The sequence below is a fragment of the Miscanthus floridulus genome, chromosome 8 (genome assembly GCF_019320115.1).
Source record: "Miscanthus floridulus cultivar M001 chromosome 8, ASM1932011v1, whole genome shotgun sequence".
NCBI lineage: Eukaryota > Viridiplantae > Streptophyta > Magnoliopsida > Poales > Poaceae > Miscanthus > Miscanthus floridulus.
In genome coordinates, this window is record NC_089587.1 from 202,304,924 (window position 1) to 202,376,687 (window position 71,764).

Sequence of the window (71,764 nt, forward strand, 5' to 3'; positions counted from 1 at the left end):
GAGGAGGGGCACCAGCACGCCCTCTCCATCCTCCTCTTCACTCCCTGCTCGCTCCCTCTCGCTCTCTAGAGCCTGCGCGCGAATGCCAGAGCGCGGCCGCCATGGACGCCGTCGCGAAGCTCATGCCACCGCTGCCGTTCCCGCCGCTCCCAGTCTCCTCACTCCCCACAAGCACCGCCCTAAGCTTCGCCGCCATCTCCTTCACGTCGCGCTCGTGCTCGCCGTCGCAAACCGCCACCGTGGCCGTGGAAGCTCCGGTCGCCGCCGCTGTAGCCGCTGCCCACGTGTGGCCAGGCCGTGTCGGGCCACCACGGTGCGAACCGAGACTACCCACGGGTGCGCAAGGGCCCCCTAGTGCTCCCCCGCCCCTCAGCCGCCGACGACGTGCCTTCTCCGGCCGGATTCCGCGAGCTCCGACGACCTCCCCTGCTGGAAATCCCGTCAGGGACCTCCTACAAGAATTCGACGAAGTTCAGGGTCCTAACTGCGAAGTCAGTGACTCAGGTGAATAGTGCCGTAAGGACTGGTTTGTAATTATTTTGCAGGAACTTTGGAAATTCATAGTAAATCGTAGAAAATTCGTAAAATAGTAAATGAAGACTTTTTGGAATCCTTGTGAAATTGTCTATGCAGTGGATCTATAATATGGCATGTTTTAGTTTAAATATTTTGCGGTAAAAATAGATTTGTGCAGTAAGGTTGTAATGCTAGTTGAATTTGTTATTTTCATAACTGTAGATCTAGGGTTCCAAATGAAGTGAAATTTTTGTGGCATGCTACTCATGCGATAGTTGATGTGTGGTAAAAATTTCATGAGTATTGGATGAAGTATGAGTGAGTTATTGGTTTATCTTGCTCTCACATGAATTCTTGCTTTAGCAACTTGTCTTTTTCATATAGGTTGCTATACATATCCAAATAGAGTGAAATTTGTACAGTAGACTATTGAGAGGATATGTGAGCCACTGTAATTTTTGTAGAAGTTATTGTGCACTTTTGGTATATGTTCATTAAGTCACCTTATTATCTAAAATAAATTAAGAAATGCATTAAAAGAATTTATTTGGTCATGGACACTAGGTTTTCTGGTGTTCTTTAGTCATGTGTGAAATGTTGATAAAGTTGGTTTTGCCCAATTATGTATTTGCAACATAAGTTAATAATTATTTTCTTGCCGATGTGGTTTATGGACAGATCTGGGAACTTAGCAAAGTTCTTCATGATAATGTGCTTTGTTGTGAAACTTGTTTATACAAAAGTTGTAGATAATTCATGTATCTAGCTTCTATTAAAATTTGGTGTCATTTGGCCAAGTAGTTTAAGAGTTACAGCTGTTTAAAGTTGGGTTTCAGAAATGGCTGTTTTCTGTCAATTGTGGATCAGTTTCTGTAAATGGATATATTTGACTTAGTTAACTTGAGAATCATGCTAAGATGATTAAAGATGAATTGTAGAAAATTTCATAAGCTTTCTAGAATGTCTTCTTGCAAGTCATTTGGATTTGTGTAACTCCAGTTATAGCTAAATCTTGTAGCTGTTGTTTGCATGTCCAGAAATTGGCAGATTCCAATTATAGTGCTTGCTTGTATATTGTTAAGTGTGACGTATGCCTTGAATGATGATTGAGTTAGAGCATTTGAGATCTTGGGAAAACTTGTGTCATACTTGGTGTTGTCGTCTTCTTTGCCATCTTAGCATGATAGATTGTGTGATGGTTAAGTTAAGCATCGCAAAGTACTTAAGTGTGAGTGTAAACTATGCTTGTCCTTGCTTGCTATTTTGTGATGCATCTCATGGTACTATTCTTCATATTCATACACTTGCATATTGCATCTCATCTAGGTGCGCTAGATGAACCACGTGAAGAATATTATGTTGGAGCCAAACCCGAAGACGGTGTATGGAGGATCTATCCCGAAGATGGAAGGACTAAGCAAGTGTTAGGACCTGTGATGTCACCAGGACGGTGCAAGCTAACTGAACTGACTTGTGGCGGATCCCAGGCAAGCCCCGGAGCATTATAAGTCTCCTAATTTATAAAAGCAATTCTTTTCTATATATGAGTTATATATTGTTGCATTAAGTTGTAGGAGTTGATTGAAACCGTTGATGCATTTATTACTATCCTTGCCTACCTTATTACCTTTTTACCATGTTAGGTCAGGATCGAATAACTGCTTAGCCTTGCTTAGACCGGTAGCGATCGGTGATATCCGGTCACCTACATTATAGGTGGTTACTGGAAGAATTTAGCTATGGAAAGAATGTTATCCTGGAAATTAACCATGTGTGATGGATAATTGGAGACCGGACGGAAAAAGTTGGAGGCAACCAGACAGGGTTCTGGGGTGCTGTTAGTTTCCGTCTGTGTCGATTAAGGACCGACCGTTGTTGGGCCTCGAGTCATGTTGAACGCATGCCTTACATTTAGCTGGCCGGATAAAGTACCTTCCGACCGCGAAGCTGGGAGATTTTTCGGGCCGAGCAGATTGCCCGCAACGCACTGTGCCGGAGCAGGTGTGGTAGGACACGGGGGCGGGATGATAAGGCCAAAGTGCAGTCGGTCGGCCCCCGGGTACATGTGGTTCCTGGCAAACTCGAGATTCCTGGAAAGTTGACTCGGTGATCAATATCTCACTTTAGCGGGTGAGTGAGGTTTGTGTAAGGAATAAATCACCAGCTGGTTAGGAATCGATTCGAATCGCCATCGCTCCTGGATAGTGAGCACTTGACTCGAGTTACTTCATCGTAGTAATTATTATGGAACAATGATGGTTATCTGGATGGTATGGGATATGCTAAATCTAAATTGGTAACTGGATGTTATTGGTTAATCAAGTGATTGCTATAGTACAGGTGCTTACCTAGATGGATAGGCCATAATAAAGATGATGCAAAGTACTTAAAATGGTTTCTTCATGATAGCTTATGCTTTTCGCAAACAAGTCAGCTAGCCCACTAAAGAAAGCCTTGCATGATCCTTGGTGTCATTTGTTTTGGTTTTCGACGGGTAAGTCTGGCTGAGTACATTCGAGTACTCAGGGTTTATCCCACCTTGTTGCAGGTGATGTTCTCGACCTGTTGACGATGGTGGCTAACCACCGGTGGGCTCGGTGATTCTATACTTACTTCTCATCTATATGCTTTTGTCGGATGATGTCACTTATGCTAGCAATATATTTGGAACTTATATTAATGTAATCATTTGAAAGCTATGTTGTTTTCACTAAGCGGTTTTGAAACCTAAACTTGTACTATTATTTGTTAACCTCTTTGTAATATTATTTCCACTATAACCCGATGTATGTGATGTGTATTTGCTTAATCACGCGATCTTGGTTGTGATGTTGATTTACCGAGGTCTTTCGGGACACTCGGCGGACTACCGGGTTTATATGAGTGAAAGTATGGGTGTGTCAACGTGTTAGCGGGGACAACCGTACTTGATCTTGTATAAATTGGGCGGTTCTGTCACACCACTACAGAGCTCCCTGCATACAACATGACTCAGATGATCTGCCATAGTGCAGTGAGGACACCCAGCCAGCCACGCCATCGTCTAGAGGTGCCAGAGACTACAGCCTAGCAAGATGAGACCATTAGAGGTATAACAGCTATAGAGGAGGAGGAGCTTGATGCTCAGCAGGAGGGGATGGTTGAGAGCGACCCCAGTGATAGCTCAGATGATGACTATCGAGATATTCCTCAGATGCCTTCTCGACGACATGACCATGAGGCCGGCAGCTCCAGTTCAGCTCCACCTGCACCACAGATAGATCCTGCTCTACTTGCTATATTTGAGCATATGAGGTAGGATCAGGCTCACTAGGCTTAGGAGACCGCTGCTACTTTTGCACAGTTTTAGACCAGGCAGGATGAGTTCCAGCGACAGCAGTAGGTGATCCAGCAGCAGGCCATACAGCAGCAGCAGTAGGCCATGCATCAGCAGTAGCTTCTCATGCAACAGCAGCTACTTGGGTTTATGCAGCATGTTGTGACAGATATTGGGGCTCCACCGCCACAACCTTCACCCTAGCTTGGTTAGCCTACCACCACTTCTATGACTCTAGCTTTCCAGCCCAGTGGGCTTCAAAGTCAAGGATCGCTAGTGCCACAGTTTCCTTCACCTACAGAGCAGGTGTCCCAGTGGTTTGCTTCGCCAGTGCTAGCCCCACAGTTCACACCTCTTCATACGGGCTTTACTCCGCCTTAGAGTTCGTCAGTGCTCACCCTAGTTTCTAGGAGCCTTGGTGCTTCATTCAGTGAGTTAACAGGGCAGCCTACACCGCAAGAGCTATATGTCCTAGGTCCTTTCACAGTTGCACCTATTACCGGGACTACAGAGATGCTCCCTTCTTTAGTTGCATCATCAGAGCAGGCAACACTAGTTCTAGATCCGACCCAGACCGCTTCAGCATCGCTTCCAGCTATAGAGGGTTAAACTGCTTAGAGCTTAGGATTAGATGATGATGGCACATAGTTCTAGCTCGCTCCTCGCACCTCAGCGCCCTACTCGTCCGCTGTAGCCCCACCGACCGACCCTTAGGTTTTGGTGTTTGATGCCACAGGGGGAGAGGGATCGAGTATGATAGACTTAGGGGGAACAATTTATTTAGGGGGAGTTTATCTACTATATTTGGTTCTTATGTGTGATACACTATTATGCATTTCATGTGTTTACTTTCATGCATCGAACTATATTTATGTGATAGTGATATCTACGTGATCATGATATTTGACATGTGTGCTCTCTACTTTGAATTATTTATATGTCATATCACTTGTGTTATGCTCATTTGCTTTGCTTCCGCATTTTACTCCGATGCAAATGAGCTTTATTACTTGTACTCATGCTTATTTCATATCTTTTGAGTACATCATGTTGGCTTGGCTTATATAAGCTTGCATAACACTTTTGTTCTTATTGTCAAAAGCTTATATGAACCAAGCATGTTAAAAACCTCATCTCTTTCACATACTCAGGGTGGTATTGTTATCAATCACCAAAAAGGAGGAGATTGAAAGCATCTAGGCCCCTAGTTAGGTTTTGGTGATTAATGATAATACGTGATTACTGTGACTAATGTGTATTTTGCAGAGGCAATTAAGTTAGGTCACGGTAATAGAGATCGATTGGGCTATCATGGTGGTCGTGCCCCTATGATGGAAATCATTTTGGTTTTCAAAGGATGGACGATAAGGTTAAGGATGGACTAGTTCTAAGTATCGTTTGGAGTTGAAGAGACACTTAGAGTAGTTTAGGACTTTATTTTTTCTTTGGCCATACTATTAAGGGGGTATGAATGGGTAGCTTGACCTAGGTGAGTCTAGTGGGTTAGGTGTGGTGCACACTTATCAAATCTAGCACTAGGTAGCTCCTAAAAAGCCCTTAGATCCATTGGAGCAAACTTCATTCACGTATGATTGAGAGTTGGAAGTGAATGGAGGGTCAAATACTTACTGGACGCTGGTTCCGGTGTGACCGGATGCTGACACAGAGTCCGGCTAGTTCATTTGATCAAGGTGATTTCATCTGGTGCGACCGGACGCTGAGAGGTGAGCGACCGGATGCTGGGTGCCAGCGTCCGGTCGACTCCAGTAAGGTTCCACAGAGGGAAAATCATAACCGGACATGTTCGGTCAGTGCTGATCGAACGCTGACCAGCGTCCGGTCACAACTTAAACACTGGAGTTCGGGGAGAACTGATCGGAGCATCCGGTCACCCCGCAGAAGCACATAACGGTTTGTTTTGAACACTGGTGTATAAATACTTCCTCCATTTGTGTGAGGGGTACTTTTGCTCATTCCAACAACTAAGAAACACCCTTAAGAGTGCCAAGAAGAGCAAGGTCCTAATGAGGTGATTGAGATTTGAGAATCCCAAAGAGAGCCCTCATTAGTGAAAGCAAGAGTAGAAAAATGTGCATGCACCCTTCTCATTAGGCTTGTCGTGGTCAAGTGAGAGTTCGTGCTTATTACTCTTGGTGATCGCCATCACCTAGACGGCTTGGTGGTGATTAGGAGCTTGGTGATCATCCGGTGGAGCTTGTGGATGACCCAACTCAAGTTGTGGGTGATTCACCGTGATGGTGTGTCGAAGAATCAACCCATATAGAGCACTTGATCCTTGCGCGGATCTAGGGGGAGCTACACCCTTGCGCGGGTGCTCTAACGAGGACTAGTGGAGAGTGGCGACTCTCCGATACCTCGGAAAAACATCAACGTATTCCTCCTTCTCTCCTTACTTTGAGCAATTCAATTCTTGTCATTTACATTCATAGAATTGTTATGCTAGAGTAGGATTAAAACATAGGTTGCTAAACTTTTGTGCGGTAGATCAATAGAAACACTTTCTAGGCACAAGGGGTTAATTGGGCTAATCGTAGGACTTAATTTTTGCAAAGAAATTTAGAATTAGCCCAATTCACCCCATCTCTTGGGCATCTTGATCCTTTCAAGTAGGATGCCCCAATTTCTTGTACATGAAACCAGCGCTTTATCCATCACTTTTCTTTTGGTTGGTCAACTTGTTTGAGGCCTTTTGTTCGGCCGCTTCACACTTATCGGCCCAACTCTTATGTGGACACATTGCCCACTCATGTCCATATAATCCACAACCATAGCATAACCTTTTTCCATGTTTTTTGCTCTTGGTTGTGTTGGCCTTGCTTGAAATGTGATTCTTTTGTTGGGCTTTGGAGGAAGCAAGGTCTGAACCCTTCTCAAGTTTCTCCATCGTGTTATCACGGTTATCTTGAGAAGGTTGTGCTTTCTCCTTACCCTTCAACCAAATCACATCTTTCTTTAATCTTTTAACTTTTTCTTTGAGCTCTATGTTTTCTATGAGATTTAGCTCAATCAAAGATTGGCTTGCTTGAGAAGCACAATCATTAGTACAAGAAATATTTACTTGAGATGGTGTACTAGTGAGTGAATGTGTGAGCGGTTGAGAAAATTTTACCGATGTGATCACAACCTCATGAACCACCTCAAGCATGATGCTTGATTCTACTACTTCCTCATGAGAGCACTTTAGATGAACATAGTTTGCTTGTAGCACATTATACTTGCTTGATAGTTCATCTAGCCTTGCCTTGAGCTCAAAGTTTTCCTTTTCTAGTTGTGAAACACTAGAAGAGGAGTTAGTAACTAAAGCATGCTCAATTGACAATTTTTCATACCTCTCATTGATTTCTTTTAGTTCTTCTAACTTGGAGATGAGAAACATTTCTTATCGTTGAAGTGATTGCTCTAGCTTCTCATTCTCTTCAAGTTCATCATTCTTTTCAACTATCTTCATGATGATGAACTTGTCTTTGCGGTTGAGATGATCAAGGTTGTAGTTGTCTTCAACTTCAACATCACTCTTATCTTGATCATCTACTTGTGCTTTCTCCATTTCTTGATCTTTCTTGTTACTCTTCTTCTTGTTTTTCTTGGCCATGAGACACAAGAAATGAGAATCATGAGATACTGAGGTTGACTCATCACTTGATCGCCACCGAGCTTGAGCATCGCTGCAAACAATGGCTTGCTGCTCTGCTGACTCAGCCATATTGGACACGTCCGGTAGGCCATATGGTATGTGCAGGTAGACAACAGGTCATGCATTGCTTGCACTTGTTGCTCTGGCTCGGCGCACTTGAGGTCTTGTGAGGCTTCTTCGCTGCATGAAGGCACAATGGACAAATTTTCCATTGACTCGATCTCAAGTGCATCATCACATTTGGATTTTCTATATAGCTCAACAAGCCTAGTCCAAATGAGATGAGCACTCTCCGAAGGTGGTTGCGCATTGAAGATTGCCTCATCTTGAACCTCTACACTCAAAATGATATTAATAGCTTGAGCATTGGGTTGCATGCATATCTCTTCCGCTTTTGACAATTTTTTGTAGTTGCTCCAATCAACTATAGGAAGAGCTATGCTTACATCCACAATATGCTCAACAAGAGTACTAATATCCCTAAAAGCATTGAGTACATGAATTGACCAAGGTAGAAAGTTTGAACCATCATTTTGGAGAAGCACCGGCTCCAACTCCATAGGCGTTGACATCCTTTTCTCACGGCGGTGAAGCTTTAGGTGAGAACCTTGCTCCGATACTAATTAAAAAGACCTAGGATGCCGCCTAGAGGGGGAGGTGAATAGGCATTTCTAAAAATTAATACCTTTAAATACAGAAACGATTAGTAAAGGACTCCAAATAAGAGTGATACCATCCCTCAACAAGTTAGCCACAGAGTATATAAAAGATACTAAATAAATCTAGGAGCCACAACCCTGCAACACAATGATTAGTGCAGTGAATAGATTAAAATAGAGCAGGGGCCAATACTGGACACGTCTGGTAGAGGTACCGGACACATCCAGTTTGATCGAACTTAGGCAATATCGGACATGTCTGGTAGTTATATCAGACACGTTCGGTATACATGAGTTCTGCAGTGTGACCCCTAACTTGCTCCTTTTGATTCCAAACTTCAATCCAACCTGTAGGCACCCACTAAATATAGTGCCACACACAGGTAACCTGCACAAGAGCTGGAGCAACACAAATATCAAACGAAATACGAATTGAGATATGATATTTGTTTTACCGAAGTTCGGACTCGTTCGAGTCCTACTCTCCATTGAGGGGGCTGCGGGTGACCCAGCGAAGGTCAGCCCTAAAGGATACCACGAAGGTCACTCTAGCTAGAGTCTTTTCCAACTCTTTTTTCTCCTTCCACTAGTTGATTCTGAGGTGACGGAATCGACCGTTACAAACTTTCTGAGGCACACCACAATCTCTTGGGTGCTCTCCAGCGACGCCTAGCCATCTAGGACCGAAGAGTCCAAGAGTAACAAATGTGAATCATGAGATTGACAATATGCACAAGTGTTCAAGTGGTGGCTTGCTTTCAATTTTGAATTTCTCTCAACCCACTAATTGATTTGGCAATTTAGATCACACACTCACTAAGAGATGGTTTGGGAGAGTTGGCAAAGCTCAAAAACATGCTAGAGGATCAGCAACCTCCAAAGGTGGAGGCTGGGGGTTATTTATAGCCCCTTTGAAAAAACTAGCCGTTTTCTAACCGTTGCCATACCGAACACGTTCGGTATGACTTGCATTGTGCCAACGGTAACTGAGTTATAGTGTCGTTGTGAGGCGTTGGAACTCCCGACGAATTCCGGAACTCCCGACAGTCAAAACTCCCGACTCACGTCGGAACTTCCGATCCTCAACTCATTTGAAAACTAGCCGTTGGGCTCTTTCTAAGTTAAAGTATGTGAGGTGTCGAAACTCCTGACACATACTGGAACTCCCGACCCTCAAGGCATTTGAAAACTAGTCGTTGGCCTTTGGCCGTCCATACCAGGACAATGAACTTCTCCAAGTTAGTTAAGCACGAGACGTCGGAACTCTCGACGATTGTCGGAACTCCCGACCGTCGGAACTCCTGACTCACGTCGGAACTCCCGATAAACCAACCTGAGAACAACAAGTATTTTACTGTGGCTGGGCAAATACCGGACACGTCCGATATTACCAGACCAGCAAAAGCTAGTTAGCTCTTTTGTCTCTCAAACACTCAAAATTCACATAGGTTGGTATGAGCACTTATGAATAATTATCTATCAACATGATGCATCCCTATTAATAGTAGAACATACCTATTAAACTCAAGATAAAAGGAAAAATGAATTTATACCGTTCGAGTTGATCTCTTTTGAATTTATGCCGTGTCTCTCAATCTTCATCAAGTGAAGGTGCCAACATGTTGATATTGATCTTTTTACTTGAGCATAGCCATCTTAAGCACATGACTTGATTTCATTCATCAAATATGAATAATTCCAAATGTATCAAGTCACTTCCATCAAACACTCCAATAGTGAGTTGATCCTCCACATCAACATGACCATCATAGCTTGATTAGTACCTCAACTAAATGCAAGTACTTTCTTCTTCACCCTAGCTAGGTTCTTCGGTCGCCAAGCCTTCGCTTGCCCTTTACCCTTGCTTAGTACCTCGAAGCCTTTCCTTGCTATCTTCACCATCTCAAGCCATCAAGTCACATCTTGTGTTGAATCATCCATTCATTTGTATTGTTATCTTTTTCATTTCAATTTAGCAAGCTTCAAATATGAGACCATTCCATATGCAATCCCTCATGTCTCATTAATTAATTCTTACCGAGCTTGCTTTCACATAGTACATGGAAATTCCACAATAAATAAGCCTTTGTATGAATTCCATTTGCATTGTTGTCTTGTGCTTGAACTAGATTGTTTATACAACAACACATCACTTTGGCTTTCATTAAGTATCTATGAGATAACCTATTACCTGTCTACACTTAACAAATGGATTAGACCTTTAATCACGTTGTCATTCAATCATCCAAAACCCACTAAAGGGCTAGATGCACTTTCACAGCTCGAAAGTAATAACAGGGAGCGTCCCTTTTAAATGATGCCCATTTTATCTGTCACCCACTTTATTTCTAATGTTAGTAGTACTAATTAATAATCAGCTCCCTAAAAAAGCAGGAAAAAACAGAGAGATCGATTAATAAAAGGGAAAATTGGTTCTATAGCATCGAAAGAACTCCACTTCCGTAAAATATCATTGAAAGACGTTCGTCATGTAAAATACCACTGAAAGACACACCGTTACCTCTATCTAGCATTCTGTCACGGTGGGATAGCAACGTCGTGAAATCCACCTCCAAATGCCTGAAAGATGCTGGGTCCTGGTCCTCCCCTGTTCGATGTGGAGCGTCAACAGCAACTCATGCTTCTCCTCGCTGCCGACGGCGGATGCTAGGCGAAATTCCAAAGTTGTCGTCGGGTCACACGAGGTGGCCATCGAGGAGCACGGCAAGCTAGTTACAAGCGAGACACGGTGCGGCGAGTGTGGAGTGGCAGCGACAGCAACGACCTAGCTCGCCGGCCGACATGGGTAAGGGCGGACCTCCGGAGGAGGCGGCCAAGGCTAAGAATTTGACGCCGGTGTTGCCGTCATTTGCCGGTGTTCATGCACGCGGACCCGATGCTCATGGCGCTGGGCCTGGTGGTGCAATAGGCGACGGCATGTCCACGTCCGTGATGCTCTTTATCATGAGCCGCATCTTCAACTTCCTCTCCTCTCCTGCTTCTCGACTACCAGAACACGTGGAATCTCGTCTTCTTGGCGCTTGGCAACTGGGTCATGGCGTTCCTAGGTGAGCCGGCCGGCGCTACACACGAATGCACCCGTGCCAATGCCGCCGCCGGCGGTTTGCTTGTGCATGCATGTTGGGGGCACGGCGAAGCGGCATGCACCGTGCTGTTAATTGTGGTCCACGAGTGTGGTCGGCCTCACGCTCGAGGCGGCCTGTGCGGTGGCGTTGTCCTTTGGCTAGGGGCGCACGTAGGGGGTAGCTTCGCTGCCAGTCGCGGCAGCGTAGGCCAAGAGGCAGCTCAGCGCTCGTTCAGGTGCAGCTGGTGTCCGTTCTCGGCATGCACCACATGTAGAGCTCGCACCCGTGGCGATGAGCCCAGCACATCGTTGCCATGGTCCAGGTCCCAACACTCCACTTCCATGACGTTCTCTTCTGTTCCGTGGCCGTTCTCCGCGTTGTGTGAGTCCATCTCGGAGCTCCGGTGTCTTGTAGGATAGGTTCAACTCCCTCGAGAACGCAAGAGCTCGCAAGAAACATGAGCACGACGTCCGCCAACATCGACGCGAACGACTGCAGCGCCGGTGCCAAATTCTTGGCCTTGGTCGCCTCCTCTTGAGGTCTGTCCTTACCCATGTCGGCCGGCGAGGTTGTCACTGTCGCTGCCACTCCGCACTCGCTGCACCGTGTTTCGCTTGTAACTAGCTTGCCGCGCTCCTCAACGGCCACCTCGTGCGACCCTACGACAACTTTGGAATTCTGCCTAAGCATTCGTCGTCGGCAGCGAGGAGTGCTCTGGCGCTCCACATCGAACCGAGGAGGACCAAGAGTAGGATCCAACGTTTATTTCTATCAGGCGTTTGGACGTGGATTTCACGACATTGTTGCTAGACAGAGATAACATTGCTGTCTTTTGGTGATATTTTATATAAGGAACCTCTTTTAATAGAATTTTTTGAAAGTGGAGTTTTTCGCTGCTATTGAACCAATTTTACCTTAATAAACCCACTCGGACAGGGCAATCGTTGCTAGTGCATCGATCAGTGCTCCCTGCGGACAAGAAAAGCGGACTGCTTCGTTCAAGGTTCAACTCCGAGAGAGAGAGCTTCGAGCCAGAGCGAGGGCCGAGGAGACGATGGTCGGGATCTTCTCCAGGTTCTCCGCCGGCGCCCACCGCCGCTCCAAGAGCGTGGCCGTGAGTTCTCTCCTCGCCCTCTTTCTCCTTCCCCTATCATGCCCCACTTTGTACTTCCATGTCGTTTCTGCTGTAGTTTACTTCCCCAACTCCAAGAAGGGATCTGCTTGTTTATAACCATATCAGGTCCACAGTAGGTTAGCTTAGCTTCTTCAAGCCGTGCAAGGGTCAGATTTGGGCTGGTTTCATTTGACCCCCTATTTGCTCATGGGAGGATTCTGCTGTCTCAAAGACTCGGATCTCACCTTTTAGTTCCTCTTCTGATTCCTTGATCGGGATGGTTTTAGCTTGCCGTTTTTGTTGGATTTTATTTATGTTATCTTTATTTTTCTGGCATTCCATTGAATTTGAATGGCCTTGCAGCTCAAAAATTGGGGAAAGTTGAGTGCTTTTGTTCTCACTATAAATCTCTTCATGAGAAATTTTACAATTACTATGTAGTCAGGTGGAATTATTGGTTGGCTAAAGCCAAGCATCAGAAGTAACCCTAGTGAATTTGTGCAATTGGACCTTACTGTGATCAAGTCTCGCCTAATTTATGGGAAATCCGCTTTCATCCTGCAGGAGGTTGTCGAGACGTTGGCCCCCAACATGAGTACAGGAGAATCTGATCCAGCAGCTGTTCCTGCAGAGAGCCCTCACGGTATTGAGGTTGGCGTTGAGTTCAAGCCGGTGGAGCACCCTGTGGAACCTCTCAATCTTGATGAGCCAGTAAAATGCCCACTTCCTGAGCCATCTATACTGCATGTAAGCCATCCTCTTGGTGCTTATTGAAAAATCACTCTAGAAAATCACGTTGTTGATAAGGAGAGTAATTTTCTTGTCTTGCAGCATTCAGCGACGAACGTTACTAGGAAACTTTCTTTGTTGCGGAATGTAGTGTTAAACCATTTTAGGAATCTTAGTTACTCGATGCTTGAACTATCATTTCCCTTGTAGCAAAAGCATCATTCGGTGCAAACTTATTGATGCCTAATTGGTCCTAATTGATGCTAGGATAGGAGGATAGGAGGTGTTTTCAGTATCAAATGCAGACCATATTAGCAATCTTTCTTGTGTTGCAGACTTAAGTGTTAATCATATTAGCGATCTGCCTTGAGTTGCAGAATTGAGTGTTGTGCGAACAGCAAACTGCCAGATCTCATCTTACCTTTCTGATTATCAGTCTGGTCTTGTATGCTTGAAGTTCAATATTTCCTTAACAGCAAAGCATCGGATCTTTCAGACTTTACTTGTTCCCCTTACTGGTTTTATTGGCTGATGGTCTGATGAATGCTAGGATGGGAGGATATGGAAGGAGAAAATGTCTTCAGTCAGTACGACGGTGAGAACAGACTTGCAGGTCGTGAAGGAAGGGTCGCAGCTCGAGCCTGACAGTAGCAGTGCTAGGTCACGATCCGCAGTTCCAAGGCGTGCCATATTGCCCTCCGTAAGCGCGCCTGAGCACAACATCCTAGCGCTGCTTGAGGAGTGCAACGTCTCTGGGAGCCGTGGCTCTGCTGAATGAGCTTGAGTTGGGCGTCGCTAGCACATTGTAGCTAAACTGTGTTTTGGCATTTGCCTCTGCCTGTATCTCTTCCACTCGTCAAGCGCCACGAGCTGATCTGAATACAGCAACCTTATGTCTGAAAAAAAAATTAGAACTACACAACAGATCTTTTGTCTGGATTGTATCTATAAATACGAGTGAAAGCATTTTGGGGGAGATGTCTCGCACTTGTCGAGGGCAGTAATGGTTACTGAAACGGTTGTGTTGTAACTTTGCACTGTTGAGTGCCTCAACGTGACGCCCAGTTGTCAAGTGCAAACTGTACTGGAAAATTTGTTACGGGTAAGCAGTGTTTGCTATTTACAAATCCCAATTCGCTTGCCCGTAGATTTGCCTCTGCCGCCAAAGTCGCGGCGCCGTCCAGCAAGATGGCAGGCATCTGTCACAAAAAAAAACCGTCAGGCCTGAGTCACTGGGCTCGTGCCCATGACATGCCTGGCGTCTAGAGGAGACGGTGGCGATCGGTTAGGGTCAGGCGGTTCGATGACCTGGGCCATGTTTAGTTTCACTTGGTTTTGCTAAATTTTTCAAGATTCTTCGTCACATCGAATCTTTGGATGCATGTATGAAATATTAAATATAAATAAAAAATAAAACTAATTACACAGTTTAGACGAAATCCACGAGACGAATCTTTTAAGCCTAATTAGACTATGATTGAACACTAATTGCTAAATAACAACGAAAACGCTACAGTGCTCATTTTGCAAAAAATCTCGCATCTAAACTGGGCCCTGGCCACCTGGGAGCCGGTTGGAGAACAAGGGGGCTAGCCGGCTAGGCGTGTTTAGCCGTTTGGTTGTGACAAATGACAATGCTGCATCTACGGTGAGAGAATGACAATGCTGCATCTACGGTGAGAGAATGTCACGTATACGGTATACCTATCGGCGGCGCGCGCCGCCGAACATGGGTGGACGAAACTGCTCAATTCATTCACGGCCAGATCCGTACGATACAGATACAAAAGTGCAAAACGATGCCGAAACCATTACAGCTACTGCCGATTATTTGCCAGTAAATCAGACCATTTTATTACAAGCAATTAGTAAGAAGATAGAAGACTCACCAAAAAGTATCATGCATCAAAACGGCCAGCTTTTTGGGTGTGACCTATCGCCAAAGTGTCCATCACAAGCCACATGTAATCCTCATCTCTTATCAAGTTACCATCGCCTACCACCGAAGACCCTCTAGTAGGGTGAATGGAGCAAAAGAATAACACGGGGCATGGAAAACGCCTGCCCGATGAAGCAATCTATCCCGGGAAAAATCACAGTACATGCCACGGCAAAATGGGGATGAATGGAAAAAAAAAAATGGTCAACCTAGGCATTCTGCTTTGGCTCCTCACCGGCTAATCTTCTCCGCTGCTGGTGCTCAGCGACCTTGTAGTCCACAACCTCACGGAACAGGCCTGGGGTGAGCTCGCAGTCCTTGCTCCCGTAGACAGCGGCCTGGACGCTTGCCATCATCTTCGCTATCTCTCTACCAGAGAAGCCCTGGGTCTTAGACGCTGCCTCCCGGATCAGGTCGTCAGTGATGCCTTTCACCTCGATCTTCTGGGGCTGGCGGCGGAAGAACCGGAGCCAGCTCTTCTCATGTTTGTCACCAGCTTTGATGATGTACTTGTCCAGGTATAGCTTCAGGAGCTTGAATCGCTCATCTTCCCCAGGCAGGGGAAATTCCAGGACCTCATCAATACGGTCAGCGACAGCAGAGTCAAGATCACCAGGCCTGTTGGTGGCAAGTGCAAGGACAATGTCCTTGGATTGGTCACCTGTGCGGAATAGGAGAGCATTCAGGGCACTCCTTTGAGCTTCACTCATGTAAGTTTTGTTCCGTCTGCAGGGTACAAAAAATCAGTCTGAGATGTCAACACTACATTTTGCAAATTAAGGGTGAGAATACTACAATTTGCAAGTTCAGGGCAAGAAAACACGCCTGAAATATAATTGGATCTTAGCACACTCAAATATAACAATGACAGAAAATCATTGGTGCAATACAATTCTATTAGGGGCCGTTTGGATCCTTTCATTTGGAGGAATTGAAATCTACTTAATAAATTAAGTTATTTGGCTTGGAATCTGATATTCCACCACTTTCCAAAGTTCACATATAAGCTTATCTCAAATTCATAGGGTGGGATATGGAAATTGGTTCTATAGATCACAATTCTATGTTTCTACTTTGCAACTTATAACACGCTCTTCAATTCACTCCCCTACGATAGAAATGCAACACATAAGTATCTCTCTTGTATAGCCAACAACAATATACAAATATAATCCATATACAACCATATTGGCTTAATTAATATACGTCTAAATTATAAAAAAAGGGTGTACCCAGTGCAGAGAGCTCCCGCTCTGTGCGGAGTCTGGGAAAGGGTGTCAGTGGCAAGCCTTACCCTCGCCTGTGGCGAGGAGACCGCGACTCGAACCCGGGACCTTCCGGTCACAGGCGGTAAGACTCTACCGCTTGCACCAGGCCCGCCCTTCATACGTCTAAATTATAATTATATTCAGATGAATTCAATTCCAAGGATCCAAACGGGGCCTACAAAAATATTAATAAGTGCAGTGGGCGTTATGGTGAGAATTTCTGGACTCCATGTTATGATGCTGAAACTTCAAATGGTGCCATGGAGGTTCAAACAAGAAAAGTATCTGAAGATTTTGTTTTCACTTACTCGCACAAGAAAGCATCTGCTTCATCTATGAAGAGGAGCAAACCCCTATTAGATTTCTTCGCCCAGTCAAACAACTGATGAATCTTGGTGACTGCTTGTGATCCCAATGGTGCAACATCTCCACCAGTCATTAGTGCATAATCTAATCCCTGTAAGTGGCGACAACATTAGTGGGACAGTAGCATTTCAAACGTTTTTATTAATGCTGAATAGGTATGGTCTATGAAACATACAGAATTGCGAGCTAGTTCTCGTGCTGCCATGGTTTTCCCTGTGCCAGGAGGCCCATAGAAAAGCATGTTCCTGAAAGGTGCTTGATGAAGTTTCGTATTGGCCGTGGCATTAGCAAGCTGCTTCACCCTCTTCTGGAGAGAAGGATTTAGAATAACATCACCAAATCCATTCCCGTCCTTCCCTAGGTTGCTTCCATTCTTCAATTTGCTAGTCAGGGTACTTGTAGCACGTGAGAGGGAGCCAGACCAGGGATATTTCCCTCGTGATGACTCCCTTATCAGTGATGGCTGACCTAGAATCCGATCAACATAGCCCCAGACTACTCTTGCACCCTCCCTGGGGAAAAATATGTGAATCTATGTAAGGGCATCAAGCAGAAAACAAAAATTATGTTCATTTGTGCAGATTCCTCTTGCATCATTTGAAATATATGCACAGGTCTTAAAACAAAATATGGTAGATACAGGAATCATCCAAAGCAAACAAAGGGACAAATTTAGAAGAAATAGAGCAACAAATCATACTGTGACTACTAGAATTCAAACCAGTATATTGCTTAAGATGTAACTCTGGCACCACAATTGGTTTCGTATTCATCATTGAGTTTAAAAGCTGAGGTGGATACACAGCAGCAGTTTAATTCAGTAACTTATGAGCTCCAATGCAGAGTAAGAAACAGCAGAGTTATGGTGAGTGAACCACACAACTAAATCCAGAAATTGAAACATAGACCACCATGAACTTTACCTTGTTGTGTATATCCCTGCAGCAAGTGCTGTTATACCTCCCACTGCTACCACTAGCTTATTCTGATCAGTTAAGATCGTTCGCAAACCACCTAGGGAAAAAGGGAAATAAGATATCACACAACAAAGATGTCGATACAACATAGGAGTAAAAATAGAGTAACATTATGCTGGTACCCATATAGTATCCAATTACCAGTTTTAATTGCAAGTAATAACTATGGAAGTTTTATCAAATCACCCAAGTTATTTAACACAAACCATTGTAAACAGCTTAAGAGAACTGCAGAAAAAGGTCCAATAAAGAACTATTCACTTAGTAAGGCATACCTCCTATATGCTCAAAGGTTGTATTTATCACTTGGATCCACTTCTCCCTGTCAGCATTTATCTCCTCCAAAAGCAATCGCCTTTTCACATCTTCAGTTTGCTTTGTTACTAGTATTCTCCCCTCCGCCTCTGCCATGGCTTTCTTTGAAAGGGTCGCCTGCTCTAGATTGGCCCTATGCCTCTCTGTCTGTCTCCGTTGTTCCTGGATTTGCTCCTCAGTTGCCCGCCTGATCTGCTCTAGCCTAATCCCAGATTCCTCTTGCATCTTCACGAGCTCCTGGTTCCTTAACCTCTGCGCCTCATGTTCAGCCTGCAGTCGCTTCCTTTTTAGCTCATCCTCGTACTGAGCCGTCTGCGACTTAAATTTAGCTCGTTGTTGATCAAGTTTTTTCCTTTCTTCGAAATCCACCCGTTTTTGCTCCTACAAAATGACTCATGTTACAAAATAAATTTGAGCACAATATAATTCATGACTTAACAAATCAAAAGTACACTCCCTACATTCCAAATTTTAAGTCATTCTGCCTTTTCTAGATACATAGCTTTTACTATGTACTAAGACATATCTAGGTGCGTAGCAAAAGCTATGTACCTAGAAAAGCCAGAACAACTTATACAATTTAAAATGGAGGGAGTGCTTAATATCACACCATTTATTATGAGAATGAAACAATCTATACAAATGTAATAAAAGTATAAAACCCCTCCAATAAAAACAAGTATCTTCCATGCTTGCTGCAAAACTATTTCATTTTCACCAAATATTTTTACAAATACATAGGTAAGTCATATAAAGGGCGTACCCAGTGCAGAGAGCTCCCGCTCTGTGCGGGGTCTGGGGAAGGGTGTCAGTGGCAAGCCTTACCCTCGCATGTGCAATGCGAGGAGACCGCGACTCGAACCTGGGACCTTCCGGTCACAGGCGGTAAGACTCTACCGCTTGCACCAGGCCCGCCCTTCAGGTCAGTCATATGAAAATAAAAAAAGAAAGAGATTTGTCTTGAAAAAACTATGTTATGGAGACTATCAGTGTGCAAAGTGATACTTGTGACTGGAGAAATTATGCAACAGTAAACATCAATTTATCAACCCCTTCATCACAGATCCACACTATTCAATGAATAAATAAGGGTGACATGATCTGAATGAAGTACTTAATGTGTAATAGAACCAACACACAGACATAAACTCTGTTCAAGTTAATCAATAGCATTCTGACAGACTTGTAAAATACTGCAAAAATAGGAGCAGTAATGACTAAGTAAATCTAAGATGTTGTATGTTGATCACCAACATTTGTGTTGCAGACTGTCAAGAAGGTCAGAATCCGCACAATATGGCCACACAATTCAGGATTTCAAGAATAAAGAGTTATGTGAAGCAGTTTGTTAACTGCAGCACAGAATAAAACCAGTCATAAACAGGAATGCAAACACTATGGATATGGAAGCACATTACTGAAGGTCCTATATCCATGGCAATTATGAACTTGTGATGCTCATTTCTGGAGTTTCCAGGAGGGCACAGAATCGTCATTTGTAATCTTAAATCTCGAAACTATATATTTTTCATGCAATGTTCTCCAAACTAGCTCCTTACTGCTTACCCCAGACGAGATGAGCTTGGGACTAAAAGGCTTTGCAGCTATTAAGTTAGTTCGAGTAAGTGATAATTCCTTCGTACAAAATATCATAACCAACAAATTGAAGGCCAACAGAGTGATGGGATGAGAGATGTCTCACAAGCTCGATCTCGGACAGTGCCTTCTGCAACTCGAGTTTCTTCGCAGCTATTTCCTGCTGGTGCGTCTCCTCCCGCTTCTTCATAAGCTCGAACAGCTGCACAAGCACAACCACGGTTGAAAACAGCCCCCAGTCAAAACCCACCATAGAACGAAATAAGGAAAAGAAACAACGAGAAAGCCCCTCGGAAAATGCCGACCTTTTTGGGGTCCGACGACTTATTGAGCTGGTTAAGCGCCTCCACCCCACGCTCCAGCGGCGCGGGGTCGAAGCCCGCGGCACTCGTGCGAGGGTGCTGAGTCGAAACCTTGGGCGCCTCCTCCGAGGCTTCCTCGCGCCGCCCGCCCGACGGCGGTGGGGGACTGCTGGGGCGGCGGCGCAGCGGGTGAAGGGACCTGGGCGGGGGCGGAGGAGTAGAAGCCGGGGAAGCGGAAGGTGGAGCCGCCCCCGTCGGCGTGGGCCCGCTCGGAGGAGAGCGCGAAGGCGCCCCCCGCGGAGACGGCCGCGGGCCGCTGCCTTCGCGGCGGCGGCGGCGGCCATGGTTGTGAGTCGTGTGGGTTTGGGCGGGGTAGGGTTTAAGGCTGGCTGGCTGGCCGTCCGTCCGTCTCGATCAAAACAGCTGTAGGAGATGCGAGTATTTGTGCGGGGGCAGGCGGTTCCGCAGGTCGTCTTGCGGCCCAAGAAGGTCGGCTACTCTTCTTTCTTTGTTCTTGCCTTCTTGGGATACAACAGAAGCACGGGGCTCTCTAGAGTTCGCTTCTGATATTTTTTCAGTGGGGGGGGGGGGGGGGGGGGGGGGGGGGGGGGGGATGTTAGTGGTTTATTGCGTTCCTGTATATACGCCGTACGTTGCACCGGGGACATAATTTTTGTATTGAATCTCAATTGGACGCAGACGCTAAGCTTTCAAGATTTCGTATCAGACTCGGACATGTGGGTTCAGTCTTCGTATCGAAACTGGATAGGACGCGGACACGTGAGCTCCAAGTGGAGGATGATTCGTATCTGACACGTGCGCATGAGCAGAGAACGTAGATCGAGATTTGATATCACTGGGTAGATGATGACGTTAGTCTTTTTAGGTGTAGAGAATTACGTTATGACAATGATTTATAGTTAGTAGCATTATTTATTTATTTTATTCATAAAAATCAAATAATTTATTATGGTTCGTAGATGTAGACATTGTTTATGTTTGGATACGCAGGGTCATCGCCAGAGTGCGACATGATACCCCATAGAGGATGAGGGTCTACTAACACTTCATTTGTTAGGGCACGTTTGATATAAAAGCTAATTGCCAGCTACATGAAAATTAATCTAAGGGCCTGTTTGTTTCCGCTCATAAGCGCGTTGACGACCGAGATGCGCGGAAAACGACGCTGGACGGTCTGCGGCGCTCGCGCGTTTCACGGCAGAAAATGAACGCGGCTCGGCGATTCCCAAAACGCGGCCTCGGAGCCGCGTTCGCTCAAACGCGAACGCGCGATACGGCATCCCGGAAACAAACAGGCCCTAAATTAGCTCTAGTGTGTCTAAATATGAGAGTTAATAGGTGGACTATTTTTTTAGAAAAGTCTTCAAATAGTTGTTAGCCAACTAACCACTCAACAATAGCTAATTTGAGCTATTTTTAACCTCAATTAGTAACAAGCCATGTGTATCTAAATAGGCTCTTATATACTATGGGTCGGTAGAGAGTCAGAGAGGCAGCAATGCAGCTTTTGTTGCCATGCTTAGACTGTCTCCAACAAGTGACCCATAAGAGCACCCAAACCCAAAATGGGCCTCCGACAGTACTGTATTGGTCTCCAATAGAGTATATGTACATGAGACCCATTTTAGGTGACAAGAGAGACACAACCTAAATCTGAGTATCCTCTCTCCTGGAGATCCATTTGCAGAAATGGTTTTCTTTTGGGTGTTGTTGTTGGAGAAGAAAAAAAATAAGTATTAAACCCTTTGCCTGTAGCGCTACCCAAACATGAAATATGTTTTGTATTTTTGCGTGCCATTGTTGGAGATAGTCGTTCAACGTCATTGAAACGAACGAAGAACTCTCTTCATTCTAAATTACAAGACACTTTTTTAAATACTTAGCTTTTATTATATATACAAATAGTGTATCTAGAAAAAGCTAAACATCTTAATTTAAAATGAAGGCAGTAACAAGAAAATGAAATAAACTGTCAATTTGACGCTTTTTTTTTTTTTGAGACTGAGAGGATGAAAGGAAAGAGCTCTTCTATGTTTTTTTTTGGGTGAGAGAGCGCTCTTTGACTGACCCGATGGTCACTAGAAAACCGCGCCATCTTGAGCCAGCCGTGGTGATTCCGTGTGGGATTTACGATGTTTAGAAATTGATTTGTTTGATTGCCTAATTACTTCAATCAATTTAAAAGAAATGGAGTCACATTTTGTATCAACGAATACAAGGACATGAAAAGCAGCTGTGTACCAATAGCGTAAGCGCAAATATGTTGGATCATTTATTCTTCTAAAAAAATATGCTTTTAGTTGACATTGCAAAGTCTTTCAGCTTCATATCATACATTAAGCTCTGACATTATGTAAATGAAAGAAGAGAACGGCCCTGTTCGGCTTACCCTATATTCCCATATTCAGCTTGTTCGACTTCTTTTTTCAGCCGGAACGGTGTTTTTCTCTCACAACAATTCAGCCGGAACAGTGTTTTTCAGCCAGTTTCAGCCAAGTTTCAGACCAGCGAACGGGCCGTAATTGTCTTCCAGTGACATTTGACTCAAACTGAGCAAAAAATGTTATCTCTACTACCTGAAATTGCATTGTCTTGTTTAAACTATATGATTTGAGCAGCAAGATCTCACAGCTGTAAAATTACAGTGCGATGAAATTTGGTTGCTGGAATGTAGATAGGTTCTGTATTTCCGTAAACATAGTCTGAATTTTATTATATTAGAGATATAATTAATTATCTACATACCACAGGCAATCACACATTAAGAAGAGGTAATATACATTACTAGCATGGCAAAAAAAAAAGATCATAAGTGAGTTTCTCAATGAGAATAAAGATAAGTACTATAAATTTTTAATAAAAATCCCTCAGCAATATCATAAACCACACACCAGGTCTTTGAGTAGAATGCCTAGAGGAATAAAGATATTAAATGAACTGACGATAGTCGGAGATGGTTTCATATGTATATAAGCAAAAACTGTTGTGTTGCTCTTCACTTCTCGAACATTGGGAACCTGAGTGTCCAATCTCTTAATGAAACACGTGCTAAGCACGTTCTCAAAAAAATATGTTCATGAAATCTTACTTTACAACTGAAAATAAAAATAACATAGGCTTAATTTATCTTGCAAGCATATCATATCCATTGGTCATCTTCACCATCTCAGTTCGGTAAGCTTCTTTCTAACTTATCCTATTGAGGTGCAGTTTGGGGCTAGGTTTGCTTCCCGCTGACAGTGCTGTCTGTATAACTTGTGTTATTTAATGGAAAATGTTGGCATGTACTTTTTGGTGCTGAATCGTTGAAGCATCCATAATTATTCTACTTCCTTCAGGCTGTTCTTGTCTACAGTACTCCAAAAAATTGCCCAAGGGAGAAGCCTAACAGAGATGAAGGAAGGTATACATGAGAAATCCATCACTTGCAGACTTTCTGGAAGCTGATCTTTAGTTATTTAGTACAGGTTATCTAGAAATGAAAATGTATTCTATAAATGAAGGCACAACAACATACCACTCCATGTAAGCAATAAAGTGATCAGGTTTGTTCCACAAAAGTAATATGCAAACTCCATTTGATTTGTAAAAGGAGGCTTCGGTAGATTCATCACAGAGCATCTACCTGAACTGTTGCGTGGACATAACATGGCATGTTCCTTCATCTTGCATTTTTACTATTTTGGAGAAGAACAGATATATAGGCACATTCTCAGGTCTACATCGTTGCTTAATGAAACATTGTAACTTTTGGTTCATATTTGAAATGAAACGAGGAAGTTCATTCACAGTAAACAATCTTGCTTTGTTAATTCATTAATCTTTCCACTCTGTATATGTGTATTTTAGGGAGCACAGAGAATTAAGTAACATATTAACATCAGTACAGGTTAATGGCAGTAGGAAATCATTTAAGCTGATAACTTGGTGCATGCTTGTTCAGGAAAAAAAACTGTGGTGGTAGTCTAGGATTTAATCAGAATCTTAGATTTAGATTTGTCTAACCCAATATTACAACAACAAACGCAGGGATATATTAGATTGGAAAGAAGTCTCAATTCATAATTCTCTATCTAGGAAAATGGATCACAATTTTAAATCTTCTATTTAGATTTTTTGCTAATTTAATTTGAACGCAGATATTTGCAGCCAGCATCAATGGAACTATGGAAGCAGCTTCTAAAATTCTCAACCAAATCAAGCAAAGATTGGTGAATATAAACAGCACTTACCTTATGGTTTGCAGACATGATTGGTGCTGGCTCCACGTGGACGACTACCGCGCCGGCCGACTAACAAGCTGAGGATATGAGAAGCAGCACATGCATACCACCCCCACATCATCTATTTGTGACAGCTGACGGGTACAGAAGATCTGAGTACTATGCAGTAGAGAAGATGGAGCTCACGGAGAGAGTGGAAGCGTCGGAACAATGCCCTTTTTTGGGGAAGATGGAAACTCTAATTAGAATTTTTGCTAGCAATGGATGAACATATGTGCTACATTTAATTATTAATGGATGAATATATGTGCTGCATTTAAATAAAAATAGTGAGCAGTGGAACTGTGCACGTATTTCGTAATAGATGATGCTATATTCTGAGAAAAGAACAAGCCATAATTCTCCATTTGCTTCTGTGTTCTTTTAGTTCAAACTGAATTGGTCACAAAAAATCAGAAATGTCTTTAGTTTCAGTTTGACTTTGAAGGCAATGACTAAATTCAATACTTATAGCAAAATGATTAAGTCTCTGAACAAATTTTGTACTTGCAATCTTGAAAGTTTGAGAAGATGTATACCTAATATGAAATCTGAATATTGTTGAATGAAAACATCTTTGCAAATGAATACCCATAGTCACTGATCCTTGTACCTGCTAATAGAAATTTGCTTCAGAGACTAATAGATTGAACTTAGGAATAATTGGATTCATCAATTTATATCATGATGATATGGCTATTTTATCAAACACATGACATACAAACTCAAGCTTTCCTGGAGTACGGGAGGGCAAAGACAAATTGGAACCACTTGATATTATGATTACCTCACCTGCAGACTTCATCACAGCCGCAGTACAAGCACGGAGATTTGCTATCTTCTATTCTTATCCAAGATGTACGGGCATATTGAGCATGTATGGAGGCAGAGTCCATGGAGATGGGGGCAGAGAAAGCACACACTTACGGCCTCGTCTCTGACGTCGTTGTCGGTGGGCCCTTTGCTAACGCCGGCGGTTCAGTGAGGCCGCGTCCATGCCGGTGGCACGCAGTCGCGGTGACGTGCGTCTCGTCGGGGAGCTACATCTGTGTCATGGCACGCCGCCTCACCGCTGGGCCGACGAGGAGCAGCAAGCCCCTGCGCTCAAATCTACGTGCCTCCGTAGGACCAACGGTGGAGGGCTACAACTACAACACCATTGCATCTGCAGGAAGATTTGGAGCGGGTGGAGGCTGCGTTGAGCAGGGGATGGGAGGAGGGTGGAGCGGATGACGGCCGAGCGCGGTGGACGGAGGGAGGCGCCGGTGTGGCAAGAGGACACCGGTGGTCAGCAGAGAAGGTGGAGAAGGGACCTTGTAGGCATTTTATCGAGCATGCGTTGAGCGCCATCGCTAGCAGCTGCTGGGGTGTTTTCTATCGCTCTGTGTGGCGTAGGAGCGAGCACAGGGGCGTGAGGATGGTGCAGCGCCGTCATTGCTGGCATTTTTTTTCTGGCGCCAGCGATGCTTGCCTTCTTCCTCATGACGACGACGTCAGGGCATCTTTACCTGCCTGCGTCCATCAGAAGAGGAGCCAGGCAGGGAGAGGAGAGCTCGACTGCTCGAGCACCTGGAGCCAGTCAGGGTCTCCACCGCACTTGCCAGCGAATTGCTTCTGCCCGTCGCTCCTGGGGCCGCAAGAACTACTGGCGCGGTCTCGGCACGTGCCCGACGAGGCGGCCATGGCCATCACACGCGTTCGCTGAACACGGCTGAGGTATGAGGTAAATGGAAGAAGGAGAAGATAGAGCCATGGTCTCATACTCTCATGGAGAGAGGAGCGGGCAGGGAAAGCTTGAGGATGGTGCCGGCGGCGGCCGCAAGCCAACGCCACGAGCTTTCGCGAAGAGTCATGAGAGCAGTATGGTCGAGGACCCGAGAGCAACGACTCGATCGAAGGCAGCACAAGGGATCCAACGGCTGAGCTTCGTCAGTGACGTGGCCCAATGATAAGCCAGAGCTTGAACTCTGGATTCGAAAGTTAAAGATAAAGATACTAAAAGGCCCAACTAGGATAACTACCCAGAGAAAGTCGCCCAAACGTTAAAGCAAGCCCATTCGCAGACAACGGCTGAAGCCCACGAGCCCGCTCGCGTTAACCCTTTCGGCGGCGTTTCGACGCGCCATCCCGGCCGCGTCCGCCGCCGTGCGTCATCGCCGAGCATGCCGCGGTGGTCGTCCCCGAAGGACCCCGCCCTGGAGGCGGCGCTCCGCCGTAACCGCCGCTGGGTCGTCAACAACCAAATCAAGCGCCTCCTCCTCCGCTTCCCGTCCCGCACGGCGTCCGTGCGCTTCCTCCAATCCCGCTTCAAGACGCTCGATCTCATGGGCCGCGCCGCCAACTGGCTCGGCAAGTACCCTTCCTGCTTCGAGGTCTTCTCCGCCGACACCGGTGGCGGTGAGCAGGAGCCCCACTTCGGCTTCACTAAGCGGATGGCGGCGCTCGTCCACGCGGAGGAAGCTGCCGTCGCGGCCTCCGAGCCGGCCATGGCGGACCGCCTCGCGCGCGTGCTCATGCTCGCCCGCGGCCGCCGCCTACAGGTTTCCAAACTCGCCGCGCTGCGGGGCCCTCTCGGCCTCCCCGACGACTACCTCCTCCGCCTCCGCCTCCTCCCCGCCAACACCGATCTCTTCCGCCTCACAAACCCCTACCCACACCGCCGCAACGCCGCTGAACTAGAGCTCGTCAGATGGGCGCCCTCGCTCGCCGTCTCCGCCGTCGAGGCCGCCGCGGCCGTGAGCGACTCGCCCCCACGGTTCACCTGCTCGCTACCGGCCTCATGGATCAAGTCGCACGCCAAGATGGAGGATTTCAACTCCTCCACGCCTTACATCTCGCCCTACTCGGTGGAGTGGGCTTTGCCAGGCACAGACGCCGAAGCCGAGAAGCGAGCGGTGGCCGTGGTGCACGAGCTCCTCTCTCTCACCCTGTGGAGAAAGATGTCAATTTTGAAGCTGGAGCATTTTAGGAGGGAGTTTGGGCTGCCGGAGGGCACAGTGAGGATGCTGCTCCGGCACCCCTGCCTCTTTTACATGTCGAATAGGTACAAGATACATACAGTCGTGCTCCGTGAGGGCTACGAGGGGTCAGAGCTGAAGGAGAAGGATCCGGTGGTGTTGGCAAAGGATCGGCTCGGGGAGCTCATGCAGGAGGGGCTGCATGAGTATAACCAACGGCGGCAAGCGGTGAATTTTGAGAAGAAGAGGAGGAGAGGGGAGGTTGAGATAAAGAAAGAGAAAGGGGTGGAGGATGAGGAAGCGGCGCGCTTGGATAGTGCAGAGAAAAGGGAGGAGAGGAGGCGGTTTTATAAGGTGTTGTTCGGTGATGGCAATCAGTAGTGTTGATATTCAGAGGCAGGTGAACATCATCAGTGCATAGCTTACTGATTGGGGTTTGAGCATTTTGCCATTATGTGATTTATGAAAACATTTGCCCGTGGTTGTGGTCTTATGGATGCAATAAGGTTGGCAAACTATTGCAGCTGAAAATGGTACCAATGTGTGTTGCTGTCTTGTCACAGGGAATGGAATTTGTTAACTGTTAACTAGAATATATGACTGAAGAGAGGATCCCCACAGGCACCAGATGCTTTGATCTGTCCTTGACGATTGCAACAATGTAACCATTTTGGACCAAGGCAATAATATAAGTATTGTTGCAGAGGCAGCAGAATATATTGTGGCAAGGGATGTGGTTTGTGCTGTTGGCATGGGATGTTGCTGCTATTGCGGCCATCTGTTGCTGTGTTGACAAGTGTGCCATTTGCCTGAGTGGAGATAGAAAAAGGTGGAAAACATACATGGATTTTGATGGTAGGGCTGAGTGCAGTGGGTATGTCTTGTCCAGGGGTATAAGGTGTGCTGCTCATGTTGTGCGACGCCGACGGTACAAGGTCTGCAGGGGCACCTGGTTTTCTTGTTGCTCTTGTGTCACATCGGCCTTCCCGCTTGGTAGTGGGGAAAACAAAACCGGAGAGTTTCTGATCTGGTGTTAGGGCACAGTGATTTGGCGTGAGGCCATCGAGGGATCCTTGGAGGTGCCCGGTGTCCTCCCTGTTAGTGCCCTAGGCATCAGCAAGCAACTCCCGTGAGATCTCTCTATTCTCCTTTCTTTATACTTCCATTTCTCGGTTTGAATGTGAAATATCAAGTGGGTAGTGTAGCTAAACTATTTAGGGCCTGTTTCGAACAAAGGAATAGAAAACACAGGAATAGCAGAAAAATGGAGGAATAGGAAGGAATTGGGATGCAAAACAGAGGATTGAAAAACACATGAATTTTATATGAATAGGTGTTTGGAATGCAGGAATATGACTAGTATAGGAATTTTAGAGTTAGCTGCAAACTCAATTGTTTAGTCGGTGCAATCCGTGTTTCTGACACCAGCCACCAGCTCATAAGCACTCATCAGCGGCAGTAGACGTAAAGGAAAAGAAAACATGGGATCGGAGAGGATTCTTTTTTTCCTGTGAAATCGGCATCTGGCTACAGGAATCCAAAGGAAAGGAAATCTCGATTCCTCTATTCCAAACGCGTGCTTCAACTTCCTTTCCTCCGTTTCTTGGTTCCTGCGATTTTCCTTTGGATTTCCTCCAATCCAAACAGGCCCTTAGGATCCGAATCTGACGTGTTCCTTGTTGTTAGGGATAAGGAGAAGAAGATCCCGTGGTCCACCAGTATTTTGAAAGGACAAAGCAAACAGGGTGTTGATTTTGGAGTAGATAGAGGAAAAAGTACCCTAGCTGATAAATTAGCACTTCTAGTTTCATCCATTAGTTTGGTAATTGATGAATTTCTTGGCCTGTGCAGCAGATATTTAAGTTATGCTTTGCTAAAATAAGATCTACAGATATCATAAAATTTAGTATTTTTTATTGGTGGCGATGCTTGTTATTTCCTGTTCATTTTGTTTTCACCATGAACTTCAGGTTTGCTTCTATCAGAAATATCTTACGCACATGACTTGTCATCCTATGTGCTTTGTTAGGGTTATATGCACTGTTCGCCTACACGGCCGTGTAGCCCGTGTACACGCCGTGTACACGCTACACGGTGGTGCGCCGTTTCCGTCCGTTTCCGTTTAATCGTCCGTTTACCCCGTTTAATTGACCGTTTAGCCCGAATAATAGCTAAACGGTAGGTGACCGACTGTTTACCGTTTAGCGTTTAGGAAAACATTGGTTATATGAAAGCATCATGTCAAGTTACCTTTTTTGTTTGTGAGTGATGTCAAATACTTAAAATAAGTAGAAAGCATGGTTTTCAGTCAAGTCTTCTGATACTTGATATAATTTATTTGGCTACTGAATGCCATGCAACTTCGCCTATGTTGTCTCAACATAGCAGGTCCCAAGCCCTGGTAAAGGAGGAGGGTTGTGATAGGCGTGGCGAGCCAACGTTAAATCTAGCCAATCCAACGTTAAATCTAGCCAATCTAATGGAGATGAAACCCGAAAGATTTTTATTGACTTGAAGAAGCCTTATGATAAAATACCAAGGGATGTTATGTGGTTGGCTTTGAACAAACATAAAGTCCCAACGAAATACGTCGGGCTCATTAAGGACATGTACAACAATGTTGTGACTAGAGTTCGAACAAGTGATGGAGACACGGATGACTTCCCAATTAGACTACATCAAGGGTTAGCTTTGGGCCCTTATTTGTTTGCCTTAGTGATGGATGAGGTCACAAGGGACATACAAGGGGACATCCCTTGGTATATGCTTTTCGCGGACGATGTAGTGCTAGTTGATGAAAGCCGGACATGAGTGAGTCAGAAACTGGAGTTATGGTGGGAGACTTTGGAGTCCAAAGGTTTTAGACTTAGTAGAACTAAAATTGAGTATATGAGATGTGACTTCGGCACTACTACTCGGGATGAGGAAGATATTAGTTTGGAAGGTCAAGTAGTGCCTAGCAAGGATACCTTTCGATATTTAGGATCAATACTACAGAGAGACGGGGATATTGATGAAGATGTTAGCCATAGAATCAAAGCAGGGTGGATGAAGTGGCGGCAAGCATCTGGTGTCCTATGTGACAAAAGGGTACCACAGAAGCTAAAATGCAAGTTTTATAGGACGACGATTAGACCTGCTATGTTGTATGGTGCAGAATGTTGCCCTACGAAAAGACGACATGTTCAACAGATAAGTGTCGCAGAAATGCGTATGTTGCGTTGGATTTGCGGTCATACAAGAAGGGATCGAGTTCGGAACGATGATATACGTGATAGATTAGGGGTAGCACCAATTGAAGAAAAGCTTGTCCAACACCGGTTGAGATGGTTTGGACATGTTCAACAGAGACCTTCAGAGGCACCGGTGCGTAGTAGAATCCTAAGCCAGGATAGTAACGTGAAGAGAGGCAGAGGAAGACCGAAGTTGACTTGGGTAGAGGCAATAAAAAGAGACTTGAAAGGATGGAATATACCCAAAGACTTAGCCTTAGATAGGAGTGCTTAGAAGACAGCTATCCACGTGCCTGAACCTTGATTGCTTCTGCTGGGTTTCAACTCTAGCCTACCCAACTTGTTTGGGACTTAAAGGCTTTGTTGTTGTTGTTGCTGCTGCTATTGAATGCCATGCAGGTGAACAATTGAAACGAAGTACCACCCAGCTAATTTTTTCATCTGGACAACAAATCTTGGTCAAGAGTTTTCTCTTGGTTAGTTGGTTCCTTCTCTGATCTTGACCGGTTGGTTGCTCTCTTTATGGTCGTCGGTAAGAGTGACGTCCAAACTGAACCTGTGTTCTCATGCATCCTTTATTTCATTTTCCATCTAACATTATAATTTTCTGGGTCCAATCATAAATCCTCAATACTAAATCATGGTAATTGTCTGAAATAATTATGCAGGAATCCTCCTTGCTTACTCTCCAATGTTGGGCTGCAGAGAAAACATATTTTATACTTGGCCATGGTGCAAATGTAGAATATAGGAGGCATATGAAAAGGCTTCGGAGTCAAATTCTGATCCACACCCTGAATATTTGGATTTTTGGATAAATGAAAGTGAGGGGCTGAGGTGCGTGGCTAGTTATCTGAGGAAAAGCTATGCATAGAGATCAGAAACTCTTCCTCACAGTGGCACATTGAGCAGTACATAGAAGATACTGAGGCGTGTGCTTCCAGTGCTGACTTTGAAAGTTCAAGCTATCTCTTTGGCTGTAAACCTTTAAATGTTTTTTTTTCTTCAAATTTTTAGTACATCTTTGCCACCGAGCATTTCTTGTCTCCAGTGATCAATTCATCATCATGAACTCTGAATAAAGGACGTACCCAGTGCAGAGAGCTCCTCCTCTGTGCGGGGTTTGGGGAAGGGTGTTAGTGGCAAGCCTTATCCTCGTCTGTGCAATGCGAGGAGACCGTGACTTGAACCCGGGACCTTCCGGTCACAGGCGGTAAGACTCTACCGTTTGCACCAGACCCGCCCTTCGAACTCTGAATAAAGTATGAATTAATTATTTTGTACCAATGAAACCTTATATGTTTATGGACTTCAATGAAAAAAAGGCCTACATCCTATAGGAGTCGTGTGTGTTTCTATCTATGGATGGTGATAGCCAAGAACATAGAGCGGCTCTTTGGTGCTCTTTCTGCACATATATGGCTTGGGAATAATTCTGAATTCAGGAAGCGGAATTACTGCTCCATCCTTGGTTCAAAAGGATGGTAGGTTATGTCATAAAGGACTAAATTGGCACTGGAGTGTAGGTAGCCTTGCTTCTTCTGTGCTGTGCTACTGAAAAACTATAGCATGGCATGCTAAGGTCCCTATCAAAGTAACTTCAGCTATTATAATTTGCTGACCCTCTTTTAGAGAAAACATGTCGTGCAATCTCTACACAAGTATGCTACTATACATTATTCAATTTAAAATCATGTATTATATGTCCCTTATAATTAATTTTCATTCTGACAGAATCTACAAATGATGAATCCAACTATGATTTTTTAGTATGAGATCCTGTCCCATGGATCTTATGGCCAGTGGGGATTCATTATTGAGACATGTAGATCAGAAGCTTTGGAAGATCGGATGAGGTTGATGGTATGTAGGATCGCACAGATCAAGTTGTGAAGGCCAGCATCCAACCCTCTTCTGAGTGACACCGATGGAAACTGCTACAGAAAACAATGTAACTCAGCCACAGAACCGATGTATTTAGCGCAGAGGATCATCAAAGTGACGTTCCAGAGGCTAACCGCCTTTTTGAGGACGAGCATTATGGTCTAGATGACATGGCGAAGTTGATATCGGAGGCTGGCAACATGTGATCCAACTTGCTCATGCCTGGTTGCCAAAGGAGGAAGATGGCTTCGAAGCTAGCCATGAAAATGGTATCCATGTTTCGTGACGATGATGAAGACGCATTTGAGGATGTCTAAGGCAATTCATATAATTCCACCTTAAAGATAGGGTCACAGATGATGGGGAGATCTGTATAGGCCGATGAGCTCCTCACTACCTAGGGCCTTTCTCATGATAATGTCTTTTTTTTTCTGTGAAAATTCTGCGCCACCTGGTCGTTCCATATACAATTTTCTAAGCTTCTCAGTAATGTGGAAGGATATTAATTGAGGAAAGGAGGGGTGGGTGGGTGGGGGGGGGGGGGGGGGGGGGGGGGGGGGGGGGGGGGCGGTTGTCAGTACTCAGTAATGTGCAGTACTATTCAATTCAGAATCTGTGCAAAAGATAGCGAAAAACCAAACAAGAAGCTTATCCTGAACCTAATTGGTTTGTCGCGGCATCGCCTCCGCCCAGCTGCCATTTGCCCGCTCCAACTCCTGGATGACATTCAACAGCTCAAGAAAATCCCAGCGCTGCTCTCCAGCCACAAATCGCTTGCACGTGGGGCCCAATAGCGCGGTGTCCATATCTGCAACTGCAACCTCTGCACACAATGAGGTCGAGCAAGGCGACCACGGCGGCGAGAGAGACACGCGATTTTTACTCGTCGCGGTAACCGAATCTTGTGAACACAAGAGCTCCATGTGGCCACCGGCCACGGTTCGGCAATGGTAGTTTCGTCACACTGCCTCTGCTCCACCGCTCGCCGATGGTGCTAGCATGGTGGGAGGTCTAGTTCTGTCCCAGGCGCAGACGCACCAGGTCGCCACGCCAAGAACCGCCGCACCGGCGCCGGCGCAGGCGTTGGAGAAGAGGCCGAGGGACCAGGCGCAGCCATGTGGCACGGCGGCGGCCGTCTCGGTGCGGAGCTTGGACGAGGTCAGGAAGGCGCACGCGCGGAACATCAAGCTGGGCCTCGACCGCTGCCCGCGGCACGCGCGGCCGCTGCTCGCGGCGTGCGCGCTCTCGGGCTGGCCGGGCGGCATGGAGCTCGCGGCGTCCATCTTCGAGTCGCTCGTCGAGCCGGAGGCCTTCGATTACAACACCCTGATGCGCGGCCACGTCGGTGGCGGCCGCGGCGATCGTGAGCCGGCTGCCGCGCTGCGCCTGTACGTTGACATGCTGGAGGCGGGCGTCGGGCCTGACAGCTACACGTTCCCGTTCGTACTCAAGTCGTGCGCGCAGCTCGCGGCCTTGCAAGAAGGGAGGCAGGTGACAGCTTCAGCTCGCACTCGACCAAGCAGTGTGCTCTTCTGCAATCGTTGACACGCTAGCCGATGGGGTGTGACATTTCTTGTTTACATTGGCAGTTGCAGGCGCACATCGTGAAGCTTGGGTTCCAGCACGACGAGCACGTGCAAAACAGCTTGATCAGCTTCTACGGCAAGTGCGGCGAGCCGGCGATGGCTCGTCTGGCGTTTGACCGGGTGGAGGCCGAGGAGCGGACGACGACTTCCTGGAGCGCACTCCTCGCGGCGTACACGAAGGCCGGGCTGTGGCGCGAATGCCTCGAGTTGTTCGGCGCCATGGTGCTCGATGGGTGGAGGCCCGACGAGAGCTCCATGGTCAGCGTGCTCTCGGCGTGTGCGCACCTGGGTTCCTTCGACGTCGGGCGGAGCGTCCACTGCGCGCTGCTGAGGAACACCGCGAGGATGAACACCATCATGCAGACGTCCCTGGTTGACATGTACGCCAAGTGCGGCAGCATCGAGAAGGCCACAACGGTGTTCGACGCGATGGACGGCAAGAACGCGTGGACGTACAGCGCCATGCTATCCGGCTTGGCGCTGCACGGGGACGGGCGGAAGGCGCTGCAGGTGTTCGACGCGATGGTCAGGGAAGACCACGCGCCCGACGCGGCGTCGTACGTCGGCGTGCTGAACGCCTGCAGCCGCGACGGTCTGCTCGAGGACGGGCTGCGGTGCTTCGACCGCATGCGGCTGGAGCACAAGGTCGCGCCCAACGCGCAGCACTACGGCTGCATGGTGGACCTGATGGCCCGCGCCGGAAGGCTGGACGACGCGCGCGCGCTCATCGGGAGCATGCCCACGGGGCCGACGGACACGGCCTGGCGAAGCCTGCTGAACGCGTGCCGGATCCACGGGGATCTGGATCTCGCCGAGCGCGCACTTGAGGAGCTGAGGCGCCTCGGCGCCGCCAACGCCGGCGACTACGTCATCGTCGCGGACATGCACACCAGGGCCAAGAACTGGGCCGCTGCCGCCGCGTTCCGGACAGAGGCGGTGGACTGGGGCCTAGCGCAATCCCCCGGGTTCAGCGCCGTGGAGGTACGCGGCGTGCTGCACCGGTTCGTGTCGCAGGACATGTCGCACCCGCGGACGCGCGACATCTACGAGATGCTCCACCAGATGGAGTGGCAGCTGCGGTTCGATGGCTACAAACCTGACACGTCGGAGGTGGCGCTGGACGTGGGCGAAGAGGAGAAGCGGCGCGTGGTCGCCGCGCACAGCCAGAAGCTGGCCATGGCGTTCGGCCTGCTCAGCACGCCGGAGGGGGCGCCGGTGAGGGTCGTGACCAACCTCCGGATGAGCAAGGAATGCCACGCGTACAGCGCGCTGATCTCGGAGATCTTCAGGCGAGAGATCGTCATCAGGGACCGGAACCGGCTCCACCGGTTCAGGCGCGGCACCTGCACTTGCAGACACTACTGGTAACGGTTCCGTTGGTGTCAACTGTGGATCAATGGTGTAAATATCAACAGCGATTTCTTTCTTTGTTTCTGCAATTCAGTGTATGTATGATTCCTTTGCTGTGAATGGAATACATGGTACACGTCTTCGACAAAAATGTTTGAACATTTGCTGTCACTTCAAAGGCTGAGGTTGCTATGTTTGATGCCATTTGGGTTAGTAGAGATATGGAAGTTACTAGCAGTATATTTCAGGTGCCTGAATTTTCAGGTGCCTGAATTTTCAGGTGACAATTTTAATTAGATAACCAACTAGTACAGGTAAAATGATAACTCACAAAAGACAACTTAAATTTTTTCCTATAGTCAAACAATGATAAATTACATGTTGTCTAAGCAATAATGAAAAATCAGGTACTTCAAATATAGGAGAAGTGAAGAGGGATAGCAAGCAATTAGCAGCGCCATGAGGCTCAGAAGGTAAAATGCTAACGGATGTAGCTAGTTTCTGTGCTGATGATCCGAATCATTTCAAACTGCGAATTTCTGTTGGCCAACCGAAAACTGGAACCACAAAAACCTGCTGCTAAGGACCAGCATTTTCAAGGCTTTGTTGGCAAAGAGGACACCTCAAATAACTGCATTGCATTATATATGAGGGAAAAAAAAACAGGTCCATTACGTTTGCCTACGACACTAGTTCTAAACCCCCCAACTTTGCCTTGCACTTTTATGCGGTGTTTGGTGCCTGAAAATGACAATATTCCATGTAGGGCCTTAATGTAGTAGTAACACGTTTGCCTACGACACTAGTAACACTTTTACACACTTCATACCGTCTATTTTTTGCTATGAAATAATCAATATTTGACAGTGCTGATTTTATTACTGTATATCATCGGTGTCCAAGAAGCTTAGTTAGCGCGTATGTATGTACAGTAGATGTGCCTTCTTTTTTTGGGACACTGTATTACCAGTTTACCACCAGAGTTTTTTTTCCCATCCAGTAGACGTGGTTCCAAAGTCCTCCTTCTATTTTCGATGTATTGAGCTAAACGGGAAACAGCCTGACACAGCAACTTCGTTCAGTAATCCAGCCGGAAACATTTTTTCTTTTTTGAAAAAAAAATAACAGCCGGAAACATTGACCGGTGAGCTGAAACAGCTTCAGCCCTTGGGTACTACTCTGCGTAGCAGACCATGGGCTAGCAAAACAGCTTGAGCCTTCATGGCTAGCAAAGCGACTGAACAAAGCTGAGGTGACGGCTGCAGATGTTGCAGATCAGATCCCGATCGAGATCGAAGGCCCCGTTCGCTGGACTCAGCTAAAAACACGGTTCCGGCTGGAAAAAAAAGCTGAACAAACCGGATCATAAAGTAAACTGAACGGGACGAAGCTCGCAGCTATCTATACGTCTGGTTGGAATGGACAATGCCTCGTATGAATGCGCATCATGCATTAACATCCCGCTTGATACGATCATAAACCGTTCCCAAGTCGATCTTGCCCGTTCCCAAGTCGTATTGCAGTATGGCGTTCATCTTTTTTTTCTTGGAACGTTTGTACAGTATGCTGCTCAACTTGGGCACGGGCCAGGCCCGGGCATGGCATGTTCACCTCGCGGTAGGGGACCCTCTTTTCTAACTCTTTTTTTTTAAACACCGGGGGAGCTGAGTGGCTCCACCTGAATATATTCTCCATAGATTCTGGTAAGCCGGTAATGAAGGGTGCATATCAATTATTATACGGGTGACTCTTAAAAGATCCAACAGGATACAAAGAGGGGGAGATAACAATGACATCAACAGTAACACAACACAACACAACAACAATAACAACATGATTTAGCTAACAGCTCAACTTACAAATCGAAGCGAATGCAAACACTACTTCCTAACATGTGCCACCATCAGTGACAGACTCCGAAGAACTCTAAACCACATGCAGTTGTAAGGCATTAAGTGGGATTCGACAAGCGACAACCAGGAGGCAGTAAGGCATTGAGTTGAAGCCAACAGACGACAACCGTGAGATGCATCGCCTATGAGCGCATCTGGGCTCCAACCGCAACGTCCACCAGCGCCATTGGGGGGAAGGAAGCGTCAAAGGGGAGGAACGTCAGGGGGAGAACAAGGAGATCCAGAGAAGAGACCAAGATCCCCACAACCTAGCATATGATGAGATGAAACACTCAAGTGATGTAAAGGACGACAGAGGGAGCCGTTGGTGGCGAGCACCTGACAGCAAGTGGTGTGTGCAGAAGCCAAAGGGCAGGATGGTAGCAGACCAAAACAAGATGGGGGAGAGCAACTTGAGAGAGCACTAGAGCACGCCAGCCACGAGCGAAGGCTGGTGTGCTTTGTATCGATGCCTTCAAGAAGGGAAGTGACGCCCGCAGACGCCACCATCGACGATTGGAGCACCAGGCTCGTAAGGGCTTTTGCCTCGAGACCTGCCCAACTGAGGCAGCAATGCAAGCTTGGAGAGGCACTAGTGCATAGGTGGGCTTCAATCCCAGTTGGGAACTGGCTTTAGTATGGATCCGGGACTAAAGCCCATCCTTGGAACTAAAAAAATAGTTTAAATCCTAGAAGACCTCTCTTGTGGTGTGTGAGATTCGAACCCAAGACCTCTTGCCTCGCGCGTAGGTCCCTTACCAACTCAACTGCACACTAGATGTGACAGAGTCCCAGGCGCTCTCCTTTTGAATTAACCCATGGGGGACCTTTAGTCCCAGGTGGGAGACCTTTAGTTCGGGTTGGTGGCACCAACCGGGACTAAAAAGTCAAAATTTAGTCCCGGTTGGTGGACTAAAGGTTTGAGGACCTTTAGTCCTGGTTGGTGTTACCAACCGGGATAAAAGGGCCTTCGATGCCTCTAAAATTTAGGCCCGGTACTAATGCTCACATTAATACCGAACCCCAACACAACCAAGACTAAAGGTGTGAACCGAAAGTCGTTTCTCTACTAGTGAGGCTTCTGCGGTAGCAGGAATTGAGAATCTACAACGACGTTTCTAGGGACGGATATGACACCATTTGCGCCATCGTCGCTAGCCTGGAGCAATAGTTAGGCATGGTTTTCACCTAGATTTCATATGCCCGCCGAGGGCCACTCAAAGCGCAACGCAGCAAGCCGACTTGCCAACGACGAGTAGTGGGCGAAGGTGAACGGCAATGCCGGAACCTTGTAGGCGGGAGGGCGTACCAGGTCCCCGTTGAGGCCGGACGGGCATACCAGTTCTCCGCTGAGGGACGCGTTGGTGAAGACCACGACACGGGGGCTCGAGCAACGGACTTGTCTCTATGCAGCGCCGACACACCATGGACAACCTGCTTCTGACTCACGGCTAATCCCCGTCTGGGAGCCGCAATCGACATACGCCACCACTGGTGTAATCGACAACAAGCTGCCTAGACGACAAAGCCGCATCTGGCCATGCTGCGCGAGGGCGACTACCTCACCAGGCCTAAGCCGAAGACCATCCAGGATGTGGCAGAACTGTCTAATCTAATGACTCCTAGGAGCGCTTGTCTTCTATTAGACACTAAGCACTCAAGGGAGAATACTAAATTACGCAGTTCCGTCGGGCACACCCCAAGAAAGAACCCGAAAATCCACATTTTTACATCAGGATCACAAATGAGAGAATAAAGCTTACATCATTCTTAACCATTTCTTACATCACTTTTAATACAATATCAGAGTATAATATTTATTATTATAACAACGAAATGTAATCAGATTATCAGAGTTATGAACAATTTAATGTAACAGCGGAATATAAACATGTGATCAGAATTACAACGAAAATAATTATCTATTCATGGCATAATGAAGCATTGATATGTAAACTATAACAACAGATTATAAAACTTTCCTTTATAAAATATTTGGTGAGAGTTATAAATAAAAATTATGATCATAGCGTAAGGAAATCCTCTCTGAGCCCACCAGGAGGAATCCACACACAAGAGTCAGCTCTAGCATCCACCTGTCACCTACAACAGAGAGAATAAAACCCTGAGTACTCAATTATACTCAACAAGACTTACCTGATAGGAGGAAAGAAAAGAATCCAAGGATATGCAAGGCTATCTAGCTTGTGGGTTTATTGCAATTGCAGGAGCATTACTAAAAGTGTGTCCTTATATTCGATTTTTATTAATAGCCACATTAGTTCATTAACTAACCATTCTATGTAAGTACCTGTGCTACTTTTAAGCAGGTAGTAAGCAATCAGATTTCCTTTTTCCATCCTCCATCTTTCATCTTCAGTTCTTACTACGGTGCTAGGCACGAAACAAGCCTCACCGGATCGCCCGACGATTCGCGAATCAATGCCCCCAGCTGGGTATCCCGAAAACACATGCCCTGCTTGTACCCAAGGCACAAGCAGGACCAACCCATCACCCTCCTGTCCTAGGTGTCTAGGTCCCCATTTAAACTGGGACTCCAAGCCCCTGCCCCTGAGTCCCGGACTCAGTGCGGTGCAAGGACCTCCTCCACTAAAAAATACCCTGACAGTTGGTCCGAAAAGAGCCGGATCCACGATAAGAGAGCAACGAGTCTTCCGAGCGCCCATACCCAAGTATGTGCTTGAGATAATAAGTCTGTGACTTGCCTCGATGGCTTATGCAACGACCGGTCCTTAACCGACACAGACATGGAAAGCAGTGTAACCAAGCCATGCCCCGCGTCCACGGCGACACAACCTCTTACACCCACCAATACCCAACCATATCCCTGCCCATTCATAATTTTCCTTTTCACCATTTATATTTTCCATGTAATAATAATCCAATAATATATTTCCTATCTCTCGCGAGTGATAGACAATCACTCGGCTTCTACCAGAGTCCTGTAGCATAGCAATCTACACGATCCTGTCATACTAGTAAGACTCATGGGATAAAGGTATATATATATATATATGCAAGTGGGTTTCATTCAACTCCTTAAAACTTAATGCACAAATATAATTTAAACTGCAGAAAAATAGGGGTTATGCACCCGGGCTTGCCTAGGTAAGATATATATTAAAAAGTTAGTATCTGCATCTTCAGATCATCCACTATCTGAATAGAGAGCCCATCGCATCACCTCCTGGGGAGAATACCATCACACCATCTTCGGATTCTCAATCATCCTTCAATTGATCCATTGATCCATCATCGCACCTATATGATATGCATTGATACAAATGCATAGATGTAAATAATCAACGATAGACGAAATGCTTAGAAATCCGATTACGTCTCACAAGCTAACGAGATAGTTCTAACGCGCTAGTCTATGTATCCATGTTGTCGAATACGATGTTACTTCCCAACTAAAGTTTGAGTTATCCAAACCAAATATGTTTCTATTTTTCATTCTATCGATTTAATCATTATTCGAAATAGGGCATCATTATCTATTTAGCAAACTAATTATTCCATAGCTACAAAAATTACAGTGATTACCTAATATTGCTAGGAGCCTACTGTATAAATTTTAGATTCCACAATATTACCAATTTATCACAACAATTCTTACAAGTTTATATTTTTATAATATTAAGTACCTTAAATTAATTATATAGCTTCCAAGAATATTATCAAACTATGTGAACAAAATATACTAATAGGTAGATCATGATTTTAGGAGACTAACAAAATTGGTTTGACATTTTTATGATTTTTCTATGATTTACTATGAATTTTACAAATTTATTTATGAAACTAAATTAACAATGTCTTCGAACTAAATGGACCAGCAACCACCACTCGACCCAACGGTCAAGGTGGTGGCCCAGTAGCGTGGCACGGCCCAGCGCACAGCGCGGCACCAGGCCGGCCCAAGCGACATAGGCGGCGGCCCAACGTGGCGAACGGCCCAGGCACGTAGGCACAAGCTGGCCCGGCGTGCGGTCGGTGGAGCGGACAACCCATGCGTGGGCGACGACAGGTCGGCCCAGCGCGGGCGACACCCGTCTGGCCCAAACAGCGTGGACGCAAGCGAGAGTGATCTAGGTGCGGCGGCAAGCACGCCGGCCCACACGTGGACGAGCGCGACCCACGCGGCTAGGGCCAGACAGCGACATCGTTTTAGCGATTAGGCCCCTGAGCTTTCTCTAAATCAACTAAGCCTTTACTTGTAAATGTATGAGTCAAGCACTTTTGCAAAAAGAACATGGTAAAAGGTGCTATTTACGCTTAAGTCCTTTTCTACCTTTTCATCCTCCTCAAAGCAGAGCACCGGCAGGGGAGACGGTGCGCTAGCGAAGGAGATGGAAACAGGGAAGGGGCGGTGCTGTGGGCACATGCGCGGACCACGATGGAGACGCAGCGTGGAATCCGGGCGCACCAGCGCGTGCAACAGCCAGCGTCGGGAACCGCCGTAGGTGCCAGCGGAAAGCGGCGAGAGCGCAGCCACCGGTGCTTCACGCGGAAAGAGCAACAGAGAGCGGCGGCATGGAGTCGTGCTGGGCTTCTGACGTGATGCATGGCAGCTCGAGCATGGGTGCGCTACGCGTACGGTGGTAGGGAATTGGATGGAGTAGTGCTAGGAGCGAGCGAAGACGCACACGGACAGAGTGCGCGACCGGGCAACGCGGGCGTGGACAAGAAGAGGAAGGGTGAGGGAGAGCAGAGAGCGGGCAAAACCACACGCGGGTCGGGGGCTCACTCGCGTGGAAAGCTGGCACCGGCGGCACGAGGCGGATGAGTAGCGTGCGTGAGACTGTGGGACAGCAACCGACAACGGCGTTCAGGTGCAGTGGTAGGGCGGTGCATAGGGCAACGGTGGGCGTAGCCCAGGTGGGTATGTCGACGCACGGGCATGGGGGAAGCAACGCTGACAGCTATAGGAATGGCACGACAGTGGAGCACTGTGGCGCAGCGCGGCTGTCGGCAGCAGCGGCTCCCCACGTGGATGGCGGTGGAAGGGGAGAGACGCCGCACAAGGCCCTGATGGGCGCTGCTGAGCGATGCTCTAGTGGCAGAGGCGCCGTGTGAGAAAAGCATAGGAGGGAGTCGAGCGAGAGAGCAAGGAGGGCGAGCCAGAGTTGGGACGCCTCCCATCGGTAGTAGAGAAGAAAAAGAAAGGAGGAGACGGAGAACTCGACCACGTCCGACAGAGACAACAAGGTAGGCCAAGACAAGCAAGACAGGCAAGGCAAGCAAGGTCAGAGAGCAGAAAGCAAGTGAGCAATGGCTCAGGATAGACAGACAAGACCAGTAAGGCAGGCAAAGATAGAAAAGAACAGGAGAAAACAACGGGAGTGATCGGCCAACTTCATTAACACCGGGACAACGCGACGTGTTACGGTAGTGCTGCAAAGCGATGGGACGATGCAAATAGCAGGATGGCCATCTTTCTTATAGGCAAAAGACAGTGGTCGCGTAGCAGTAGCAAGGACGCTCGCACAAGACGCCGATCGCAGGACAACAGTGTCATGGACGAGACGGTGCATAGTTTCAATGCCAGGCGAGTACGCTGCACGCCTGAAAAAATAAACGAAGCTACTGCTCTCTCTCTCTTGTCAGTTCATCTTTTAAAAATAGACACGCGAGCATATATACCTATATATATATATCGTTCTATTTATTAATGGGTTTTATTTTATTTATAAAAGTTGCTTTTCCTGCTTAATCTAATAGAATAAACCGTTCGCTATCCCTTAGCTAGAATTGTTGTAAGGCATTCCTAAATATCTTTACGCACTAAGTAATTCGATTAGGGCGTTGATTCGGGTCCACAAAATTAAGTCACACATGATTCACTTATCGCTTCTCGTATGCTTTAAATAAAAAATCTGAGAACATTGTTTTGAAATTTTTTCTTAGGCCTAAATCATGGTGCTAAACGAACTCGTAACACCAGGGGTGTTATAACCAACCCCCCTTAAAAAGAATCTCATCCCAAGATTCGAAGCAAGAACCGAAAGAGGGGGAAACACGATTACATGTCGTAGATCAGGGATTACACGAAAGATTACACGACTTTGAATGCTAAACCACACGAGGATCTAGAGATACATGGTCAAGAGCAACCTGGTACAACCAAGACTTAATCCAAAAGTCAAGATAGGTGAGGACAATGGAGAAACAACAAGATAATGATTATCCAAAACATGGCGTAGCACCAACAGATCTAGAAACAGGACTCCCAGAACTCAAACATTGTGAACCCTAAGACCAAACTAACCAAGGGAACTTGAACTTCTTCAGAAACCGGATCATTTCTTCTTCTCAGATTACACCATCACCTTAGATTGACGAACCAAGCTTTACAATGGCAACTGTATTTCGTAACTCAGCTTTGAATGCGAGGGAAATGGGGATGGAGAAGAAGAGCAAGGATCGAGGGCATTTTATAGTGGTGAATGGAGATGGGGTGCCACACCCCGAGATTGGAGGCGGCGTGAATGGAATACACAGATGTTTCATGCTATGAAGATAAACACGGCCAAGGTGCGCTCACTGCACAAGCGAGCGGATGGGAAATAAAGGAGAGGAGATAAGAGGGGGGTTCGCTCGATGAGGGAGGTGTGAGGGCGGTCATGTCCCTAAAAGAAGAGAGAAGGGAGAGGATGGGGGGTCTGGTCCAGGGGACAAGACGTGAGAGTCAAGAGCCAACCGGATGCTGAGAAAAGGAGAAACACACAGTGCACAAAGACGACGAGTGCGGCACAATGCTGTGGCCACGCGAGAACGGGGAGCTAAGGGCCTGATACAGACAGCATCCATAGGGCACGTAGCAAAAAAAAAATAACCCAACATGCGTAGCGTGGTCAACTAAACACAAGGCTTGGGACATGACATCCACTCAGGCTTTTACCATTACTCCTGACTATTCGAGGCTAACTTCCCTTACTACTCTTCTTTCTCTTTCCCTTCCTTGTCCACCATGTGTACCAACTTCTATATGAATTGAGAGCACAACATACACACTCCCTCCAAGACCACGTTCTCTTGCTTTCTTTGAGAGAACACTATTTTATCAACCCGTTGTAGATTTCCTGTTTGAACGCCTAAACATTTCCAAGGAAATTATTTTGTAGCAAAAATGGTATGGTGGTGTAACTTGGCAAGGCACTTGGTTAACAACCTCGATACCAGCGCGTGCCGAGTAGCGTCAACATGTGGCAGCTATTCCACAGGGAGCCCTCGGTTTCATCGCGGCACCATAAGCTATTAACCAGGCAACCACTACCAACTTACACGCCATGAAGGCGGCGGGGTCATAGACCACAGAGTAAGGGGAGTATTGTAAGGGAAAATTTAAACAACAAAGGTTCCCTTTTACAACAAGGGACAATGAATTCAAATCCAACGACGGATTTGATTTAAAGAGATTCAAGTGTTCAGTTGGAACATTCACAATTAGTCAATACAGTGTCCAAAATTATCCAATCATAGCTGATCTGCTAGTGTCTGAATGGCAACTTCTCTTGTAACCCGCTTAATATCGTCCTTGAAAACTTTAAGCATGTCTAACTAAACTTAAGATAGATGAACACAATAAACACAACGAAATAAATAAAATGCACATTCCAACGGTCTTATACAGGTACAACGTACATGCATTCAGTCTCCCATTCATGGCATAGCATTCACCTACGGTCGGACGATCTCAACAACTATGGACAAAAACAACGGCAAGAGTACAATACTGAAGGACAGCAACGAAAGACACTACTACTACTGGTAAAGCATCCCAAGGCAACTAATCTACTCTAGACCACGCATCTTCATTCCTAGGCTCGGTGGATTCTTCTACCGCCCAAGCTATGGATCTACCTCTTCTCTTAGCACTAGCTGAGTGAGAGGAACCAAGGGTTCTACATCTGACACTTCTGGCGGTGGAGGTGCTGGCGGTGCTGCAACACCAGTTCTTCTTCTTTCTGGCGGGTGGATAGGAATCCCTTCCAAGATTAGGGCATCCTGCCTTTCAGTAGCCAACGTTCTTTGCTTAGCCCTAGTGACAAGATAGGCCTCACACAGCTAATGGACATGCCAATCTTCAGCCTCCTTCAAAGCTTCTAACATGGTAGTCTCCTGGCTCTCAGCAGCTATAGCACTGGCATGCGCTTCAGCAAGTTGCACCTGAAGCATTCGGTTGAAGATCTCGGCTTCCTCCGCTCGCCGGAGGCAGATCCTCAGTTCCAAGGCTTGCCGGTCATACTGCTCATCCAGAGCAAGCAGGTACATGGTCAAGTGCACCATGATAGGACTATCTTCTTGCGCATCCCGCCCTTGCAAAGCCTCCATGCGAGCCCTCCATGCCCGCCGATTCTTGTTCAAAGGTGGAAAGAACCTCATGGGGGTACGGGCAATGGGCTCCTCATAGATCTGGCAGAGGTACCACAAGGCTTTGTGGGCCACAACCTGGTAGGTGTCGATGAAGCTAAACCTTATTGCGATCACACTCTAGGCTTCAGTGAGGTCGGGGAACTATTCACTCTTCCCGATGTAGATGGTAACCTCACACCGCTCGGTGCCATACTCCTCATACTCACAACCCTCATACTCAGGACGATCTTTGACTCCAAGCTTTTGCAAGGTGGTATGCAGGATTCTGGGAAAACCCTCAATGTTCAGGCAATAACTACTAACCCAGGCTCCTGTCATTTATGGCGATGGTTGTGAGGAAGGCTGAGCGAAAAGCTATCTCAAAGGAAAAGCTAAGCGAGCTAAAGTGCGCCGAGTGATGGTACCAATGGCTAAGCCAGGCTCTGCTTATAATGGCAGAGCGCTCAGTGGTCCTGACATGGTTCACTAGGGTTCCTGCGCGGGATCACTATGACTGAATCGACCAAATTCCGCGCATCTGAGGCGAGCGATGTGTGATGCCACTATTGACTAGTACGACTGTAGGGCAAGTGTCTGACAAGAGCATAGAAAAGGGGTATGGGGAGACGTGGGTGACGACCAGCATGAACCACGGGCGAACGCGGAGCACGAAGCCATAGTGCAGATCTAACTCTGGAATAGGAACGAGTCATTCATGCCCAATATGACACGCGTGACACCTATGGATGGCGTATCTGCTAGCAATACAGACACTACAATGCACAACCAGGATATGCATGAATGCACGTCCTATACATCCTTTCATTATTGCCAATATATAGGGCAACCGTTCTTAGATTTTTGGCACATCGTTCTCTCCCTGTAACTAGTCGATTCTATCGGACTATGCTCGAGTTAGTGTACCTACAGAAAAATTGATTAAGCCAACCTAAGTCAGTAGAGTGCCATCTATCTTGGATACATAACCATAGTAATAGGGCTACTTATATAACTTCGCAGTTGAACGCCCTAACTTTTTGCAAAAATACGTTGTCAAATTTTAGTTTAGAAAAGGTTTCTGAAGCTTTATTTTATCATTTATGCTCTGATACCACCTGTGGCAGAACCGCGTAATCTAATGACTCCCAGGAGCGCTCGTCTTCCATTAAACACTAAGCACTCAAGGGAGAACACTAAATTACGCAGTTCCGTCGGGCACACCCCAAGGGAGAATCCAAAAATCCACATTTTTACATTAGGATCACAAGTGAGTGAATAAAGCTTACATCATTCTTAACCATTTCTTACATCACTTTTAATACAACATCAGCGTATAATATTTATTATTATAACAGTGAAATGTAATCAGATTATCAAAGTTAAGAACAATTTAATGTAACAGCGGAATATAAACATGTGATCAGAATTATAGCGGAAATAATTATCTGTTCATGGCATGATGAAGCATTGATATGTAAACTATGACAACATGTTATAAAACTTTCCTTTATAAAACATTTGGTGAGAGTTATAAATAAAAATTATGATCGTAGCGTAAGGAAATCCTCTCTGAGCCCATCAGGAGGAATCCACACACAAGAGTCAGCCCTAGCATCCACCTGTCACCTGCAACAGGGGGAATAAAACCCTGAGTACTCAATTGTACTCAGCAAGACTTACCCGATAGGAGGAAAGAAAAGACTCCAAGGATATCTAAGGCTATCTGGTTTGTGGGTTTATTTGCAATTGCAGGAGCATTACTAAAAGTTCGTCCTTATATTCAATTTTTATTAATAGCCGTATTGGTTTATTAACTAACCATTCTATGTAAGCACCTGTGCTACTTTCAAGCAAGTGGTAAGCAATCAGATTTCCTTTTTCCATCCTCCATCTTTCATCTTCAGTTCTTACTACGGTGCTAGGCACGAAACAAGCCGTACCGGATCGCTCGGCGATTCGTGAATCAATGCCCCCAGCTGGGTACCCCGAAAACACATGCCCCACTTGTACCCAAGGCACAAGAAGGACCAACCCATCACCCTCCTATCCTGGGTGTCCAGGTCCCCGTCCAAACTAGGACTCCAAGCCCCCGCCCCTGAGTCCCAGACTCAGTGTGGTGCAAAGACCTCCTTCACCAAAAAACCCTAATAGTCGGTCCAGAAAGAGCCTGATCCATGATAAGAGTGCAACGAGTCTTCCAAGCGCCCATACCCAAGTATGTGTTTGGGATAATAAGTTTGTGACTTGCCTCAATGGCTTATGCAACGACTGGTCCTTAACTGACACAGATAGGGAAAGCAGTGTAACCAAGCCATGCCCCACGTCCACGGCAACACAACCTCTTACACCCACCAATACCCAACCATATCCCTGCCCAGTCATAATTTTCCTTTCCACCATTTATATTTTCCAAGTGATAATAATCCAATAATATATTTCCTATCTCTCGCGAGTGGCAGACAATCACTTGGCTTCTATCGGAGTCCTATAGCATAGCAATCTACATGATCCTATCATACTAGTAAGACTCATGGGATAAAGGTATATATATATATATATGCAAGTGGGTTTCATTCAACTCCTTAAAACTTAATGGACAAATATAATTTAAACTGCAAAAAAGTAGGGGTTATGCACCGGGGCTTGCCTGGGTAAGATATATATTAAAAAGTTAGTATCTGCATCTTCAGATCATCCACTATCTGAATAGAAAGCCCATCGCATCACCTCCTGGGGAGAATACCATCACACCATCTTTGGATTCCCAATCATCCTTCAATTGATCCGTTGATCCATCATCGTACCTATATGATATGCATTGATGCAAATGCATAGATGTAAATAATCAACGATAGCCGAAATGCTTAGAAATCCGATTACGTCTCACAAGCTAACGAGATAGTTCTAACATGCTAGTCTACGTATCCATGTTGTCGAATACGACGTTACTTCCCAAGTAAAGTTTGAGTTATCCAAACCAAATGTGTTTCTATTTTTCATTCTATCAATTTAATCATTATTCGAAATAGGGCATCGTTATCTATTTAGCAAACTAATTGTTCTGGAGCTACAAAAATTACAATGAGTACCTAATATTGCTAGGAGCCTACTGTACAAATTTCAGATTCCACAATATTACCAATTTATCACAACAATTCCTACAAGTTTATATTTTTACAATATTAAGTACCTTAAATTAATTATATAGCTTCCAAGAATATTATCAAACTATGTGAATAAAATATACTAATAGGTAGATCATGATTTTAGGAGACTAACAAAATTGGTTTGGCATTTTTACGATTTTCTATGATTTACTATGAATTTTACAAATTTATTTATGAAACTAAACTAACAATGTCTTTAAACTAAATGGACCAGCAACCACCACTCGACCCAACGGTCAAGGCGGTGGCCTAGCAGCGCGGCACCAGGCTAAGTGACACAAGTGGCGGCCCAACACGGTGAACGGCCTAGGTGCGCAGGCATAAGCCGGCCCAGCACGCGGTCGGTGGCGTGGACGGCCCATGCGCGGGCGGCGATAGGCCGGCCCAGCGTGGGCGACACCTGTCCGGCCCAAATGGCGTGGATGCAAGCGAGAGTGGCCCAGGTGCGGCAGCGAGTAGGCCGGCCCACACACGGACGAGCGCGGCCCACACGGCCAGGGCCAAACAGCGGCGGCGTTTTAGCGATTAGCCCCCTAAGCTTTCTCTAAATCAACTAAACCTAGGCTTCGGACGTGGTGCACGGCAGCGCGAGCACAGGTGCGCTGCACGTACGGTGGCGGGGAATCAGACGGAGCAGCGCTGGGAGCGAGCAGAGACGTGCACGGACAGAGTGCGCGGTCGAGCGATGTGGGTGGAGACAAGCAGAGGAAGGGTGAGGGAGAGCAGAGAGCGAGCGAAATCGTGCGTGGGTCGGGGGCTCGCTCATAGGGAGAACCGACACCAGCGGCACGAGGCGGATGAGCAGCACATGCGGGACCATGGGATAGCAACGGTAGCTAGGTGCAGCGGCAGGGCGGCAATCGGGGCAATGGTGGGCGCAGCCCTAGTGGGTACGCCGATGAGCAGGCACGGGGGAAGCAGAGTTGATAGCTGTAGGAATGGCGTGGCAGTGGAGCACTGTGGCGCGGCGCGGTTGCCGGCAGCAGCAGTCCCCGCGTGGATGGCGACGGAAGGGGAGAGACGCAGCATAAGGCCCCGATGGGTGCTGCTGAGCGATGCTCTGGTGGCAGGGGCACTGCGTGAGGCAAGCAGAGGAGGGATTCGAGCGAGAGAGCAAGGAGGGCGAGCTAGAGTTGGGACACCTCCCATCGGCAGCAGAGAAGAAAAAGAAAGGAGGAGATGGAGAACTCGGCCATGTCTGACAAAGACAACAAGGTAGGCCAAGACAAGCAAGACAGGCAAGGCAAGCAAGGTCAGAGAGCAGAGAGCAAGTGAGCAGTGGCTCGGGATAGACAGACAAGACCAGTAAGGCAGACAAAGATAGAAAAGAACAGGAGAAAACAACAGGAGTGATCGGTGAAATCATCTAGGCCCCTAGTTGGGTTTCAGTGATTAATGATAATACATGATTACTGTGACTAATGTATGTTTTGTAGAGGCAATTAAGTTAGGTCACGATAATGGAGATCGATTGGGCAATCATGGTGGTCATGCCCCTACGATGGAAATCATTTCGGTTTTCAAAGGATGGACTACAAGGTTAAGGATGGACTAGTTCTAAGTGTCTTTTGGAGTTTAGGACTTTATTTTTCCTTTGGCCGTACTATTAAGGGGGGTATGGACAGGTAGCTTGACCTAGGTGAGTCTAGTGAGTTAGGTGTGGTGCACACTTGCTAAATCTAGCACTAGGTAGCTCCAAAATAGCCCTTAGATCCAATGGAGCAAACTTCATTCACGTATGGTCGAGAGTTGGAAGTGAATGGAGGGTCAAATACTGACCGGACGCTGGCTTTGGTGTGACCAGACACTGGCTCAGGGTCCGGTCAGTTCATTTGACCGAGGTGTTTTTGTCTAGTGTGACCGAACGCTGAGAGGTCAAGTGACCGGACGCTATGGTCCAGCATCCGGTCGACTCCAGTAAGGTTCTAGAGAGGGAAAATCATGACCGTACACATCCGGTCACACTTTAAACACTGGAGTTTGGGGTGAATTGACCGGCGCGTCCGGTCAACATGATCGGAGCGTCCAGTCACCCCACAAAGGCACATAATGGTTCATTTTTCAGCCCATGTTATAAATACTTCCTCCACTCATGTGTGGGGGTACTTTTGCTCATTCCAATAGCTGAGAAACACCTTTGAGAGTGCCAAGAAGAGCAAGGTCCTAGTGAGGTGATGGAGATTTGAGAATCCCAAAGAGAGCCCTCATTAGTGAGATCAAGAGTAGCAAAGTATGCATCCACCCTTCTCATTAGGCTTGTCGTGGTCAAGTGAGAGTTTGTACTTGTTACTCTTGGTGATCGCCATCACCTAAACGTCTTGTGGTGATTGGAGAGCTTGGTGATCATCCGGCGGAGCTTGTGGATGACCCAACTCAAGTTGTGAGCGGTTGTGGGTGATTCACCACGATAGAGTGTCGAAGAATCAACCCGTAGAAAGCATTTGATCCTTGCGTGAATCAAGGGGGAGCTACACCCTTGCGTGGGTGCTCCAACGAGGACGAGTGGGGAGTGGCGACTCTCCGATACCTCATCAAAACATCACCGCGTTCCTCCTTCTCTCTTTACTTTGAGCATTTACTTTGAGCAATTCAATTCTTGTCATTTACATTCCTAGAATTGCCATGCTAGAGTAGGATTGGAACTTAGGGTGCTAAACTTTTGTGCGTTAGATCAATAGAAACACTTTCTAGGCACAAGGGGTTAATTGGGCTAACCGTAGAGTTTAATTATTGCAAAGAAATTTAGAATTAGCCCAATTCACCCCCCCTCTTGGGCATCTTGATCCTTTCAATTAGTATCAGAGCCTCGTGCTCACGTATTTAGGCTTAATCGCCTAGAGAAAGATGTCTCATGGGGATGGACCTTCTCCTATCTTTGAGGGGATGATTTTCCATATTGGAAAATTCGCATGGAGGTGTACTTAGAAGCTCTAGATGTTGGAATACTTATAGCCGCCTCATAAGGCTTCCCAAAACCTCGGGATGCTACTAACCTACAAGGCAATGAGGTGAATTACGAGAAATGGAATGCAAAGGCTCAAAACACCATCTTTAGAGGTCTTTGCAAAGATGTCTTCAACCGGGTGAGGAACCACAAAGACGCCCATGCACTATGGTCGGACGTTTGTGCGCTCCATGAGGGAACAAAGAGTGAGCGTGAGGAATGCTATCATCTTGTCATGAAAAAGCTTAACTCTTTTGAGATGCTTCCTAAAGAATGTGCTAATGAAATGTATTCACAGTTGAATGTTCTTGTAGAGGAAGTCAATGGGCTTGGACTCACTCAAATGTAACCATCCGATGTTGTAAGAAAGATCTTTAGTGTCCTCCCCATTGACAAATATGGGCATATTGTGACCATGCTATATCAAGGTGATCTTTCCACCGCTACACCAACACAAATCTTGGGAAAGATTAATGCTCATGAGATGTACATGCACATCACACCTCAAGATGGCTCATCCTCTAACAAGAAGAAAGAAAAGGACTTAGCATTCAAAGCTAGTCAAGAGAAGGGCAAAGCAAGGCTTGAGTATGAGAGCTCAAGTGATGATGAAGTTGATGATGCAAGCCTTGCTCTCATGGTGAGAAAAACTACCAAGATGTTAAAGAAGCTCAACAAGAGTGGCATAAAGTTTGATGGCAAGAAAAAAAAGTTCCTCACTAGCTCTAGAAGGAAGCCAATCTCCGAGATGGATTGCTACAATTGTGGAGAACTTGGTCATCTAGCTCACCAATGCACAAAGCCCAAGAAAGACAAGTTCAAGAACAAGTACAAGGGCAAGAAAGATGACTCAAGTGATGAAGATGAGAAGAAGAAAGACAAGCCATACAAGAAGAGAGATGGCAAGAAGAAGGACTTCCACACGAAGAAGAAGAGTGGAAAGGCATACATCATCGGTGATTGGCTCACGGACATTAATTCATCTAGTGGCTCATCCGATGATGATAGTGACAATGAGAAGGTGGCTGCCATTGTTATTGACTCTTCATCATCTTCACCGCCACCATCTCCATCATCCTCTACACACCTATGCCTTATGGCCAAGGGTGAACGCAAGGTATCAAATGATGATGAGAGTAGTGGTGATGAACATGCTAGTAATGATGATAGCGACAGTGATGATGATGAATATGAATCACCTTCTTATGATGATCTTGTTAAATTGCTAAATAAATACTCCAAGATCATTATAAAGACTAGAGCTAAGAATGATAAGCTAGAAGCTAAAAATGATTCTCTTTTAGCTAAATGTGATATAGCCGAAAAGGCTAGTGTTGAGCTTAGAGAAGCAAATGAAGCTATGTCATCCAAACTCAAAGAGCTCAAATCTTCTAAGAAAGAGCTTAAAGATAAACATGATAAACTTGAGAGGATGCATAAAGAGCTCATCACTAGCCATAATATGCTAAAAGATGAATATACTACTCTTAAGATTAATCATGATAGTCTAGTTATTGCTCAAGAATATATATTCAATGAGCCACATGATGCTACTAACAATGTTGTTAAGATTGATATAGCTACATCATGTGATGATTTGATCATTGAGAGCATTGAGCAAAGTTCTAGTAGCAAGGGCAAGCAAGTGGTTGAGGCCGATGATTATGATGAGTTTGTCAAGCTCAAGAATGACAATGAAAAGCTCAAGAAAGATCTTGAAGAACTCAAAACCACCAAGTCCGTTGTGCTAGAAACTCTTGATCATGATGGTGAGTTGATGCTTGAGAATGAGAAGCTCAAAGAAGAAAACAAGAAGCTCAAGGAAGATAAAAACAATGATGCTCTTAAGGAAGAAAACAAGAAGAGGCAACACCTAGGGAAGTTTTAAAGACGTTGTGATATTGGTTTTCTTGTTGGTTACTCATCAAAGTCCAAAGCATATAGAGTGTTTAATCATGCCACCGGCTTGGTTGAAGAAACATATGATGTGGAATTTGATGAATCTAACGGCTCCCAAGGAGCACATGAGAACCTTGATGATGTAGGTGATGAACCATTGAGGGAGACTATGAAGAACATTCTGGTTGGAGACATCAAGCCTAAAGATGATGTACAAGTGATTGATCCACCTTCTTCATCAAGTGTGCCACAAGATGATGATAAAGATGGGAGAGTAGAAAATGAAGACACCCATGTCTCCCATGATCAAATGATGGCACAAGCACAAGATGTTGATGCTCCACAATCTCCTCCACAAGTGGTCAATAGAAGAAATACACCTCTACTACAAGATCATCCACAAGATCTTATCATAGGGAGTCCATCAAAGGGTGTAATGACTCACTCACAAAAACTTGCTTGATTTATTGCTCATCACTCTTTTGTCTCTTGCTATGAGCCTACCAAGGTAGAAGAAGCTCTTCAAGATCCGGATTGGATAAGTGCCATGCATGAAGAGTTGAACAACTTCACCCGCAATAAAGTTTGGACTCTTGAAGAGCGGCCAAAAGGAGCAAGAGTCATTGGAACAAAGTGGGTATTCCGCAACAAACAAGATGATCAAGGCTTAGTTGTGAGGAACAAGGCAAGACTAGTTGCAAAGGGTTTCTCTCAAGTTGAAGGTTTGGATTTTGGAGAGACCTTTGCACCGGTTGCAAGACTAGAAGCCATTCGTATCCTCCTTGTATATGCATCACATCATGAAATGAAACTATATCAAATGGATATGAAAAGTGCATTTTTAAATGACTTTATTAATGAACTAGTCTATGTTGATCAACCTCCCAGGTTTGAAGACCCTAGATATCCTAATTATGTTTATAGGTTGTCCAAGGCATTATATGGGCTCAAGCAAGCCCCAAGAGCTTGGTATGAGCGCCTTCGGGACTTCCTCATTGAGAAGGGCTTCACCATCGGGAAGGTCGACACCACACTATCCACCAAGAAGCTTGATGGGCATATCTTGATTTGTCAAGTGTATGTTGATGATATCATCTTTGGATCATCAAATGAAGATTCTTGCAAAGAGTTTGGTGAATTGATGTCGAAGGAATTCGAGATGTCAATGATCAGAGAGCTTACATTCTTTCTTGGTTTTCAAATCAAACAAATGAGAGAAGGGATTTTCATCTCTCAAGAGAAATATACAAATGATCTTCTCAAGAGATTCAAGATGGATGAATGTAAGCCAATCAAGACACCAATGCCAACTAATGGACATCTCGACCTAGATGAGGGAGGTAACACGGTTGATCAAACTATCTACCGCTCTATGATTGGTAGCTTGTTATATTTAACCGCATCTAGGCCCGACATCATGTTTAGTGTGTGTATGTGTGCTAGATTTCAAGCTAATCCTAAGGAAACTCATTTAATTGCCATAAAAAGAATCCTTAGGTATCTTAAGCACACACCAAGCATTGGCCTTTGGTATCCCAAAGGAGCTAGATTTGAGTTAGTTGGCTATTCCGATTCGGATTATGCCGGGTGCAAAGTTGATAGAAAAAGCACATCCGAAGGGTGCCATTTGCTTGGTAGATCACTTGTGTCTTGGTCCTCCAAGAAGCAAAATAGTGTGGCTTTATCCACCACCGAAGCGGAATACATTGCCGCGGTTGCTTGTTGTGCACAAATACTTTACATGAAACAAACTTTGCTAGACTATGGTGTAGTTCTAGATAAAGTACCTCTTTTGTGCGACAATGAAAGTGCGGTAAAACTTACAAATAATCCGGTTCAACACTCTCGCACCAATCACATAGATATCCGTCATCACTTTCTTAGAGATCATGTTGCTAAAAATGATATATCATTAGAAGGTGTAAGGACCGAGGATCAATTGGTGGATATCTTCACTAAACCGCTAGATGAGGCGACTTTTTGTCGATTGCGGAATGAGCTCAATGTTCTTGATTTTAGTAACTTCACTAAAAATGAGCTTGTGTTGTCCCTTGCATTGCATTGTAATATACAACATGTTTATTTTTTGGTAATGCATATAGGGCTTGTCTAACATGGTTAAGATAACCGCCGTAAAGCGTGTGAAGAAGCTTAACCTTGGATCAAACTTGACAAGCAACTAGATTTATCTTCAAGTATTGCATTACATATGCATGAATGTTGTTTTATCATTTATCTTCAATTGCCCTCTTATTGCCTATTTTCATAAAAAGAATAATAGCCTAAGGCAAAATATTTTTGAAAAACATGAGGGTTTGAGAGAGGTCACTCACATCAGTCCCAATTGGTGTTTATTTGGATCTTATTGGAGTTGGAACTTGATTGGGAACAGGCAAAATGAAGGACTTTGAAGATTCGCTGGAAAAGGAGTGATCAAACACTGCACCGGACTCTGATGTCCAGCATCCGGTTAGTTCATAGGAGTTGAACTTGCTGCGAAGGAGTGACCGGACGCTAGAACAGTGTTCTCCCAGCGTCCGGTTAGATGGTGGCTCTGCGTCTGATCGATCGAAGATGAAGGAGATAGCTTGCATCGGACTCTGGCTGCGTCCGGTCGGTGTACACCGGACGCATCCGGTCACAATTCTAGGGGATTTGGACCTCTCTGGAATCGACCGGACGCTGGTCGCTGCCACTGGAGCATCCGGTCAATTGAAAACATGCGGGGTTCAATCTCTTTTCTCTGTTTCCTTTCCCGTCACATTGGGGGCCTGCATAAATTGCCGCGCTAGTGTTTTTGACCTAGCCACATATGCCGACATCACCGTAGAGCCTCCATTGCGCCCTAGCCACCGAGCTCACCTCCGCCGCCGCTGTCCCATGCCGTCGCACCCATGCTCCAGCGCCAGTGCCCCACGCCTTTGCTTTGGGCCGCCGCTCCCGCACTATAGCCCTAGCACCGCCGCGCCCACACTGCACCTCCCTACGCCAGCACCGATGTCTCACCACCACGCCTTGCTCCTGCGCCACTGCTGCCTTTGCGCCACTGTGCCGTCCACGCCCACGATCACAGCAATCCAGCGCCGCCGCTACGCCTATCACCGAGTGCTCGTGCCCTAGCATCACCCTAATCAGCGCTATTTTCAAGAGCTTTGCCGGTGCCCTTACCAAGTTGCTCTCCTCGCTGATTCACTTCTTCACGTCCGCTTTCTCGCCGCATTGCAACCCTAACCCTAGCCGATTCGATGGTTCCCCATGTGTCGTTTCTCTTCTCATCGGATCGCCTATTCGTCAGGTAGCAAGCCCTTGATTCAATTTCGCATCTAATTGCTTGCTTTCTTAGGGTTTCGTATCTCTAGATGTATAATTAAAATTATTTGTATATCCTATCTATTCTATCGTGCAGCGAGTCGGTGCCGTTGATTTGCAGTAGTTAGTCAACTCAGGGCTAAGCTCGCGAGTATGGATCGAGGCCAAGCCTCAGAAGTGACAGGCGGTAGTTGTTCTTTTCGGATCCAACCGATGGTTCATGTCAAGAATGTTGGAGGTGGTCCCGGTGACGAGGATCCGAGACACCCACCTCTCTTGCCTATAGATCCAAAAGGCAAGGTGACAAAGAAACTTGCAATAAAGAAGCGGAAGTATCTAGATGTAGATACAGCTAGAGCAGTCGCAGTTGCAGAGGCCGTAGAGCGTGCCGAGAGAGGAGGTGCTCGCAGTGGTGTTGTTATTGTAGATCAGCTCTCTCCATCTACGAGGGCCGCACTAGAGCAGGTTGAGCGCCATCATGGTGGTCTAGCTAGGACTGTCATGGTTGTGGGACAACGAGTTGTCTTGGATGAGAGTTAGCCTCAGGGGGTGTCACAGCTAGAGCCATAGGCAGCAGAGCATACTCAGGAGGGACAGCAGGCCGAGGAGACAGAGCAGGCACCTTAGCCACAGCTTTGCCGCTCTGGTTGTACCCGTGTTCCAGTCACACCGAGGGCAGATACACAGCGGAGGGGTTCTCATGCACCGTCCAGACCATAAGGTCCACCTCCAGTGACTCATCTAGATCTAAGGGCTGCCATGGCCAAGCAGGTGCAGCAGCTCAGATTTGTGGAGTTTGAGCAGTGGTTTCCGCCGAGGCGAGATGAGCGTGCATTAGAGGGCTTCTACACACCACTATAGGAGGACTTCTACAATACATATCTTAACAGTGGAGCTGTTTTCAGATCTCAGAGGGTGTGCAGCATAGAGTCTATTGTTGCAGCAGCTGGAGAGCACATTTGCCCCTACCTTTCTTACCTACCAGGGCTAACCAATTTACTTGGATGGTCAGGCTTATATGTTCCATCTTGGGTCCATCAGTTCTATGCTTCTCTCTAGATTGACCTACAACATAGATTCATACACTTTGCATTCAGTGGCAGAGACTACAGGCTAACGAGCACTAGGGTTAGAGAGATACTCAGGCTTCAGGAGCAGCTAGTATGGCTACATGAGGTTTGCTATGGATAGACAGCGCCCCCTAGATGTCCTCATGGTGGGATGGTACCCCCTACTAATCTAGTCCGCCACTGCTTCACAGAGCCATTCGGTGAGGGGTCTAGCAGGACACCCAGTGATCTTACTCCCACTGCTAGAGTGCTTGATGCCATTATAAGGAGGACACTACTTCCAAGGATGGGGTATCGTGAGGGCTTGACTCGCATACAATTGTGGCTACTGAACTGTCTGATGCAGCAGACAGTGTTTGATATTTGGGATCTCCTTCTATCAGAGATGGAGGATACTACTGCTAAGGGGTTCAGAGGTCACCGGCAGTTGCCCTATGCCCACTAGATCACATTTCTTATTCACAAGGTAGTTACAGTGAGGCTGCCTGAGATGCTAGCTGAGTATAGTGGTGCTACAACAGAGTTCCCTGCATATAACCTGACTCAGATGATCCGCCATAGTACACCGACTACACCTAGCCAGCCATGTCATCGTCCAGATGTGCTAGAGACAGCAGCCCAGTAGGATGATACTATCAGGGGCATATCAGCTATAGAGGAGGAACAACTTGACACTCAGCAGGATGGGGTGGTCGAGAGTGACCCCAGCGACAACTCAGATGAGGACTACCACGATATTCCTCAGATGCCTCCATGCCAACATGATCATGAGGCCGGTAGCTCTAGTTCAGCTCCATCTACACCATAGACTGACCCCGCTCTACTTGCCATACTTGAGCGGATGAGGCAAGATCAGGCTCGCTAGGCTCAGGAGACCACCGCTACTTTTGCATAGTTCTAGGCTCGACATGATGAGTTTCAGCGGCAGCAGTAGGCCATACAGCAGAAGCAGTAGGCCATGCATTAGCAGCAGCTCCTCATGCAACAACAGCTCCTTGGATTTATGTAGCATGTAGTGATACCTATTGGGGTTCCACCACCACAATCTTCACCCCAGCTTGGATAGCCTGCCACCACTTCTATGACTCCAGCGTTACAGCCTAGTGGGCTTTAGAGTCAAGGACATCCACCAGCATAGTTTGCTTCACCTATAGAGCAAGTGTCCTAGTGGTTTGCTTCACCCGTGTTAGCCCTATAGTTCACACCTCTCCAAACGGGCTTCACACCAGCTCAGACTTCCTCGATGCTAGTGCTAGAGACTATAGTGTCCAAGAGCCTTGGTGCATCCTTCAATGAGTTGACAGGGCAGCCTACTCCGCCATATTTGCATGTCCCAGGTCCTTCTATAGTTGCACCTATTACCGGGACTACAGAGACACTCCCTTCCTTAGTGGCATCATCAGAGCCAGCTGCACCAGTCATACCTACACAGTTTACAGCAGCTCCAGTTGTTGATCCGACCCAGACCGCTTCAGCATCGCTTCCATCTACAGAGGGTCAGATAGCTCAGAGCTCTGGTTCAGATGATGATGGCACTCAGTTCCAGCTTGCTCCTCTTACCTCAATGCCCGACTCGTCCGCTATAGCCCCACCGACTGACCCTTAGGTTTTGGTGTTTGACGCCAAAGGGGGAGAGGGATCGAGTATGCTAGACTTAGGGGGAGCTTAGTTTACTTAGACTATCTATTATATTTGTTTTTTATGTGTGATACACTATTATGCATTTATCGCGTGTTTACTTTTATGCATTCAACTATTTATGTGATAGTGATATCTATGTGATCGTGATATATGACATGTGTGCTCTCTACTTTGAATTATTTATATGTCATATCACTTGTGCTATGCTCATTTGCTTTGCTTCCACATTTTACTCCGATGCAAATGAGCTTTATTACTTGTACTCATGCTCATTTCATATCTTTTGAGTACATCATGTTGGCTTGGGTCATATAAGCTTGCCTAACACTTTTGTTCTGATTGCCAAAAGCTTATATGAACCAAGCATGTTAAAAACCTCATCTCTTTCACATACTCGAGGTGGTATTGTCATCAATCACCAAAAAGGGGGAGATTGAAAGCATCTAGGCCCCTAGTTGGGTTTCAGTGATTAATGACAATACATGATTACTGTGACTAACGTGTGTTTTGCAGAGGCAATTAAGTTAGGTCATGGTAATGGAGATCAATTGGGCAATCATGGTGGTCATGCCCCTACGATGGAAATCATTTTAGTTTTCAAAGGATGGACTACAAGGTTAAGGATGGATTAGTTCTAAGTGTCGTTTGGAGTTGAAGAGACACTTAGAGTAGTTTAGGACTTTGTTTTTCCTTTGGCCATACTATTAAGGGGGGTATGGATGGGTAGCTTGACCTAGGTGAGTCTAGTGAGTTAGGTGTGGTGCACACTTGCTAAATCTAGCACTAGGTAGCTCCAAAATAGCCCTTAGATCCAATGGAGCAAACTTCATTCATGTATGATCGAGAGTTGGAAGTGAATGGAGGGTCAAATACTGACCGGATGCTAGCTCAAGGTCCGATCAGTTCATTTGACCGAGGTGTTTTCATCTGGTGCGACCGGACGCTGAGAGGTCAAGTGACCGGACACTGAGGGCCAGCGTCCGATCGACTCTAGTAAGGTTCCAGAGAGGGAAAATCATGACCAGACACGTTCGGTCAGTGCTGACCGGATGCTGGCCAGCGTCCGGTCACACTTTAAACACTGGAGTTCGGGGTGAACTGACCGGCGTGTCCGGTCAACATGACTGGAGCGTCCGGTCACCCCACAGAGGCACATAACGGTTCGTTTTTCAGCCCATGTTATAAATACTTCCTCCACTCGTGTGTGGGGGGACTTTTGCTCATTCCAATAGCTGAGAAACACCTTTGAGAGTGCCAAGAAGAGCAAGGTCCTACTGAGGTGATTGAGATTTGAGAATCCCAAAGAGAGCCCTCATTAGTGAGATCAAGAGTAGCAAAGTGTGCATCCACCCTTCTCATTAGGCTTGTCGTGGTCAAGTGAGAGTTTGTGCTTGTTACTCTTGGTGATCGCCATCACCTAGACGACTTGGTGGTGATTGGAGAGCTTGGTGATCATCCGACGGAGCTTGTGGATGACCCAACTCAAGTTGTGAGCGGTTGTGAGTGATTCACCGCGACGGAGTGTCGAAGAATCAACCCATAGAGAGCACTTGATCCTTGCATGGATCAAGGGGGAGCTACACCCTTGCGTGGGTGCTCCAACGAGGACTAGTGGGGAGTGGCGACTCTCCGATACCTCGGTAAAACACCGCCGCGTTCCTCCTTCTCTCTTTACTTTGAGCATTTACTTTGAGCAATTCAATTCTTGTCATTTACATTCCTAGAATTGCCATGCTAGAGTAGGATTGGAACTTAGGGTGCTAAACTTTTTTGCGTTAGATCAATAGAAACACTTTCTAGGTACAAGGGGTTAATTGGGCTGACCGTAGAGTTTAATTATTGCAAAGAAATTTAGAATTAGTCCAATTCACCCCCCTCTTAGGCATCTTGATCCTTTCAACCGGCCAACTTCATTAACGGCGGGACAGCGCGACGTGTTACGGTAGTGCTGCAGAGCGACGGGACGATGCGAACAGTAGGCCAGCCATCTTTCTTACATGCAAAAGACAGTGGCCGCGTAGTAGTAGCAAGGACACTCGCACAATACGCCGGTCATAGGACAACAGTGGCATGCACGAGACGGTGTATAGTTTTAATGCCAGGCGAGTACGCTGCACGCCAGAAAAAATAAACGAAGCTGCTGCACTCTCTCTCTCTCGTCAGTTCGTCCTTTGAAAATAGACACACAAGCATATATACCTATATATATCATTATATTTATTGATGGATTTTATTTTATTTATAAAAGTTGTTTTTCCTGCTTAATCTAATAGAACAAACCGTTCGCTATCCCTTGGCTAGAATTGTTGTCAGGCATTCCTAAATATCTTTATGCACTAAGTAATTCGACTAGGGCGTTGATTTGGGTCCACAAAATTAAGTCACACATGATTCATTTATCTCTTCTCGTATGCTTTAAATAAAAAATCCAAGAAAATCATTTCGAAAATTTTTCTTAGGCCTAAATCGTGGTAATAAACGAGCTCGTAACACCAGGGGTGTTACACAGGAGGTGGTGGCACCCACCGCCATAGCCCCCCGAGTCCGCCAACCCCATCGATGCCTGCCTGGCTAGGGAGGGAGGGTCGGCTCGCTCCTGTCGTCCGCCGTGCACCGGATCTAGGGCGGAGGCCCGCCAGCCACCTGTTGCACTCGCCCGCCAGCCACTAGATCCGGGGCGCGGGCACTACTACATCAATCTTAACCAAGGCAAGCAAAAAGCATTAACCGAGGCGGTTTTGCAACCGCCTCTGTCAAAAGGTCACGATTAATCAAGCCTTTAACGGAGGCCGTTGGCCACTCGCCTCGGTTAATCAAATAAAAAAATAAGAAAGCCCATGGACAAGCTGAAAGGTCCTTGTGTGGTTTTGGTAATTGAGTGACAACCTAGGTGGACTAATTGTGTTTATGTGAGATACATAGGTGATTAGTCCACAGGTACATGTGTGTGAGCAACATATGCCATGAAGGTGAAAATAGTTTGGAGATGTTGCAAAGCTCACACATGTGATGAAGAAGGAGCTCATTGCAAATGAGACATGACATTGAGTCATGTGATCAAGGTGGAGAAGATCAAGACAAGACTTGGCTTGATGGACCAGTTGCAAGCATGAAGGGCAAGTCTGAGGCTTTGGAGCGATGGACCGCGTGACGGTGAAGCTTGAGCAAGACTTGGCGCCGATGGACAAAGACAACGATAAAAAGCAAGTGAAGTCAAGATTGATGAACCAATATGATCACGTGATGATATGAAGTGGATCATATCATTGTTGATCGTGTTGGTGCATGCGTTGTATCGATGTTGGAGGAGATGAAATGGAATGCGCAAGGCAAAGGTATAACCTAGGGCATTTCATTTCACCGGTCATAGGTGTGTAGAGAAGTTGATGATCTAGTTTAGGATAGATGGCCGTACTATCAAGAGGGACAAACTTATTTGCATATCAGTCATCTAGTGCCACTCGAGTGATCTAACTTTGCATCATCGCTAGGATCGAGTGACGTGGCAAGTTGAGTGACTAATTCTTTAGAAAATGTTTGTGAAAAGCTAACACGCATACACGTGGTGGTGCACACATGGTGGTGTTGACACATTTGCAAAGGAGAAGAATTTAGAGTTGTTGTAAATCAACTTAGAGAAGAGAAAAAGGTTTTTTGGCGTACTCTGAACTATATGATGGTCCTTGGATTGGAATACTGTTTTGATACATTGTGATTTGGATCAACTATGCATGTGGTATGTGTAGCCCTCTGTGTACGCTTTCCAAAATGTCCAAGATCATCGAAATCGGAGTTCGGAACTAAGAGTTATAGCCGTTTTAGCGCTGAAAGGTCTATGACCTGTGCGTCCGGTCAGCACCTGCGAGTCCGGTCAGAGCGTCCGGTCAATGTTTTTAGCGTGTCTAGAAGCGACCGGACGCACGGAGAGTCCGGTCAGTGATGACCAGACACGTCCGGTCGCTGAAAAATGTCTCTAGAACCTCTCTGTAAGTGACCGGACTGTACGATCTGCGCGTTCGGTCGTTATGACCTGCGCGTCTGATCAGTGCGCGTTTTGCCCAGTGAAGGGGTAACGGACTATTTTAGCCTATGGGGCTATAAATAGAAGGTGTGGCTCAGGCCATTGGGCTGGTTGCTATGCACCCTCACGGGCCTATGTGGCTATGCTGGAGGAGTGCTTGGCATGCCCTCTAATCTCACATTGCTTGCAGAGTGATCATCGATTGTGTGAGTGAGTATGATTCTAGTGCGATTGCATATGAGGATTGCATCGAGTGGCACTAGGTGATCGAGTTGCGAGCCGGTGGTGCTCGTTACTCTTGAGGTTGCCACCTCCTAGATGGCTTGGTGGTGATCTCCGTCGAAAGCCCGCAAGAAGCTTGTGCGGTGCTCCAGATAAGAGCTTTGTGAGGGGCATTGTGCTCGCCCCAGGGAGCCACTGAAGAGCAACTCTAGTTGAGCTTGTCATTGAGCTACCCTCACTTTTGGGTAGGTTCTTGCTGGTGCCTACTGTGCTGGTCTTGGATGGGTGATGCCAATTAGCTACCGAACCACCAAGTGAGCGGTCGACACCAACAGGGACGTAGCGTGTTGGCAAGCACGTGAACCTCGGAGAAAATCACCTATGTCAACCTTGTTCTTCCCGTTGGTTTGCAATCCCCTTACATAAGCTTGTGATTACTTTTATATACATTGTGCTTGTGTAGTTGCTCTTGTAATTAGTTAGCTTGTGTAGCTCACTAGTTACCTTCTTGCTTGTGTAGCATAGAAGTAGCTCCCTTGCGTGGCTAATTTGGTTAGTGTAACCTTGTTAGTCACTTTGCTTAGTTTGTGTAGCTAAGTATTTGCGCTCTCTAATTTGGTATTGGTTGCCTTGTTATTGAGCATTGCTAGTGAGCTTAGTTGGCTTTGTGCTTTTACTTACTAGCATGTGTAGGAGCTCCCTCATTGCTTGAAATACTAGTGGCATAGGCTTATGTGACCTTGATCCTAGAATTGGTTAGGTGAGCTCTAGTTAGCCTGACACCTTTGTTGCTTAATTAGGATCTTTGCAAGGTGCTAGAGAACATAGATAGAGGGGTGTAGTCTTGGCTAGACCGATAGTTTTAATTCCGCACTTGTTTCGGTTAGCCGACTGCGATTAAGTTTTAGAAATGACTATTCACCCCCTCTAGTCGCCATCTCGACCCTAGCAAGTGGTATCAGAGCTAGGTCTCTTATTTGTGGTCTTTACCTACCCTGAGAGGATGGCGAACTTTGGGGCTAGAAGTTGTTTGTGACTCACACATTTTTTATGGCACACACTATGCACGGTGGAAACGTCATATGCTTGATCATTTCCATGAATTGGGTCCCAAGGCATGGTGGATCATTGTTGTTGGTTTTTCTCATGATGCTTTGGATAAGGACAACCTAACCCAAGTGCAAGAGGATTGCTTACAACTTGATCATCGTGCTCTTTATTATCTAACAGTGTGCTTTACATGATGATGTTTTTAGACGTGTGTGGGACTTGGAAAGTGCTCATGATATGTGGATGGCACTCCAAGCCTTCTACGGTGACTCCTCCACAAGTGATGATGGGAAATTCAAGAAGGAGGATGATCATAGGGTGGAGGCACATGAGTGTGTTGAGCATAACCACAATTTGGTGATTGTGGAAGATTGCTCCACCTCATGGTCAAGTGATGATGATGATGATCGATCCACTACAAGTTCACTTGACAAGGTTGATGATGATGCCACAAGTGTTGCACATAAAGATTCTACCTCAAGCACACTTGGTGGTGATCTTGACGATGTTGGTTCATGCTCAAGCCATGATGATGATGCTACTACAAGCTCTCCAACTACACCACATTGTTTCATGTCACAAGGTGACACCAAGGTATCAAATGCTAATGTGGTTAATCATGTTGATTCATATGATGAGCTTGTTAGTAGACTTGCTAGCATAACCATGTCTTTAGAAAATGAGAAAGCTAAAACATTGAAATTAGAAAATAAAAACTCATTTCTAAAGAACTCTTGTGAAGAACATAAGAAATTACTTGATGCTTTTAAATCTTCACATGATGAGCTAAAATTGAATCATGAGACACTTCTTGCATCTCATGATAAATTATTAGAACAACATGCTTCTCTCATTAAAATGTTTACAAAGAAACTTAAAAATAATGAGAGCTCATCACATGGATCAAATGATAAATCACAAATTGTTGCTAACCCTTGTGATGTAGGCAAGAAGCATGTATCCACCTCTTGTGATGATTTATTAGATATGCCATGCTCTTCACATATAGATGCTTGTTCTACTTCTATGTCTTGTGAAACTAACCTTTTGAAGGAGAACAATGAGCTCAATGAACAAGTGAAAAAATTGAGCAACAAGCTAGAGAGGTGCTACAACTCAAAAGTCACCTTTGAGCATATGTTGAAGACTCAAAGAAACTATGGTGAACAAGTGTGTCCTTAGCTTCAAGAAGAAGATGACAAAGGGCAAAATAAAGAGAGAAAGAAAGATGAGAAGATACAACAAAGAAAGCTCTCTCATACCATGTGCTACCGGTGTCATGAAGCAGGACACCTTACAAATGGTTGCCCTAACATTGAGAAGCTCAAGAAGATAAAAGAAGAAGAGATGCTCAAGCATGTGAAGTGCTTCAAGTGCCGCACTTGGGGTCACCTTACCTCAATGTGCCCAACCAAGCAATTGGTGAAGCAACTAGAAGAGCCTCAACCAAAGCCACAAGTTGAGCAAGAGAAGACACCCCAAGAGCAAATCAAGATCAACCATGAAGATGGTGGTGATTTGATGATAAAGAAGAAGAAAACTAGAAGGGGTGGAAAAGCAAGAGAAAGAGCATTGCGTCCAAGGATGAATCAAGATGCAAAGCAAATGAGCAAGAACAAAGAAGAGAAAATGGAGAAGATTGCTCACATGAGATGCTATAGTTGTGACACATTGGGCCACCTAGCTTTGGGTTGTCCAAACAAGCTTGAGAAGAAGGCTCAAGCAAACAAGGAGAAGCAAGGCAATGAGAAGCACAACATGAGCAAGGAAGAAAAGGCTCAAGCAAAGAGAAAGTGCTACTCATGCCGGGAAAGAGGGACACATGGACACATTCATGTCCCCTAGGTAACACTCCTAAGCCTATTTCAATTGATGATGATTCTATGCTTAGAAAGGATGGTAATGGTACCTCTATGGTTGCTATTGCAAAACATCCTGCTACTCATACTAAGGCATTGCCTAAGTATGTTGCTCCTAACTTGAGAGGACCCAAAATTGTTTGGGTACCATCAAAAAGTGGATGAATGTGTGTAGATACCATGGCATTAGAGGCTGGATTCAATTGTTTTCATATTAATAACCATATGTTGAATCAAGCATTGAAGCTTAACGCAATTCTATCCCAATGCCAAGCCAAGAATTAGTGAAGTCCAAATGTGCTTCAACATACAAGTGTCATGATCAAGTTGTGGTGATTTATTGGATTATTTGATGGCTTGCTAAAATACTTGAGTTAAAGCTTGCAAATTGGATGATCATAAGCTAACCAAGGTATATATCTTGTTGATCATTTCATTTGGGAGCATATGAGTTGATTGAATTGGATAAATATTCAATATTGCTTGCTATAAGATGTTTGAATGGATAAATTGATTAGTAATCAAGTTTGGATTGATTTGTGTTGGATAAGTTCATATGATGACATATAGTAAGTGGATTGAATGGATTTATGTCTTGTGAAAGTATTCAAACAAGTTGATTTCAAGTTTGATTCACATTTGAAGTATAGCTCAAGTGATTGAAATCTGTCCTATATTGTAAAATCTGAGGTAGCTGTGATCTTAGCCATGTTTGAGTGCTCAAAACTTATTGGATTGGCATAAAAATTTATGTACATGCTCTAGACTTATGGTATAAGATGCTGTACAAATTTCATGAGAATTGGATAAGAGATGCTTCAGTTTTGGAGTGAATCTTGTCAGCTATAGTGCAGCAGTTTTCAGCATGTAGCAGTGATGGAAGAATTGAAATCTGGTAGTAATCTAGAAGTCAAATGAAGCTCAAATTTTTACAGCTGCTAGATAACTTAGTTAAGCACATATTCACCAAATTTCATGGAATTTGGATTTGTACTTTAGGACATATGCATTTTGCTTTGAAGAGTACAAAATCTGCTAGAAAAGTGACAAATGTTGGATTGATCTAGAGTCACTTTGATTGAAATGTCCTCAAGTTGGAAACATGTTTATAAGTAATTGAGGCACCTAAGTTTGGTATTAATATGATCTTTAAGCATGACAATCAAAGAGTACAAGGCCATTTGATTGTGGAGTGTACTTTGCACCCATTCGGTACTCAAATTGGAAGATCAAGATCAAACTTAAGATGAAGATGAAGTTTAAGTTCTAGTGACTATTGGAAATCATTTGGTAGAAAGAAAAAGACTTAAACAAGTAGAAAGAAAAGGACTTAAAGAAGGAATCAAGGTTACTCATCAAGTTAAGTCCATCACTTGGATCAATCAATCAAGTCTTTTCAAGTGAGTATCAAGAATGGTTCTTGGAGAGAGGTCACTTCTCCCTAGTGTAGGGGCTTGCCGCCTATGAGTAGGTAAACCAAGTGTGGTACTTGGAAGGCTAACATGGAAGTGGTGATCCGAGAAACATTTGAGATGCTTAGTTGAAGCAATCAAAATGATTGATCAAGAAAAGCAAGCAACACCCAAAACATAGCTAATCATGATATTTCAAGTGGTATTCTCACGTTGATGCTCTCATGCAAGCATTGATCAAAAGATGAAGCAAGCCAACCACAACAAGAAAGTGCACTTGATCATAAGTGATATTTATTTCATGTGGGTGAAGAATGGAATTCAAAATGGTATCTATTGGTCTTCACCAAGCTTATAATTGGACTTTACATTGCTATTAGAGTAGTGAATTGGAATCTATGTGACTATCCCCTACTCCAACATAGCAAAGGTATCATTGTAATATGTATGATCATTTCATCCCTTACTAGTATGCGGTTAGTGCATATAGTACATGCTTCATAGGATCATGCATAACAAATGAAATGTTTAAATTCATAGCCTACCACTATTGCTTGAATGATAAATTGATCTAGTGGTTAGTATATGAATTTATTCATGAGCTAGTAAACCCAATTACTTGACTTAATTTGGATTGCTAACAAGTGACAAGTACAACATTGGCAAGATAACCCTTGCAAGAGGTGTGAAGAAGCTTGTCATTGGTTCAAACCGGACTTGGAAGCTTAAGCAAATCAATTTAGTTCAAGTCAACCATAGAAGCTCATGATAGTGATAAGAGTAAAAGCACAAGACAACAATGCAAATGGATATCTAGTTTGTTTGTTACAAGTAGTATCTAGACTCAAGTATTTCATCAAGAATCTACAAGTGATGTCTAGATCAACTCACAAGTGATATCCTATAAGTGGTACTCATGAAGATAGCAAATGTTCAAGAAATGGTTTTTATTGATAAATCCAACAAGTGGTTCCATACTAGAAGATTCTTTCAAGTGGTATCACATCTACACATGGTATCAATCATGCAAGACGATGGTTCCACAAGTGATCCTCAACTTTAAGTGATCATCAAATGAAGAATGCATCCCTCACCTACAAGAGCTCAAGTGTATCAAATAGATGGCCCATGCTATCACATAGGGGGAGGTGTCACAACAAATTGATATCAAGATCAAAGATCCTATGTGTGGTATCTCAAGAAGCCCTACACAAGATACAAGTGGTACAAGTTACAAGTGGTATCTACAAGTGGTGTCATTCCAACAATCAAGTGATGTCCATAAAAAATGCAAGATTCAAGTCTCAACCATCTACCCCAAATGCATACCCTTGCATCAATGAGAAGCACATCTTTTATGGAAATTGATGACAAAGGGGGAGAGATTGTACAAAGATATGAAAGCTTTAAGATTGAGATTGTACAAGGGGGAGAGATAAGATATGAAAGCTTTAGGAGAGATTGAAACAAAGAAGTAGAGGTTGGACATGGACATGGACAAAGAGGGAGCAACATTGAAGAAAAGAGATGGATCAAAATTCTTGGACAAGAGAAGCACACAAATAGGGGGAGCAAGCTCATGAACTTTGATTGATTGCATTTGATATGTGCATATTCATGTGCTTGCTTGCATTGCATAAGTTCTTAAATTCAATATGCATGCTTGTGTGAGGTATGCTAGTTGTAGAATTTGATTGATGAAATGAAAACTAGCATGCATAGGATGATAGCTAGACACTTGGTATGCTTTTCAAGTAATGCTAGTACCTTGGTTTTAATGTTGATCTCACGAGGTATCTAGTGATTTTATTTCCAAGTGATATCTAGCTAACCATGGTGCTAAGGATGAACTTAAAGGTGCAACTCCGATTGGTATCATGCTTCAAAGGTTTACTTTATACACCTTAGCATCATTTAGTAGTAATTACTCTCCCACAATTTCAATCTATGCATATGTGCGAGCTTCAAAACAAACACTCTAGCACATATGTAGGGGGAGCTAATACTACTATCTTAGGTTTGTGGTACTTGTCCAAAATCATTTTCACATGGTAAAATTGCTTGGGCAAGCAACATGAATCCAAAAGAGCTTAATTTCCATATCTTTGTAGAGTTGTCATCAATTACCAAAAAGGGGAGATTGAAAGGTCCTTGTGTGGTTTTGGTAATTGAGTGACAACCTAGGTGGACTAATTGTATTTATGTGAGATACACAGGTGATTAGTCCATAGGTATATGTGTGTGAGCAACATATGCCATGAAGGTGAAAATGGCTTAGAGATGTTGCAAAGCTCACACATGTGATGATGAAGGAGCTCATTGCAAATGAGACATGACATTGAGTCATGTGATCAAGGTAGAGAAGATCAAGATAAGACTTGGTTTGATGGACCGGTTGCAAGCGTGAAGGGCAAGTCTGAGGCTTTGGAGCAATGGACCGCGTGGCGGTGAAGCTTGAGCAAGACTTGGCAGCTGATGGACGAAGGCAACGATGAAAAGCAAGTGAAGTCAAGATCGATGAACCAATATGATCACGTGATGATATGAAGTGGATCATATGATTGTTGATCGTGTTGGTGCATGTGTTGCATCAATGTTAGAGGAGATGAAATGGAATGCGCAAGGCAAAGGTATAACCTAGGGCATTTCATTTCACTGGTCATAGGTGTGTAGAGAAGTTGATGACTGGGTTTAGAATAGATGGCTGTACTATCAAGAGGGGCAAACTTGTTTGCATATCGGTCATCTAGTGCCACTCGAGTGATCTAACTTTGCATCATCGCTTGGATCGAGTGGCGTGGCAAGTTGAGTGACTAATCCTTTAGAAAATGTTTGTGAAAAGCTAACACACATACACATGGTGATGCACACTTGGTAGTGTTGGCATATTTTCAAAGGAGAATAAGTTAGAGTTGTTGTAAATCAACTTAGAGAAGAGAAAAAGGTTTTTCGATGTACTCTGAACTATAGGATGGTCCTTGGATTGGAATAATGTTTTGATCCAATGTGATTTGGATCAATTATGCATGTGGGATGTGTATCCCTCTGTGTAAGCTTTCCAAAATGTCCAAGATCATCGAAATCGGAGTTCAGAGCTAAGAGTTATAGCCGTTTTAGCGCTGAAAGGTCTATGACCGAACTCTGCGACCTGCGTGTCCGGTCAGCACCTGCGAGTCCAGTCATAGCGTCCGGTCAGTGTTTTTAGCATGTTCAGAAGCGACCGGACGCACGGAGAGTCCGGTCAGTGATGACCGGACGCGTTCGGTCGCTGAAAAACATCTCTAGAACCTCTCTGTAAGTGATCGGACTGTACGACCTACACGTCCGGATCAGTTATGACCTGCAGCGTCCGGTCAGTGCGTGTTTTGCCTAGTGATGGGGTAACGGCTATTTTATCCCTTAGGGCTATAAAAGGAGGGTGTGGCCAGCCTTGGGCTGGTTGCTGAGCACCCTCATGCCTATGTGGCTTGTGTAGGAGTGCATGCATGCCCTCTAACTCACTTGTGCTTGCAAGAGTGTGAATCGATTGCGAGTGAGTGTGATTCTAGTGCGTTGCATTGTGAGATTGCTTCGAGTGGCACTAGGTGATCGAGTTGCAAGCTGGTGGTGCTCGTTACTCTTGAAGGTTGCCACCTCCTAGATGGCTTGGTGGTGGTCTCCGTCGAAGCCCACAAGAAGCTTGTGCGGTGCTCTAGAGAAGAACTTTGTGAGGGGCATTGTGCTCGCCCTGCGGGAGCCGCGAAGAGCAACTCTAGTTGAGCATGTCAT

At 45.6% G+C, this 71,764-nt stretch overlaps 3 protein-coding genes, 1 long non-coding RNA gene and 2 pseudogenes across 4 annotated transcripts; 4 read left to right on the plus strand and 2 right to left on the minus strand.

Annotated features, from left to right (window-relative positions):
• The first annotated feature begins 12,164 nt into the window (after nt 1-12,164).
• LOC136474612 (uncharacterized) lies at nt 12,165-14,050 on the plus strand. The gene is made up of 3 exons (XM_066472170.1): nt 12,165-12,346; nt 12,911-13,093; nt 13,626-14,050. Exons 1-3 carry the CDS (start codon nt 12,287-12,289, stop codon nt 13,851-13,853), a joined length of 471 nt encoding a protein of 156 aa, XP_066328267.1. The 5' UTR covers nt 12,165-12,286; the 3' UTR covers nt 13,854-14,050.
• Nucleotides 14,051-14,865: 815 nt separating this feature from the next.
• On the minus strand, nt 14,866-20,197 carry LOC136474613 (uncharacterized; annotated as a pseudogene).
• Nucleotides 20,198-22,842: 2,645 nt separating this feature from the next.
• Nucleotides 22,843-25,045, minus strand: LOC136477933 (uncharacterized). The gene is made up of 4 exons (XR_010764151.1): nt 24,909-25,045; nt 24,661-24,734; nt 24,092-24,297; nt 22,843-23,243 (listed from the first exon to the last, which is right to left on the minus strand). It is a non-coding gene; the product is annotated as an uncharacterized lncRNA (long non-coding RNA).
• A 1,238-nt stretch (nt 25,046-26,283) lies between these two features.
• Nucleotides 26,284-28,947, plus strand: LOC136477931 (protein WHAT'S THIS FACTOR 1 homolog, chloroplastic-like). The gene is made up of 2 exons (XM_066476203.1): nt 26,284-28,207; nt 28,765-28,947. The coding sequence occupies exon 1, from the start codon at nt 26,284-26,286 to the stop codon at nt 27,457-27,459; it is 1,176 nt and encodes a 391-aa protein (XP_066332300.1). The 3' UTR covers nt 27,460-28,207; nt 28,765-28,947.
• A 983-nt stretch (nt 28,948-29,930) lies between these two features.
• Nucleotides 29,931-32,652, plus strand: LOC136477932 (uncharacterized; annotated as a pseudogene).
• Nucleotides 32,653-32,947: 295 nt separating this feature from the next.
• LOC136474614 (pentatricopeptide repeat-containing protein At1g31920-like) lies at nt 32,948-35,291 on the plus strand. Its single transcript, XM_066472171.1, has 2 exons — nt 32,948-33,686; nt 33,785-35,291. The coding sequence occupies exons 1-2, from the start codon at nt 33,195-33,197 to the stop codon at nt 35,147-35,149; spliced, it is 1,857 nt and encodes a 618-aa protein (XP_066328268.1). The 5' UTR covers nt 32,948-33,194; the 3' UTR covers nt 35,150-35,291.
• Nucleotides 35,292-71,764: the final 36,473 nt, after the last annotated feature.

Excerpts from the sequence above, each read along its gene's own strand:
- LOC136474612 (XM_066472170.1), top strand. The coding sequence starts at position 12,287 with ATGGTCGGGATCTTCTCCAGGTTCTCCGCCGGCGCCCACCGCCGCTCC. Across the intron at positions 12,347-12,910 it reads GCCGCTCCAAGAGCGTGGCC|GAGGTTGTCGAGACGTTGGC; the intron begins GTGAGTTCTCTC and ends TTCATCCTGCAG. Across the intron at positions 13,094-13,625 it reads CTGAGCCATCTATACTGCAT|GATGGGAGGATATGGAAGGA; the intron begins GTAAGCCATCCT and ends GATGAATGCTAG.
- LOC136474614 (XM_066472171.1), top strand. The coding sequence starts at position 33,195 with ATGGTGGGAGGTCTAGTTCTGTCCCAGGCGCAGACGCACCAGGTCGCC. Across the intron at positions 33,687-33,784 it reads CCTTGCAAGAAGGGAGGCAG|TTGCAGGCGCACATCGTGAA; the intron begins GTGACAGCTTCA and ends TTACATTGGCAG.
- LOC136477931 (XM_066476203.1), top strand. The coding sequence starts at position 26,284 with ATGCCGCGGTGGTCGTCCCCGAAGGACCCCGCCCTGGAGGCGGCGCTC.